This window comes from Camarhynchus parvulus, chromosome 26 (genome assembly GCF_901933205.1).
Source record: "Camarhynchus parvulus chromosome 26, STF_HiC, whole genome shotgun sequence".
NCBI lineage: Eukaryota > Metazoa > Chordata > Aves > Passeriformes > Thraupidae > Camarhynchus > Camarhynchus parvulus.
Window position 1 is genome coordinate 2,531,995 of NC_044596.1, and position 61,943 is coordinate 2,593,937.

General features: G+C 52.6%; 1 protein-coding gene across 1 annotated transcript; it reads left to right on the forward strand.

The window, feature by feature from the left end:
* The first annotated feature begins 29,561 nt into the window (after nucleotides 1–29,561).
* On the forward strand, nucleotides 29,562–33,134 carry PIM1 (Pim-1 proto-oncogene, serine/threonine kinase). The gene is made up of 6 exons (XM_030965704.1): nucleotides 29,562–29,771; nucleotides 29,862–29,968; nucleotides 30,058–30,108; nucleotides 30,423–30,789; nucleotides 31,400–31,576; nucleotides 31,776–33,134. The coding sequence occupies exons 1-6, from the start codon at nucleotides 29,690–29,692 to the stop codon at nucleotides 31,925–31,927; spliced, it is 936 nt and encodes a 311-aa protein (XP_030821564.1). The 5' UTR covers nucleotides 29,562–29,689; the 3' UTR covers nucleotides 31,928–33,134.
* The last annotated feature ends 28,809 nt before the right edge of the window (nucleotides 33,135–61,943 follow it).

Genomic DNA, 61,943 nt, shown 5'->3' on the forward strand with positions numbered 1-61,943 from the left:
AAGTCATAAATATATCCGGGATCCAGCTTGTAGCTCAGCCTCACGGCTCAGGAACACCAGTGCTGGATTCAGGATGTCCCTTTTCCAGTTTGTCACCGCTCCTGGCCTCACACTGCAGTCCCGTGGTGTGGGGGTACCCCTTAACCACACACAGCCCTCACCTGCCTCTCTGAGCCGGCCCACACTCCTGCCCATCCCAGACTTTCCCTGCACTCTCCTGCCCACAAGCACCTTCCACCCTTGTGCCTCCCTCAGTTACATTTCCAGGGGGAAAACACTCTGGGACAAGGTCACATCCACACAGGTGATGCTGGGGAAACACGGGGATCCCCTCTCCATCATCAGCATAACGAGCACCCCTGTTCATTTCAGTCAGTGCTTTGGGCTGCAGCCCTACATTTTTCTCTCTGTGTCCTCTTTAGTTCCCCAAAAATGTTGCCCCGGCAGAAGCTGCCACTTCTGAGCCTGCCAGGGGCCTCATGCCCAGAGCTGGAGGAGCTCATGATCCCTGGCAGGCAGGGATTGCTGCCTGGACCATGCAGCAGCTCCAGCAGAGCAGCCTTGGGCAGAGCCCAGGGGTGTCAGAGGCTGAACAGAGCCCTGCAAACTGGGAAGGGAGCGGGAGCAGGGTCCTGCAAATGGGAACAACACCTGGGGAAAGGATGAGGGGGTAAAGATGAATCACAGCTGTCACCAGCCTGGGGGGCTTTGGGGAGACAGGAAAAAGCTGTGAGCAATGTCCTTCCTCAGTCTCCTCAACTCAGCTCCTCCTGGGAAAGGGCAAACTGTGGTGGCTTTATCTCCTCCAGCTCCAGAGATCCTGTCAAGGAAAGGAGGAGCTGGATGTCGGGGTGAGAGCTGTGCCCCCCATGTGAGCCCAGATGCACACAGCACAAACAGGGCTGTCCAGAGACACCCCAAACCAGCCCTCAGCCCCCGGTGTCGCCCCGGGGGAAGGGGAACCCCCTCGCAGCAGCCCTGGCAGAGGCGGGGAGTGCAGGCTGAGCGAGGGGAGGAAAGAGTGAGCAAGGGGAAGCCCTCGGGGCTGGAAGGTTCTGCCTGGTGGCCCTTCCACCTCGGCTGTGTCACCGCTGTGTCAGCGAGGAACAAAACAAGCCCCGGGCAGGGAGCTGCCCTCAGCTCAGCTCGTGAATGGCCTAAGAATAAATTTCCTGTTTACCCAGGGAGGAATCGCTGCCGGGGCAGAGGGCACCTGGGGCTATTTTTAGAGCTCCTGCTCTCCTCCCTCCTGACCCCCAGCACCCTCGGGACCACTGCAGCACCCATGGGTGCCTTGGAAAGGAGCTGCCACAGAGGAGAGGTGGCCCAGGGAGGGAGGGAGTGGCAGGGCACCAGGGCAGGCCCTGTGTGGGGCTGGCCCCTATGGAGCCCAGCACCCTTACAACCAAATCCCAGGGGTTATAGAGCAGAATCTGCTGGGCCAGCAGAGCAGGCACCTAAAGAACAGTCCCTAGAGAGCACAAAACCCCATCCCATGTAGTGCAGAGGGACCTGCAATTAATGAGTGAGGGAACACGCCCAGTGGAACAGTCCCCAAAGAGGGGAACTGCCAAGCATGCAGAGAACCCCCCTACAGAGCCTGTCCCTATGGATGAAGAGCCCAGACCCCACAGAGCAGCCCCCAGAGCAGCCCTGCAGGCTGGGCCTGCATCGTGCCACCCTCAAAGACAGGGCTACAGCATCACTGCCCTGAGCATCCCCAAACAGGAGGGTGGGAGACCACACTTAAAGACATCAAACTTTATTTTGATTCCCCAAATAAAAGGATTTTGACACGCGCAGAGAATAAATACACGGATGAATTTTCCCTGCCTGCCCTGTCTCAGTCCCCAGGCAGTGCCACAGCAGTGGTCAAGCAGAGCAGTTTGGCCTCCCGCCTCCAGAACAGAAAGTGAAACCCCCGTGCAGAAGCCGCAGTTTCCTATTCTCGAGAATGGGGAAGGCTCAGAGGCCATTTACTGGCATCCCCCCCGCGGACCCCCCCACGCCTCTTCCCGTAAGCACTGACCAAAATATCCTGTGAAACCCACAGGGGCTGTGCTGGGCTGGGACAGCATCACAGAGAGCACCCAGGGGAACCTGTGTCCCTGAGCTGCTGCCCTGCAGAGGCTCCACTGTCCCCTGCTCATTCCAATCCCCAGCTGGGGATATTGCTCTGCTGAATACAGAGCCACACATACAATTGGTGCTGTGTATGATCTGCTGTAGAGACTCTAATCAGATTCCAGAGAATCTCTTAAATTCTAAGGAAGTTCTCTAAATTCTAAGAGATTCAAGAGAATCTCTTGAATTCTAAGATATTCCAGAGAATCTCTTAAATTCAGGGGCACTATGAGCTGCCACTAGCGTTGTTTGTATGCCTCTGTACTATAAAGACAGATGAACAATATGTTAAACAGCAAAATAAGCACACTGCTATTAATTGCATGCCATTAACCCTTCAGATTTGCCAGCGCAATCACTGGAAGTAGATTAATACAGCCCATGAATGTCATGCATGCTTCCATGTGGCCCCCACCTCCGGGGCACGTGGAGAGGTTTGAGGGAGCAGAGGAGGTGGCAGGGGCACAGCTGTGGTCCCCCCTTGCAGGGCTCTGTGGGTGCAATCTGCCCCTGATCCCCAGGAAGGGGCTCAGCAGGGCCTGGGCTGATGCCCCTCCGGGTGTGGGGTGGGATGGGAACCATGTGGGGCTGTAGAAGCCCAGAGGCCCAGCCTGCAGGGCTGCTCTGTGGGGTCTGGGCTCTTCATCCATAGGGACAGGCTCTGTAGGGGGGTTCTCTGCATGCTTGGCAGTCCCTTTCTTTGGGGACTGTTCCTCTGGGTATGTCTCACTCACTAACTGCAGGTCCTTCTGCACTACATGGGATGGATGGGGTTTTGTGCTCTCTAGGGACTGTTCTTTAGGCGTCTGCTCTGCTGGGCCAGCAGATTCTGCTCTATAACCCCTGGCATTTCATTGTCTGAGTGCTGGCTCCATAGGGGCCAGCCCCACACTGAGTGCTTGTAGGTGTTGAGTTCCATTGGGGTGTTCCCTGGAGGGGCTGTGACCCACAGAGTCCCTGCCTGGGGACAGCACATCCCTCACTGCAGGATAGGACAACTCTTTGCCATGGGGCTGTTGGGGCAGCGCTGTGAGATTTTGGGCAGCACACCCCTCACTATGAGATTTTCAGCAGCAAACCCCTCACTGAGATTTTGGGTTGCACACCCCACACTGTGAGATTTTGGGTAGCACACCCCACACTGTGAGATTTTGGGCAGCAAACCCTTCACTAAGAGATTTTGGCTAGCACACCCCTCACTGCAGGGCACTGGACAGGACAACCCTTGCCATGGGGCTCTTGGGGCAGCACATCCTCACGATGAGATTTTGGGCAGCACATCCCTCGCTGAGATTTAGGGTAGAACACCCCTCACTGAGGCATTTTTGGGCAGCTTTTTTGGGCAGCTCCCCCCTCACTGAGGCATTTTTGGGCAGCTTTTTTGGGCAGCTCTCCGCAGCGCCGCGGTGCCGGAGCTGCAGCAGCTCAGCCTCTGCAGCCTCTCAGCCCCACCGGCGCTTCCGCCGCTCCCGCCAAGCGCTTTAAATAATCAATAAATGGAGTTCAGAGGCAGCCACAGCAGAGCCCTGCCCCGGGGGGCTCCCGGGGCTGCGGGGACACGAGGGACACGGGTGTCCCCTGAGTTTATGGGCACCCCCTGCATGGATGTGAAATGATGCTAAATGATGGAAAATACTGGTGATACCGCCCCCCCCCAAAAAAATAAAACCCCCCGCCAGGATTGTGTAACCTTGGGGTACCCCACCCTGCTCTTCACCCCCCAATCCCTCAGGGAGCAACTCAGATCGGGAGGGGGATCCCAGGATCCACCCAGCTGCACCCCATTTTTTCGCTCTGGGGGTGTCCCCATGCTTGGGGCAGCGTTTTGGGGGGGTGGAAGGTTCCGCCTGCTTCTCGGTGCCCCCGCGGGTGCCTGCAAAGGGCATTTCGTGCACTCGGGAAGCAGCAGGTCGTGCATCCCGGCGTCTGGCGAGGCGGGAGGTGTTTCCCGGTGCCGCAGGAATTTGCTGTTTGCGCCTGTGTTGCGGGAGGCTGGGGGAAGGAAGAAGGGGCGGAGGTGGTAGGGGAGGGGGAGGGGGGGGGATGATGCTGGCAGTCGTTATTATTTAATTTTATTTTCCTTCCTCCATCCAGGAATCTCTGCAATGTGCCGGCTGCTCCCCGGGAGGCTGGGGTGGCCGTGAGTCACTGCTGCCGCTGGAACGTGACTCAGTCCTGCTGCTCTGCCGGCAGGACATGACCAGACTGCCAAAAAGCGGGAGAAGCCCCAGCTCCGATTCCCGCCCTCGCCGGGGGGCGAGGACACGCGAAATCCCCTCGGGGAGCTCAGGCTCCCACTTCCCAGGGAGCCAGCAGAGCCAGCAGCCCCTTGCCGCGGGGCAGAGCTGGGCATGGGGGGCACAATGGGCTTATTTATTTGTTTGTTTATTTATTTATTTATTTATTATTCTATATTTTTCTTTTTTCTTTCTTTTTTCCCCCCTTTTTTTTCCCAGCTAGGAAAACCCTCTCCACCCACTCTGGCTCACCCACCCATCCCTGCATCGCCGTGGGGCTCTGGGGGCAGTCCCTGGGGTTTTGCTTCCTCATTTTCCAGGCTCTATGCGTGAGCAGGGAAAGCTTCTGGCACGATTCCTGCCCCAGTTCCCGTGCCTCAGTTTCCCCATCCGGTGCGGAGTGGAGATTTCCCCATCGGGACGGGGGTTACTTCAGGTTGTGCTTTGAGGCCAGTGAATAGCAGCTGCAAGGGGTTGTTATTAATATTAATTAATAGCCAGGCTCAGTCGGGGCTCAGGTGGCAGGGAGGGATGAGGCAGCCCTGAGTCACAGGGCAGGAGCAGCCCTGACACACTCATTGCACCCCGGAGGGGCACAGCCAGGGCTGGGCGATGCCGGGCATGAGCCCTCCTCATCCTCACACTCCTGCTGCCTGTGGGGTCGGCGCTGTGGGGCAGGAGGGCAGCGGAGCATCCCCAGCTCTGCAGGGGCAGCGCTGAGCACCGGGCAGGGCGATCGCCGCTCCTCGGGCCCCGCGGCCGCAGCTGCCTCTGTCAGCCGTGATTGAGAGCCAAGCCGGGCTGGCAGGCCTTCTCTGTGATCTTGTTAATTAAGAAATACATTTAATTAGCGGCACCCCAGCTGTGACTCAGCTAATCATCATGATCGAAACAAGAGCTGGACTCCAGCGCTGGAGCACGGAGCCACCAAACCCCCTCCCCTGCCCTGGTGAGTCCCTGGTTCTGCCCTGGGACCCCATCACCCACCAGGCACGCCCCAGTGCCCTCCTGGGGGTTTTGGGGTGAGTTTCCCCCTCAGCTGGAGGCAGGTTGGGTCTGTGACCGTCCCCATGCAGCACCTCACACACACTGCTGCTGTCCCCACCCAGGGCAATTACCCATTGCTACACGGCAAATAATCATATTAATAACACATTTACCGGGCTATAAATAGCCTTGATAATAACACCCTGGGTTTTCCAGGAACGGATTGTCAAAAATGTGGGGAAAGCCATTCCCTGTCGCCTGGGCTGCAGATGGGGAAACTGAGGCAGGGTTGGTTTCGGGCACGACTCTCACCCACTGCAGCAGCGTCTGCCAGGCAGCTGTGGAATTTGCTCCCGAATAAACTGTCATGGAAATGAGCCCTTATGTATATTTATAGGAACCATCCTGCCAGCTGGAATCTAATAGGGGAGAAAATAAACTGGGAAACTGCCTGGAACAGGAGGGCGGTGCCTCACACATCAGCACCATGCCCTGCTGGCACCGCCAGGGGGGAATGTCTGTCTGTCCCTGTCCCCAAGGCGTCTGTCCTTGGTCCTGGGAATCCTGCCCTGCATCCTGGGGTGCCCAGCTCTGCTCCTGGATGCCCAGCCCCAGTTCTGGGTGCCCAGCCCTGCACCCTGGGTGCCCAGCCCTGCACCCTGGGATGCTCAGCCTGGTCCTGCATGCCCAGATCCTCATGTGCCCAAATCCTGGGGTGTCTGGGAAGCAGCCACTGAGTGCTCTGCAGCTGCTGCTGGCTGTAATGGGCTTTGGGGTGTGGAAATGGGGAGTGTTGTTGGCACTGAGGGTAAGAGGGTCACAGGAGAATAAAGCTACAGAGCATTTGGGGGGCTGGGCACAAGGGGTCCCTGCCTGCTCAGCAAGGCCTGGGTGGGTGAGCCCAGAGCTCAGGGTGGGAGCTCTTTCCCTCTTTCCCTGCCAGTGATGCACCCGTGTGTGTGTGTGTGTGTGTGTGTGTGTGCACATGGGTGTGTGGCAGTGCCACACGGGTGCTGCAGAGCACCCACCCACAGGGACAGGGGTGGCAGTGGGGCGGGCAGCAGCACCCACTGCAGGGACAGAGCACCCGGGGCTCCCTGGCCTGTCTTTCCCAGGGCTCCCCAGCCTGGCTTTCCCAGGATGCCCTAACCTGGCTATCCCATGGCTCCCTGGCCCAAATTTCCCAGGGGTCCTGGGTCTGATTTTCCCAGGGCTTCCTGGCCCAGCTTTCCTGGGGGTGCCCAGCCTGGCTTTCCCGGGGCTCCCTGGCCCGAATTTCCCGGGGGTCCCCAGCCTGACTATCCTGGGGCTCCCTGGCTCTTCATTCCCGGGGCTCCCCAGCCTGGCTTTCCCAGGCCTCCCTGGCCCGAATTTCCCGGGGCTCCCTAGCTTGGCTTTCCCGGGGCTCCCTGGCCCGGCTTTCCCGCAGCCCCCGGCGCAGCGCTGGGAGGGGGAGCGGGCGGCAGCGGCGGAGCGAGGCCGATTAGGGATGCAGACAGCGCTGCTCTCTAATGTCTTCCTGTCTCGAGCAGACAGCAGCAGCCTGCTCAGCTCCTGTGCGTGCTGCAGCCGCCCTCGGCTCCTCGCTGCGTGCCCCAGCCCAGCCTGCAGCCCCCGCTGCTCGGGTGTCCCTCGGGTCCCAGCAGGCCACGAAGGGATGCCAAGCCCGGGCGTGACCCCGCAGCCATGCTGGAGCGGGGATCCTCCCTGGAAAGGGTTTTCGGAGCAGGAATGCTGGCAGGGTTTCGTGCTGCGGCACCTCTCCCTCTCTGCCTCCCTCCTGCTGCTCCCGAGCCCTCGCCGCCGTGATTCCCTGCAGCGGGCTAAAAATATCCCCGGGAGCTGCCGCCGCACACCGGCACTCGGAGCTGTGATAAATAACCCGGGGAAAGCTCGCACCGGCCCTTCCCGGCTGCTGCGGGAGGAGGTCGGAGCCCCCGTCCTCGCCGTGCCGCTGGAGGGTGGATGGACACACACATGGAGGCACTCAGGGAAACGGGGATGGAGCAGCCTCTGCCCCTTGGCTGCACAGAGAAACTGAGGCACAGGTGGGGCTCTGCTGGGGGGGCGAGGGGAGGTGATGGACCCGTTTGCCTGCGATGCCGGGGTGGGAGAGGGGATCAGCAGGGCTGGGGGGGATACACAAAGCCTGGCACTCGTGTCACTCTGAGTCACATCCCTCTGCATCAGAGCCGTCCCTTTGCAGCAGCTCCAGCCCCTGCAGCACAACCAGCTGCCCGCACCCGAGCCATCCCTCTGTGCTGGATCTGTCCCCTCGCAGCAGCTGCATCGTTGTGCTTTGGCTCCTGTGCTTTGCACCAGATCCACCCTGCTGCCATGGATCCACCCTGCTGCCATGGATCCGTCCTGCTCCTGTGGATCCACCCTGCTGCTGGGGATCCAGCCCCAGACCCAAATTCTCACCACACCACCCTCCTCAGGGTGAAGGACGAGCTCTGGGAACCATCTCGGGGGTTCGACCCCCTCCTCCCCCACCTCTTCATCCCATGGGACCCCATCCCTGTCTCTCATCCGTGGACCGACCTGGGCAGTTCTCACGCCCGCAGTTCAACATCATGACCGGCTTTCTCCAAAGCCACGGAGGACAGGCGGCAGGAGGGGGGGGTCCCATTCAGGAGGAGGGTCCCAGTTCAGTCCCATCACCCTGCTGGGGCCAAGCCTCCCAGGGGAGCCCCTTCCTGCCGTCCCTCCCTCCCTCCTCGCTCCCATTCCTGCCACGTCCCAGCCCACCGCGGCGGAGCTGCCAAAGCACAGGGCAAACGGGGACAAGCCGGGAGAGAGAGAGAGAGAGTGATTTTTGTGAGCCTTTATTTTCCCCCATCAAAATCCACCAGCCGGAGAGAGCAGCGGGAGGGGGAGGATGGGGAAACCCATCAGGTTGCACGGGCGACGCTGCCGCCCCCGGCTCGCTCCGCTCGGTGTTTATTCCCCCTCCCTGGACCACATTTCATGTCGGCCCCGCAGCGAGGCTGAGTAATAAATATCAGCTGCTGGGAAGCGGTGAATCACCGCCCGCTGCCGGCGCTGCTGCTGCTGACACACCGCGGCACTCGGAGCTCCTGTCCCCAGCGCTGGCCCCCGCCAGCCCCCGGGCAGCGGAGCCCCCCGGTCCCAGCCCCTCGCCGCCACAGGGCACTTTCGGCACAAACAAACACGTTTGGCCACATTCTCCTGCCTCCAGTCTCGACCAGTGCCAGGAATCAGCTCCAAACCCATGGGTTTTGGGAAGGCACCGCTGGAGGGTAACGTTTGTCCAGCTGAAAGGAGGGTGGGGAGATCTGGGGATGTTCTTGTCCCCCCTGGATGCTGGGGGTGATCCTGTGCCAGGTCGTTCACCCCATCCCCAGCGTGTCTAACTGGTTCCAATGGGCTCATCCAAGCCTGGAGGAGAAGTCTCGTTTTCCAGCACCCCACCCAAACACCTCTGACAGCCACCAGCTCCAGGTGCTGCCACCTCCCTGTTGCCTGCACCCATCCTGCAGCCTTTGGCCCCAGCCAGCCAGTTCCCTGGGTCCCCAAAATGTCCTTGGGCCCTTCAGAATCCATTCTGCTGCTGCTGGAGGGAGCAGAGAGATGCTCTGGGGGGTGCATGTGGGGTGCCCAAGGCTCACCATGCACGTGAGCCTGTAAATAATAAATATAATATAATATAAATATGGGGTGCAGGGGGACCCCAAGCCAGCTCTAGTTTGCCTCCCTGCCAGGTCAGCCTGTCCCCAGCTGAAGAGCCAAAGTGCCACATCTGTAAATACAACCTCCAGAGGATGCTCTGGGCTCACAGAGCACCTCCTGCCACCCCCCAGCACTGACCCCCCTCCAAAGCCGCTCCCCAGGGACCCCAAACACACCCCAGGCCCCAGTCACAGCCTGAAACGCACTGCTGCAGTGGGGCCAGCACATCTGGGGGGCACATCTGGCGCCGTGCATCCCCCCAGCTCAATGTCACACCGGCGAGTGACACAAGTGCCACCACGGAAGCCGCGTGGTCCGGGGGAATCGGAATTCAAAGTCCCCCGCAGCGCCTGATCCCCTCCACAAGTTACAGAAGGTCCTTGGACCTCGTGAGCAGCTGGTGTGAAGCTGTAATTACCTTAATTAGCTCTGGGATTGCATTCCCTCCCCGTGCTAATTTCGTTTCTACAGTAACCAGCCCAAGAGGTGTGCGTGCGCTCGGAGCGAGACGGAGCCGGGAGCCTCGGCAGCCGCACCAGGCACCCCGAAACCAGCCCGAAACTGGGGGCCACCCCCAATCCCCACCCCCCAGGGGTTCAGCCAGCCCAGAGCTCCTCCTGCAGAGCTTCACGAGAGTCCTCCTTGTTTCCCAGCATCTCAAGGGAGTCGTTTGTTGCTGAGAGCATCCACCCGGCTCTGGGGGGAGCGGGACCGGAGGCTGGTGGTCCCCAAATGCACGGGAGGCTTTAGGAACAGCAAAGCCCGGCTCGTTCCTTGCTGCTGGTATTTGCTGTAACCCAATATGCCCCTGATGTAAGAGCCATTTGGGAGGAAGCTATAAAAGCTTCAGGAAATGGGTATTAATTCACCTCGTGGCAATAAAAGGGAAGGAGAGCTCCCGGGCAGCGCGGCCACCTCGGGGGAGTGAAGGCGAGTGGGGCTGGGATCACAGCCCTGGGCAAGAGCCAGGCAATCTTGGAGCCATCCCCCCCTTAAGTGGGAATTAACCCTCCCTGAGCGCTCTCAGATGGAAAGGGGCGGCTGCAAGGTGGGAGCGCTGAGGTCTCACCCGGCTGAATCACCGGCGGCCCCTGGAGCCGAGCGTTTGTTTGGAGCTGGAGCGTGACTCGGGGAGATTTTCTCACCCTGGAAATTTGGAGCAGGTCCAGCTCTTCCCTTGCAAACACCGAGCCTTCCTCTGGCTGCATCCCTTCCCGATGCCAACCAGCCTTGGCACGGAGAGGGCAAACCCCAGAGCACTTGGGCTGAGTCCGAGGCTGCTGCTGACCCCCAGGCTGAGCAGGGGGCAGTGAGGATGGGGCAGCCCCACACTCCCACCCTGCAAATCCTTGTGATTCCCAGTCCCTGCACCCTGCATTGCTGCAGTGAGCACCACCCTGACATCAAAATATCCCTGAGCCCTTCAGAATCCGTTCTGCTGCTGCTGGAGGGAGCAGGGAGATGCTCTGGGGGGTGCATTCGGGGTGCCCCAGGCTCACTATGCACGTGGGGCTAGAAATAATACATACAATATAATAACTAGAAATATAATATAATATAATATAATATAATATAATATAATATAATATAATATAATATAATATAATATAATATAATATAATATAATATAATATAATATATAACATAACATAATATAATATAATATAATAGTATATTATATAAATGTAATCTATAATTAATAGATAAATATATTAAATATATATATTCAATATATAACTATATTATATAAATATAATATGCTAACTATAAATATAATACAATATAAATATAGATATAAATATTATAAATATATGAGTATACTATTATATTATATACATTATTAATATATGAATATATTATTTTATTATATTAATATAATATATTAACTATAAATAATGCTGGGAAGCAGGTTGTGATGCTCCCGTGGCTCTGGGGAAGATTTGACAGCCTAAAAACCCAGCGGGGGAGGGAGCCTGGAGGGTGTGGAGCAGAGCCCACGCCCCTACCCCGTGCTGCCATCCCAGGGCAGCGATTCCCGGGACGGATCTCTCCCCGGCGGGCAGCAGCAGCAGCAGCAGCAGCAGGACGAGCAGCAGAGGCGAATTTCGCTGAGTGGTTGTTTTTTAAAAATAACTTTGCCTTTGTCAGCAGGTCAGGGTTGCTCCAGATTGAATAATCGCAGCCGCCCAGCCCTCCCCTGCTCCCGGGCCGGGATGTGCCGGGTGGATGCTGGAGCGCAGCCCCTTGGAGAGCATCGCTGTCCCCGGGCCTTGAACAGCTCAAAGGGACGCTCTGAGCTGCTTCCCCCAAAATCTGCTGCTGGGGATGCCCTGAGCTCACAGCCCTGAGCAGGGCTGGGGGATAACAGGGGGAGCTGCACGGGGATGGAGCCGTGGGGTGTTTGCCAGAACGGCTGAGTCACCAGGCAGTAATTACTCCTTACATGTGAGCACGTTCGGGATGAGCAGGGATGAAAGATGCTCACATGAGCCAGGCAGGGAGCTCAGCCGCTCTCCCCCACCCCGCGGAAGGGAAGGAACGGATCAGATCAGCCTTTTGTCGGGAGCAGGGAGGTTTGGAGGGGACAATGAAGCACCCGCAGACCCTGCTCTGGGGTTTGCCCTCTCCGTGCCAAGGCTGGTTGGCATCAGGAAGGGATGCAGCCAGAGCAGGGCTCGGTGTTTGTAAGGGAAGAGCTGGACCTGCCCCAGCTCTGGATGGACACGAGGGAGCCTGGAGGCAATGGGAGAAACCCGGGGAAGGAAAGTGAAACCCCAAAAAGCAAACCCTGATGGCAGAGTGGTGCCTCTGGGTGAGGCAGCAATGCCAGAAATACCCAGCACCCACGGGGGTGCCTGCATGGCACAGTTTGAGGGCTGGGCTGGCTCCCAGGGAGGCAAATTTTGGAAAGAGATGAAACAATTCAGCAGCACCGGCTCCAGCACCAGGAGGGAGAATAAAGCACGTGGGAAGGATGCTGGGCTGCCTTGGGCTGCACCACACCCAGAGGATGCTGAGGAAAATGGGGAGGAGGGGATTGAAACCCCCCCAGACACTGTCCCAGGCAGGATGGGGACAAGGTGACAGGCCATGTGCAGAGACCAAACAGCCTCTGGACACTCAGAGAGGCCCTGTCCCCATCCCAGCCTCTCCTCGGGGCAGCTTGGGGGCCAAGTCCTGGTGTTGCGCAGACAAATCCTGCTCTGGGGAGGGACTGGGTGCAGTGCAGGGTCTGTGGGTGCCCTGTAGGGTCTGTGGGTGCCCTGCAGGGTCTGTGGGTGCACTGCAGGGTCTGTGGGTGCTCTACAGGGTCTGTGGGTGCAGTGCAGGGTCTGTGGGTGCCCTGCAGAGTGTGTGGGTGCCGTGCAGGGTCTGTGAGTTCTGTGCAGGGTCTGTGGGTGCCGTGCAGGGTCTGTGAGTTCTGTGCAGGGTCTGTGGGTGCCGTGTGGGGTCTGTGGGTGCCTCACTGTCCTCTACAAACACCAGCAGGACCTGGCAGGAGGGGAGACACCTGCTCGGCTGGGGCTCCATCAGCAGGGCACGGGGGGGTGGGAAACAGGAGGAACACGGCTGAGCAGGGGTTCAGGCTGCCAGGAGCTGCCGTTCCTGCTCCTCTGGGCCCTTTTCCCCCGCAGCAGGAGGTGGCACGTTCAGCATCCTCTGGCAGCCGTCCTCGGGCGCCCTTTGCCGGGCCGGCGGGGACACAAGGTCTGCCCGTGGCGACGCTGCCACCGGAGGGAATGCCAGCAGCGAGGCCAGGCCTTGCAGAGACACCCTGAGCCTTGTTCAGGTCTGATTTACAGCCCGGAGCCGCTGCCGCGCTCGGAGGAGCCGGCGCTGATGGATGGCAGCGTGACGGGGCCCAGCCCGCGCCATCTGCACCTCCCCCGGCTCCGGGACACCCCCAGCCCCATCTGCCCGCCGGGACATCGCCCCACGGGGCTCTCCCCACCTCCAGGGTGCAGGGAGGATGCTGGGCAGCCCCCTGAGGCAGCCCTGGCTGCCTCCATGCCCCGGGATTGCAGTGGGATTGAGGATCCCGATCCCATCCCCGCCTGCGGGAGCAGCACCAGGCTCCATCAGCCCTCCTGGTCCCGTGGTCTGGGTACCAGCCCTGATCCAGCCACTGGGGTCCTTCCACATCTGTTGGGGAAGATGAGACAGGAAAGCCTTATAAATATGATTGTCTGGCAAAAGATTTTGAGAATATAGAAACTATAAGAGAGATTGAAATGAAAGCAAGCTCTGAGATCCCTCAGTTACTGAACAACTGGAAAACAATGGTGTGGCCAGCTGAAGGTGATCCCCTTTTGATGGAACAACACCCTCTGCTTGCAGACAGGCCCAAGGGTCAGAGCAGACCCTACAGCTTGGCAGAAGGGGCCCAAAGAGGAGTTTTTAGGGTTTAAAATGTAACACAGTGTGGTAATGTAATGATTCTTATAGGCTGTATGGAAATGCTATAGGATTTGTATCTTGGACTAGATTGGTTGGTGAGAATTAGAATATTCAGCACAGAACAAGATTTATTGTATTGTAATGGGAACTTTGCTCTCTTACCCTTTTGCTCTCTCACCCTCTCATCCTCTCTCCCCCTCTCCTCTCTCAGCCTGCTCGAGCTGTGGCTGGCAGCTCCCAGCAGGGCCCTGCACCCAGGCCCTTTGCAATAACCCACAAGTTCCCAGCCCTGGCTGCAGAGATCTCTCATCTCTGTCTGTCCCCACTGTCCTACCCACCAATGCTCCTGCACACATCCCCACGGTTCCTCTGCACTCACACCCTCCCTCGCTGCAAAATGCCTCCCTGGTCCCTTCCCGTTCAAACCAAACCTTTGGTGTGTTTGGGTTCGGGCTCAGTGTTGGGGTTGGGGCCATTTCAGAGGTGAGAAAGGAAATCGAAGCTTCGGGTTTTTCTTCCTTTTTTTTTTTTTTTTATTTTCCCTAATAAAGGGAGCAATTTGGGATTGTGCTGCTGGCCGTGCCGGCGCTCTCCGGGCTGATGGGGGAGAACGGGGAGGGGGGGATATAAAAGGTTTCATGTGGTGAGCCGGGCACTCAGGGAAGAGGCTGAAAGGGGGTGGTGAGTGCTTTGTATTTCATGCTTGAAGGCACCGAGGCTTTTACCAGCCTTCCCGCGATGATTTAAGAGCAGCTCTGCAGTTCAGGAGGGGATCAGAGCTGGGTTTGGCAGCTCTGTGGGACCCCCCAGGTGTGCCCAGGCTCAGAAATGCTCCAAATTATGGGCAGGGACAGAGCAGGGCTGTTCATGGGGCAGCTCCAGAGTCGCTGGGGGCATCTCCAGGACACATCCTGCCTGGGATGGGCTTTATGGGAACACTGGCAAATCCTGGGATGTGCTTCATGGGAGCACTGACAAATCCTGGGATATGCTTTATGGGAACACTGGCAAATCCTGGGATATGCTTTATGGGAGCACTGGCAAATCCTGGGATGTGTATGACAAACTGGGTGCCTTTATGGGAGTGCTGACAAATCCTGAGGTGTCCTTTATGGGAGCACTGACAAATCCTGGGATGTGCTTCATGGGAGCACTGGCAAATCCTTGGATGTGCTTTGTGGGAGTACTGGCAAATCCTGGGGTGTCCTTTATGGAAGCACTGACAAATCCCAGTCCCTGCTGTCCCTCTGTCCCCCACCTGCCCAGCACCTTGTCTGCAGCCACAGGGGTCTCATCCATCCCTGCCCATGGAGCTCATCCCTTCTCAGGGTGTTAATCCTGTAGAGGATGGTGGACATGGGCTGTGGTTCCTCTGTCATCCCCAGACCCTCCTGAGACCTCAAAGGGAGCCCCCCAAAAGCAGATTGAGGCTGTGCAGAGGAGCAGGGAGTGTTTGCAGCCAGCTGCTCCCTGGCATGGGGCTCTGGGGACAATCAGCCATGGCCCCAGGCCTGTTTGCTCTGCATGCAAGGGGTGCAGGCCACGTTTTGGGGAGTGCAGGAGCTCAGTCCCATGGCTCAGCCATTTGGGGTTTGCTGTTCTCATGGCCCCAGCAGCGTGGGCTCCATCAGTGGGTCCATGCCCTGGGACAGGGTCAGCCCAGGGCAGGAACATCTCCTGTGGCTCCCCTATTCCCCACACTCCATCTCAGCCACTCCCAGCTCTCACAGTCTTGTCCTGTCCCATCTCCCCAGCTGACCTGAATCCCCCTCCTTCCACCCACTCGGGTCTGTGTAACCCCTGAGCAGCCACAGCTGATTTTCTCCTCTATGGACTTGGGGTTTTTTCTCCTTTTTATCTTTTTTTTTTTCCTCTTAAATTCTGCCTTAGGCCAGGCCTGTGGATGCTCTTCTCCTGTGCCAAGGCTCTTGTGCCTCATCCTGGGCAAGATGTGGATGGGAAAAGGACAAAGGATGCTGCAGGACTGGGTCAGATGATGGCAAGTGCCTGGAGTGAGCAGTGCAAGCTCCTGCCCCAGTGCTGTGCATGGCTGGGTGATGTCAGGGTAAGAGAGATGAGGCTGCAGATCCACCTGCAGCTCTGGGGGACCTGGGAAGGAGAAGTGAAGGTGTGAGGGGTGGTCCTGCAGGGCTGGAGGTCTGGGAATGGAGGGGAAGAGTCTGAGCCCAGACCTGAGGGTGAGAGTGGCCAAGGACGGGGCTGCAGCAGGAAAACAGGGGGAGCATCGGCCTGAGGGTGCAGGGGAACATCAAGGGAGCACCTTGGGTTGGGATGCACCAGGATTGGGAGTGGGAACACCTTAGCACCGTGGGGAAAAGCTCCTTGGTATCCCCTGAGCATTGCTGGCAGCCTGGAACGTGGGGGCTTCAGTGCCCCCAGCACTGGGGCAGGGCCAGAGCCGTGCCTGGGAGTGGAAGGAGCCCTGTTTGCCAAGGGCTGTGCTGAGGAAACGCCGGGGGATGAAATGCCAGGGGATGAAATGCCAGGCTGCTCAGCGAGTGGGAGATGTCCCCTGCAGCCCAGCCCCCCGCAGGGTGGGGACACAGGGACCCTCTGTGCGTGGGCATGGAGCCTGCTCAGGGCACAGGCAGGGCTGATAACCCCTGGCTGCCCTTCCTTGAGCTCGGGGAGCTGCAGATAAAAGCTCTGCAGGCAGAGCAGGGCTCAGCTCCAAGCCTGGCTTGGGCTGATACCAGCCCCAAAGGGCGACCTCTCCCTTGGGCTCGGCTCAGCCCCAGCGACCTGCAGCTCCCCCTCTCCAGCCCAAATTGCCCCTGATTAGCAGCTGCTATCACTCTGATGGACCCGGGAGATTCCCCAGCAGTGCCTGCCTTGCTCCTGCTCGGCTTTTGCCTCACTTTGGGGAGGAAAAAAGAAATCTTGTTTATTATAAAACTGCAGCAGTGCCCAGATCTGCTGGCAAACCCCTGCTAAAGCCTCCGGCATGGCAGGTTGGGAGGAGCTGGAGTGGGGGAGCAGCTGCTTTGGGGATTATTAATGAGCAGCAAGTGATGGGAAAGGCGAGGATCAATTGAAACAAAGGAGTTCAATGGTAAAAAGAAACGTTTGCAGAGTAATGGGAGTCCATTTCTCCAGCCGACTGTCGGAAACGCATCCTGTTAAACATCCATCAATTATCCCAGCTTGCGAATGCATTAGAGTAATGAGGAATTATCCATCAAATACACTTAAAGGCAGTGCCCCCCTCTGCCAGCCGCCCTGCAAAGAGGCACTTCAGTAAGGAAAAATAGCCTGAAGGTGGGTGGAAATTCAGGGGAGCAGCGAGGAGGCTCCAGGGCTGCATCCTCTGGAGTCTGATCCAGCCCAGAAGATGCTTTCCCAGCTCCAGGGGCAGCTCCTGGCCTTGCTGCCTCCTTCAGCAGCTGTGTGCTCTTCAGCGAGCTCTGGTGACACCACGGGCAGCCCAGGGACCTGCTCTGTGCCTCAGTTTCCCCATCCTGCTTGTCTGCAGCCACCCATGGGTGCTGCTCGTGTCCCTGTCCCCTCTCTTCCCAGGAACAGAAGCTGTGGTGAGCGTGGGGTGAGGTCTGGCAGCTCAATTCCCAGAAACTCGTGGGTCCATGCACACCCCCTGCACCCCAGCTGGCCCTGGCTCAGCAGAAGGAGGGCAGAGAACCTCAGAGCCCCTTGGGATGCCAGTCCCTGGGCTGGGCTGGGTGCACCAAGCAGAAAATAGCCGGGTCTGGAGGCAGGAACCTGCTCTGCCACCAGGGGAAAGGACTCTTGTAGTCGCCACGGTCCTGCTCGTAGTGCTGGCTGTGGCCTCCCATGGGTGCTGCTCGTGAGAGTTTTCTGAAAACACAGAAAGTCCCTCGCCTTTAGGATGTATCCAGCTGTGAGGGCACAGCTGGGCAGGCTCTGGGTGCTCACCCACAGAGGGATGGATGCTCTGGGATTTGTCCCCTCCTGGGATTCCCACTCCCAGTGCCCCACACCAGGGGACAGGTGCCATGCTCAGATAATCTTCCAGGAATTTACAATTCCTCCCCGAAATGCCGTTTGCCTCTTTAATTTTGCAACGTGACCAGAAACAATGCAGCGTCCGAGGCTCGATAAGGCGCCAGTGGGAAAAGCCTTTCTCTCCTCTGCGGCCGAGCTGATAAAGGCAGCTGATAAGGCTGCCCTGGGGGAAGGAGCGGGGCCGGAGCCGCCTCCGGGGGAATCTCCCGCTCCCCTCCCGGTGCCGAGCGGGAGAGCCCCGGGCTGGGCTGGGCCGGCGTCCCGGCCCCGGGTGACCTCCCAGCATCGCGTCAGCTCTTCCCTCTCGGAGAGGCTGAGTTCATGTCTGCCCTTCCCGGAGCTGGGGAGCGCTCCTGGCCTGCCCTGGCCCTGCCCGTGTGCCGGGCTGTCCGCAGCGTCGGGGCTCACCCCGGGGTGGGCACTGCCCGTGCCCCTCGGGAGTGTCCCGGGATGTACGGGGGTGTGCCGGGGTGTCCCGGGGTATATCGGGGTGTCCCGGGATTACCAGGGTGTCCCAGGGTGTCTCGGGGTGTCCCGGGGTGTCCCGGGCTGTACTGGGGTGTACTGGGGTGTCCCAGGCTGTAACAGGGTGTCCTGGGTGTCCTGGGGTGTACCGGGGTGTACCAGGGTGTCCCAGGTTGTCCCGGGATGTCTCGGGGTGTATCCGAGGTGTCCCGGGCCCGGCACCCCAAGGCCCGAGGTGCCGGTTCCAGAGGCACGGAGCGGGGCTGCCGGCCCGGGGATGCTTTCCCGGTGACTCACAGCATTCCTGGCAGGTCAGCGGCGGCCGCGGGACACCCCGGCAGCTCCGGCCGCCCCTGGCCTCTGCCTGAACTCCGCTGGCAAAGGGAATTCCCCCCTGTGCCAGATGCCGGGGTTCCTCCGTTCCGTGGCTGCGGGCAGGGGGAGGCAGCGGGGTCCCCCCGGGTGTCCCCGCGAGGCGGTGGGGACAGGGGACAGGGGACAGAGCGCACGGGAGTGTCTGACCTCCCCGTGGCCTGGGCGCTTCCTCCTCCACCAGTTCTGCAGAAGCCCGAGGAGGAACGGGCTCCCCACAAACAGCCCCGACTCCGAGCGCCCCCCGAGCACTGCCCAGCTCTGTGACTCAGTTTCCCTTTGTTGGGGTGAGAAGCAGTGCTGACCCCTCTGGTGCACGGAGACTGAGAAGGTTCCCACTGCTCCTCCCCAGCAGCTCTTTTTGGGAACATCCCAGCCCATCCCAGCTGGGATTTCCCCCCACCCAAAGAATTTCCCTTTATCTTTTCTCCTTCAGCCCTTTGAATCCGCTCCTGGCTTCCCTCAGGGTGCTTCTCCAGCCCAATTCTGCATCTTCCTGCATCCCACCACCCTCAGCCACCCTGTTCTGCTGTTTCATGTCACGAGTGGGTCAGTGGGACTGGGATTGGGGCCGGATGAGTGTCGGGGACCTGTTGGGGAAGATGAAACAGGAAAGCCTTATAAATACGATTGTCTGGCAAAAGATTTTGAGAATATGGAAACTATAAGGGAGATTGAAATGAAAGCAAGCTTTGAGATCCCTCAGTTACTGAACAACTGGAAAACAATGGTGTGGCTGGCTGAAGGTGATCCCCTTTTGATGGAACAACACCCTCTGCTTGCAGACAGCTCCAAGGGTCAGAGCAGACCCTACAGCTTGGCAGAAGGGGCCCAAAGAGGAGTTTTTAGGGTTTAAAATGTAACACAGTATGGCAATATAATGATTCTTATAGGCTGTGTGGAAATGCTGTAGGATTTGTATCTTGTACTAGATTGGTTAGTGAGAATCAGAATATTCAACACAGAAGAAGATTTATTGTATTGTAATGGGAACTTCGCTCTCTTACCCTTTTACTCTCTCACCCTCTCATCCTCTCTCCCCCTCTCTTCTCTCAGGCCTGCTCCAGCTGTGGCTGGCAGCTCCCAGCAGGGCCCTGCACCCAGGCCCTTTGCAATAACCCACAAGCTCCAGGACCTGGCTGCAGAGATCTCTCGTGTCCGTCTGTCGCGACCGTGCTACCCCCCGACGCTCCTACAGGCACCAGAGGTGGCAGCAGCAAAGTGTCCCCGAGGGATTTGTGAGCCCCCGGCGTGGCCGTGGCCGTGTGTCCCGCCCGGTGCTCAGCACACAGGAATGCCGTGAGCTTGCAAAGTGGTTTCAGCGAGACGTTATCTAATGGAGGAGGAGGAGGAGGGTGGATTAAGCCAAACCCACAGCACTGGCTTTCAATTAAACCGGGTGAATTTACGGCTTCTCCTGACACAGTAAACACACGCTGACGGGGTCCTGACCCGGCATTTCCCCTCCGTGCCCCGGCAGGCGAAGGGAGCAGCCTCCAGCTCCTCCTGTGGAAGCCAGGAGCCCTCGGGGTTGGGCTCTGCATTATTCATCACCACGCAAAGGGCAGGGAATGCGGTGATGCTGCGGTGATGCTGCGGTGGGCACTGCGCCCCAGAGCTGTCACCTCGGCCTGCAGGGATGGGGAGTGATGGAAACCTGGGAGAAGAAACAGCCCAGCAGCATCCACGGGCTGGGAGAGATGCAGCCCCGGGGCTCCGGGTGACACAGCAGCACCTGGGATGAAGTGCTGCTCCATGGGTGGCTGATGCTCTGTGACCTTCCCTCAGCAGCTTCACTCCATGTCCCTGCAGCCATCCTGCCATCCCCGTGCCTCAGTTTCCCCCGGGAGCAGGGAAGGCTGGGTGTGGCAGCAGAAGGATGAGCTGAGCAAGCTGGATGAGCCAAGCCAGGATCTCACAACAGAGCTGGGAGCTTCCCGGTGGCACTGCAGAGCAGGGCTGGGTGTGAGGTGCTCCTGCACGTGTGCCAGGGCATGCCTGGCATCCTCTGCCAGCCACCTCTGCTGCCTGAGCCGGGCGAGTCAGCAGAACCCCTCAGCCCTGCCCTGCTCCAGAGGGGTCCAGTGAGGCCAGAACCCCCAGCCCAGCACCACCTGAACACCCACAGCCCTTTTGGCCATGTCAGAGGAGCCCTGGGCATCTGCTGGCACCGGGAGGCGAGGCTGGGGCCAGTGGCACTTTGGGCAGTGCAGCCCTGGATCAGGCACCTGGCCAGGAGCGTGACCAGGAGCCCGGCAGAGCTGCTGGGGTGACGTCCTGGCCCTGCTGCTGACGTCCAGCAGAGGGAAAAGCCCTCCCCAGAGCAAATACACACTGGGGCTGTGCAAACCCAGCCTGGAGGGTGGCTCTGGGCAGCTATCTGGGTCCCATCTGGCTGCTGTTTACCTGTCTGCTGGAATCCACCCTGCAAACTTCCTCCTTGGACGGGCCAAGGAGCCCAGCTCGGCCATACCAGGCTCACAGGGAGGTCCCTGAACTCCAGACCCTGATGCTGATCCTTTTTCCCTGCACAGGGAAGTGCAGAGTGGATCCCAATGGGGTTTGGGAGGATTTCAGCACCAGCCCCTGCCAGGTTTCCAAACCCACAGCCAAACCCTGTTAGCACCAGCCTGGCTCCACACAGCCCCCAGAGCTGCACACCAGCAGGGTCCAGAGAGCAGGCAGGGCTGCTGGGTCCCTTTCCAGAAGAGTTCAGGCAAGTCATGGCATTCCCAGCACTGCCTCAGTTTCCCCCTCAGCCTGTCCCTCCCTGACCCGCGGCGGTGGCTCCTGGGGCGTGCAGGGACCTGCCACCACGCAGGGAGGGGACCGTGCTGGGCACACCTGAGTGAGGCAGGACCCTGCCTGCCGCTCCCCTGCAATGGCAGCTGTGATTGCTCAGCCCCTGCGTGCACACAGGAGCCACCAACTGCTCTGCCCTGGGCACAGGGGGACCAAGAACCCCCCAAGCCACTCCTGTCCCATCCTGCACCTCGCACTGAGGTCCTCCATCCACCCCAAGGAACAGAGAGTGCACGGCCACAGGGGCAGCTCTGTGGGTCAGCACAGCTCATGAGCCCTTCCCTGGGTGCTGCCAGGGTGGAGAAGGACCCCCAGTTCTCCTCATTCCCCCAGTGCAAGGGTGCAAAGGGAGCCTCCAGCATAACCCTCACTGCCCGGATGGAGGGATGGATGGATGGAGGGATGGATGGATGGATGGATGGATGGATGGATGGATGGATGGATGGATGGATGGATGGGTTCATGGATTGATGGACAGATGGACGGATGGATGGATGGATGGATGGATGGATGGATTGATGGATGGATTGATGGATGGATTCATGGATGGATGGATGGATGGATGGATGGATGGATGGATGGATGGATGGATGGATGGATGGATGGATTGATGGATGGATGGATGGATGGATTCATGGATTCATGGATGGATAGATAGATAGATGGATAGATAGATAGATAGACAGACAGACAGACAGCAAGGCTGAGGCCCAATACATTTCATTACACCCCGCAGTGGGACATACCCACACCCTCTCTCTTGCAGTACTCAGGGCTGTGTTCCCACCTTGGAAAGGAGGCAAACTGGGGCAGGGAGGACAGGGGCTGTTTGCTGGGCGGGAAGGAGGATGACAGAGCAGGGATGAGGCAGCCCCAGCCCGTGTTGTGAAAGCAGCTGTTATCAGAGCGGGCGTCACGCCGCAGCAAGCGGCTTCCAGGAAAGGAAGGAAGTGTGGGGTCACCCAGCCCCACTGCCGCCCTTTTCCAGCAAACAGGCCAGACCTGCTGATAATGGGGCCCTGCCACAGCCACCCAGGAATTCAGAGCCAATGAATAGCCACACGTGCTGCCCTAAATGTGGGATTTTCCCCGTTTCCTCTCCCACAAAAGCAAGAGAAGATGCTAGGGCAGCAGTGGATGGTGCTGATGGCACTTGACTCCTGTGCAGGGCACAGAGCAGCATCACATCTGCTGTTCCACAGCCCAGTTCCACCACAGGGACTCTTACTGGTGGGAACTGGGAGTCACCGGGCTGGGTTTGCTCCTGTGGAAAGGTGCTCTGGGATGTGTTTCCTGCCCTGGCACAAGGTGGATAACCCCAGAGCAAGGCTGGACAGGGATGGGGGGTGTGATGGGGAGCTGCTCCCACACGCCTGAGCCTCTCCCAACACCTCACATTGGACGCTGAGCTGAGGCCATGAACCAGCAGGACACTGGGCAGTCCCACTGCAGTGACACCACAGTGCCCTGCACTGCAGCAGGGCAGGATCCCACCCCTGACACCATCCTGCCATGCAAAGCGGCCCAGGAGGAAGCAGGAGCCTGCTCCTCCCCGATACTGGCAATAATTACATGATTATGCGATTTGGAAGCAAAGTGCAGATTAATCTCTGATCTCGTTAGGCCGTGTTTTACCATCTGCTTTGTGCAGGCAGGAGAAGCCCTCGTCCCACGCTGGGGAAAGGCAGTGGGAACCCCTGGGGAGAGCTGAGTCCCACAGAGCAGTGGGTGCTTTAGGAAAAGGGTGGATGTGGAGCTGAGCACACCAGGAGGAGCGGATGCCACCGCAGGCAGCAGCTGTCGTGCACAGCCAGCCCCGATTCCTGGAAGCCGGGCTGGATCCGGCTCGGCACGCACGGGGGCGGGCCGGGCTGCGCTCGGACTCCTCCTTTGGCCAACAAGGGCAGGTGACAGCGATGACGACGATGGCCCGCGGTGATGAGGGGGGTGCTGCTGGGAGGGAGATGGCAGAGTTCAAACCGCAGGGAGAGGTTTGTAATTGTCCAGGTGGGATACGGAGATAGAGAGGAGGGACAGAATGCAGCGAGACTGCGGCAGAGGATGGGGTGGCCCCGGGATCTCCCGGGCTCCTCAGGGGTTTCCCCTTCTCCTCCACTCAGGAGGTTTTTGCCAAACAGGGAGGGCAAGACCTGCCTTTTATTGTGCTCCTGCCAGGAGATTTTTTCCTGCTGCAGCAGCCCAGGTGCAGAGCCAGGCCCAGCCTTTGCAGCAGTGTCAGGTCTGGTGCAGATGGGGATGCGTTTCCATGGGATCTCCAGCACCAGTCTGGTCCCTCCGTCACTCAGAGCTCTCTGGGGTGACATTGGGACAGTGACCTGTGCCCAGGAACGTCCCTGTCACGAACTGGGCTCACCCACCAGCACGGAGAGCTGGTACCTGTGTGCCAGGGGCACTGTGGGCTGTGGGGGTTCCCTCTGCCCCCTCGCCCTGGCGTGTGGCAGAGCCCGGTGACCGCTGAGTGGCACAAGGGGACAAATGTCACACCCATCGCCCATGCTGGGGGTGGCCGCTGTCACCTGGCCAGCCCATCCCATCCCCACGTGGCGATTCAGCCTCCTCCAGCTCGGAAGCAGCATGGGGAGCCTCCTCTGTTCCAGCTGCACACAAACCCCCGCGCTCCCAGGCCGCGTGTCGGCGAAGGCCCGGGAGGAGATGAAAGGGATTTCCCGGCTGACCTCCTCACCCCGCACTATTTGCACCTCCTTTCTCGCACGCAGACAGGCATTTTTCCCATGCTCAGGGGGTCAGGGCCCTCCCTGCACTCCAGGACGGAGCAATGCCAGGAATGTACCTGGGAACAGGCAGGGGTTTGCAGGGTGGAGGGGGAAGAGGAGAGCTGAGCACCCTCCTGCCCGCAGTTAGCCACCGCCACTTGTTCTACGGCCATTACAAGGCGCTTTTCTTGTGCAAATGCTCTGCAGGAAGAAATCTGTTAAGCGGGGCAGGTGAGGCTGCAGTCAGCCCAACCTCGGGCATGGATGGATTTTGTGTCCCCCAAGTGATGCCAGTCCCTGGTGCTGTCACTGGGCCAGGTCCGGGTCCTCAGGCACAGTCAGGGGTCTCACCAGTGTGGGTGCCCCAGCTCAGCCCCCTCCAAACAACACTCAGCTGATTCCAGCCACGTCTTTTCCCTGATCTTTTATCCCCTTTATGGGCTGGAATGAGCTCATTTCCCCACTCCAGCCTCACAGGGGCTTCCTGGCCCCCCTGTGCCTCAGTTTCCCTGGGCTAAATCAAGGAGAACAGCCCCTAGAAGTGGAGCCCAGTTGCCCACAGCACATTCCAGTGTCTCTGCCATTATCCCAGGGTGGATCCCACTGTTTCCCTGGGCCCAGCTTGGAGGCTGCACTTCCACCCTGTGACAATCCCTTCCCAGCTGTCCTAGGACCATATGGAACAGCATAGGAGAAATGTGGCTCCCTTCACTCCTCCTCACCTCGACCTTGCATCACCCAGGATAACAATGAAGGGGAAATGAAAATGAAGTGTTTGGGGACAAAACCTGCAGTGGTGGGATGATGCCAGGAGATGGCCCAGGCCCAGGGTTTGCTCCCATCACCCAGCAGGGTACAAGCCCCAGGCCCGGGCACTGCCCCCAGGCTGTGTCTCTGTGCCCCCTCCCCACTCCTTACATCCCTTCTCCCTGGTCCTTCTCCAGGGGTGACACAAATCCTCCTGTGGATTCTCACAGGGATGATCTGGGTGTCTGCAACTCAGGGTGACAGAAGGGTGGGAAATCTCCTGGGGGGCAGGAGGGGCAGCCAGGCTGGGCACCCCAGGACATGCCACGTGTGCTGGGACCCTGCTGATGCTGGGGACAAAATCTCTCAGGGGCTGGGGGGATCCCCCCTGTGCTCTGGGGGAAGGGATGTGGGATGTGGGTGGCACATCCATCACCCCACCATCACCCCGATGCATCCCACTTTCCCCTGCTGCTCTCGGCAGGAGGGTTTGCTTGTAAACAGCAGCCCCTGGGTAACACTTCTAATCCCTCTCTTGGCTATTATTCATCCCCAGCTAACCTTAAAGCCTCCCCCTTTTTCTCTGCGAGGCACCCCCAGAGCAGAGGAAATTCCTCAGCCCTGACGTGATGTGAAACACGAGCGGCTCGGCCCCAGCCGCCCCCTTCCCTGCCCCAACCTACCCGGGCCATTTCCCAACCCAGGTTTCCCTGTAGCATCCCATTCCCCCCCTTCCCCGCTCTTTTTTTCTTTTTTTTTTTTTTTTTTCTCTTTCTTTCCCCAACCACCCCTTTCTGCTTTAGACATTGTAACCCGAGAGGCTGGAAATGCAGCTCCTTTCATCTTCCATTTCCCACATCCTGAGAGTCTGGGGAGAAGGAGCCCACCCAGATGATGGAATCCCAAATATGCGGCTCCTTCCACCTCCCCGATCCCCTCGGCCGCCCCCCCGGTGAGGCTCTATTCACAAAGCAGATTAGCCACGCTGCCGCCTCCCCGCACACCTCGCCACAAAAAGCCCGCGAAAAAGCCAACGTACAAAAAAAAAAAAAAAAAAAGGAGAAAAAGAAGAAAAAAAATTACAATTATTAAGAAGAAATCCGCACCCAGGGAGCAGGATGGGTCTCAGCACCTCCTGTCCTGCTCTCATCCCACTCCCATCACTGTCTGGTGGGAATTGGCACCCAAACTCCTGGGACTGGGTGCTGAGGGGGGTTTTGGGGAGTTGCAGCAGGAAAGGTCCAGCCAGGACCTTTCTCCTCCCTGTGCTCGGGTGATTCCAGCCCCAGGATGTGGCTTGTGGTCCCCAAGGTGTCACTGCTGCCTTGAGGTCCCTGCCGGGTCTGGGGGGACCCTGAGGATGAGGGAAAGCAGCACCCAGGCAGAGCCTCACTGGCTCCCAGCACTCGTGATCCAAACCCACGGGACCCCAGCTCTCCCCTCTCTTGGGGGGACACCCTGCACCCCAAGCTCGGTGTCATCCTGCAGGGATGTCACTCACCCCAGCTCTCCCCTCTCTTGGGGGGACACCCTGCACCCCAAGCTCGGTGTCATCCTGCAGGGATGTCCCTTACCCACACTGCCACACCAGGAACGTGCCCACATTTCCAAAGGTGAGACCCCAGAGCACCTTACTGTGTTTGTAGGGTGACTCGGAGCAGGCGGTGACACACGGGGGATGTCCCAAAGCCGGTGCCACCAGGGATCGCTCGCTGCGGGTGGCTGGGAGCGCCTCACCCCCACTCTCCCCCCCTCTGCCAGCTCTGCCAGGCTGCGACAAACCAAGGTGGGCAAAGGGTTTGGCGCCCTCCTCATGGGGCATTGCTGAGATGCCTCAAATCCCTTTTTTTTTTCCAGGTTCTATCAGGGAAGGCTTCGGGCTCCCCCGGGGACCCGCAGGTCATTTTGGGAACATTTGGGGTCATTTTGGGAACATTTTGGGTGCCGAGCTTCACCCCACGCCCTGGGCCAGCCGGTTCCCCGAGCTGGGGGAGCCAGGGGCAGACTCAGCCAAGGTCAGGCAATGACTCAAAGGGAACCACAGCCCTCCCTCGCGTGTCACGGCGCTCACACAGCCCCGCATCCTCCCGGCCCCGCCGCAGCCGCCGGGGGATGCCCGTGGGGCATTGACCTTGCTGGTTTGTTCCAGGCCATCGGTGCAAACCTGAATTAAACCCCCTCACCCCCAGGTTGGCCTGGGGAGCCTCTCGCTCCCTGCTGGGCATCGCCCTGGCCCTCCCCGTTCTCACCTATTTGCTAATTGTGCTGGCGGGGAAGGCGAAGGGGAGGAAATACAAAAAGTAAACTGCGAAAGCAACACTGCAGCTCCAAGGGCCCAGCACGGCAATCAAGCGATAAAGCAGTAATTAAGCCTGATTATCATGCAAGGCAGCCCCGGTTAGACTGGAATGCCGCTGAAGAGCCTGAAAGCTGCCGGGATTGTTTGCAGGGCTCAGAACTGATCTTTTGATGTCTGCTGGGAGCTCCTCTCCCCCAGACCTGCCACCCCAGGGTCCCCTTTCTCCCCGGGCATGGCCCTGGTCGGGTTTTTCCTGCTTGCAAGGCCTGTGGAGTCTCCTCCGGGCTGCAAACTGCTCCCCGAGGGCTCACGGCAGGAACTGGGGATGCTGCAGGGTGGACGGGGCAGCTCTGGCCAGGGCAGGACCCGCAGGACATCCCCGTGCCCAGGCAAGGGCAGGGTGTTCTTGGGGATGTGGCTGCTGCCCTGCACCACCATCCTCATCCTCGGCGGCTTTCACCCCAGGGGAACAGGGATGGGAGAGAATTGATCCCCAGGGATGAGGGCAAAGTGGGTGAGAGCAGCAAGATGGGATTTGTTCCGTTTTAGTTTGGATGTCCGACACATCCCCGTGGCCTCACCCGGGCTGGCAGGGGAAAGGTGAGTGTCTGGAATGGGCTGAGGGGGAAAGGTGACTCCCAGCCCTGCTTTGGGGTAATTTTGGGAACAGGAATGCACCTGGCTGGGTGAATTGGAAAGAGATGGACATGGCTGAGAAGTGTGGCTGCCTCCCAGCTCCACGTGGCCAGGACAGGGAGCAGGAGGGGTTCCCAAATCCAACCCTGAGCTCCCCTCACCTGCCAGGAGGGGTTCCCTGATCCAAGATCTCCTCTCTGACAGGAGGGGTTCCCAAATCCAAGAGGACTCATTCCTGAGCTCCACTCTGCCAGGAGGGGTTCCCAAATCCAAGGGGACCCAACCCTGAGCTCCCCTCTGCCAGGAGGGGTTTCCCCATCCAAAGGGACCCAATCTTGAGCTCCCCTCGACTGCCAGGAGGGGTTTCCTTGCTCCAAAGGGACAAAACTCTGAGCTCACCTCTGTCAAGAGGGGTTTCCCCGACCCAAGGGGACCCAATCCTGAGCTCCTCTCTGCCAGGAGAGGTTTCCCCATCCAAAAGGACCCAACCCTGAGTTCCTCTCTGCCAGGAAGGGTTTCCTTGATCCAAGGGCACCCAAGCCTGAGCTCCCCTCGGCCGGGAGGGGTTTCCCCGACCCAAGGGGACCCAAGCCCTGCTGCCAGCAGGAGGAGCCGGGGCTGACTCAGTGCCGGGCCGGAGCAGCTGGGCAGGTTTACGCACGAGGATGATTTTGGCCCCAGCTCATCCCGTTTGCAAGGCACGCTGCTGCTCCCTCCGACGCTAATGAGCAGGTTTGGGCAGAGCTGCTCCTGCCGAGGAGTCAGGGACAGGCGGCCCCCGGGAAAGCCCGGCGAGCTCTGTTTGTCAACAGGTCCCCTTCGGTGCCTTTCATCATCCTGGCAAAGAATTTGATAATGAGTTCGGGGCCAAATGCTAAGTCACCTCATCCCACGGCTGAGCAGGGACTGGCAGAACCAGTTGTCCCAAATGTGCCCAGGCGTCGGGGTGGGAATAAGGCAGGAGAAAGGCGCTGTCTGCCCCTCTGCCCCACTCTCAGCTTGCATCACCTCGAATTGCAACAACAATCTATTAATTTTTTTTTAAACAATTATACATTTTAAACAAAGAGGAATGGAGGCGCTGTGTCAGATTTTCCACACTTTTCCCTAAATAAAAAATGTCACTTTCTGGGTAAAACGGAAGGTATATTTTCCAGTTTTTGGTTGGCTCAGCCCCAGAAAGAGGATGTGTCACATTCTGGGTAAATCTAAAAGCAGCAGCTGTGGTGGCGAGTCCTTCCCGGCCACTGCAAGGGCTGGGCCACAGCTCCAAACCCCAGTTTAGGGGGTGCATCTTGGTTGTATTTAATCCTTTTTCTTAACACTAAAGGGGATAGGATCTCACCAGCATTTCCAGTAAACCCCATTCGATTTCAAGCAATTCATCCCACAAGTATGTGTGGGATGCCAGGAACTCCTCGGTCTTGCTTAGGAGCAGGAGCCCAGATGGGCTTTGTCTGGAATAATTCAGCTCCCAGTGGCTGGAGCTCTTTGCTCCAAATGCTAATAGAGTGAGTAATCAGAGATCTCCATCCAGTAAATTATTTATCTTATCTCTGGAACTCAGGGAGGCATCTCAGCCAGCGACTTCTGCGGAAAAAAGAAGACGGGTGGGGGGGGGGGTGTGAAAAAACCTAAAAAACAGCGATATTAGTCAAGAGTCCCCAGCTGGAAGGGCCACATGGCCACTTTTACTGGAAAGGGGAAAAGTTCATGCGCTGGTTGGCGCGTGATGAAGCAAGAGCGGAACGGCAGAACGGCGGGGTGAGCCCGGGGGACGCCGGGCACGGGGGAAGCGGCGATTCCCGGGAAAAGGCAGCGCGCGAACCGGCGCCGCTGGGCGGGACCGGGGGCGTGGCCGTGGGCGGGGCCCCGTGACCGCGCGGGGCCGCCCAGGCAGCGCGGCCCGCGCGCGCCGCCGCCGCGCCCGCTCCTCATTGGCCGCCGGGCGTTTGGGGGCGTGGCTCCGTGGCGTAGCCCCGCCTCTCTGGGCGTGCGGCCCCGCCCCCGGCCCCTGCGGCTCGCGGGGCCGGCAGGGGCCGCGCGCCACACGCGGCCGGGCCTCGCGCGGAGCGGCCGCTCGCGCCCGCAGCGCCCGCCCTGCCCTGCCCTCACCGCCCTCACAGCCCTGCCCGGCCCGGCGCCGAGCCGCAGGTGCCGCCACCGGCCCCAACACCGGCCCCGCCGCCGGCATGCTGCTCTCCAAAATCACCTCGCTGGCGCACCTCCGCTCCGGGACCGCCGGCGAGCTGCACCCCGCCAAGATACAGCCAGGTTAGGGACGGTCGGTGTGGGGGTGCCCGTGCCGGCTCGGGGCCGGCCGGGGCAGCGGGCGGAGCGCTGACGGGCGGGTCTCGTCCACAGGGAAGGAGAAGGAGCCGCTGGAGCAGCTGTACCGGGTGGGCCCGTTGCTGGGGAGCGGCGGCTTCGGCAGCGTTTACTCGGGGATCCGCCTCTCGGACGGCGCCCCGGTAAGTGGCGGGGCCGGCGGCGGGCGGAGCGGGAGGGGGCTCGGCGTGACGGGCGCCGAGCTCATCCCGCCGTTCCCCTTGGCTCGCAGGTGGCGATTAAACGCGTGGCCCGGGACCGCATCTCGCAGTGGGGCGAGCTGGTGAGTGAGCGGGGCCAGCGGGAGAACCCAGCGTGACGGGCGGGGATGAGCAGAGACGCGGGAGGGTGCAAACCGGGACGGCGCGGGGGGAGCCGGTGTGGGGTCACCGGGGGACGCGGAGCATCCCGGGCCGGGAAATGCCTAGCGCCGATGGGGGCGGGCAGGAAAACACCGGGAATGCCCAGGATCGGTGGGAGCGAGCAGGGAGACACCAGAGCATCCCCCGGATCGGTGGGTGCGGGCAGGGGAACACCAGGGCTTGCCGCGGGCGAGGGTGGCTCAGCCCCGCTGATGGCAGCGTGGTCCCCCCGCAGCCCGGCGGCAGCCGTGTCCCCCTGGAGATCGTGCTCCTGAACAAGGTGGGCTCCGGCTTCCACGGCGTCATCCAGCTCCTGGACTGGTTCGAGCTCCCGGACAGCTTCGTGGTGGTGATGGAGCGTCCGGAGCCGTCTCAGGACCTCTTTGACTTCATCACGGAGCGGGGGTTCCTGCCGGAGGAGATGGCGCGGGGGCTGTTCCGCCAGGTGCTGGAGGCCGTGCGGCACTGCAACAACTGCGGCGTCCTGCACCGCGACATCAAGGACGAGAACATCCTGCTCGACCTGGCCACGGGCGAGCTCAAACTCATCGACTTCGGCTCCGGCACCTTCCTCAAGGACACGCTCTACACGCAGTTTGACGGTGAGCCCGCAGCTGGGTACATTCCCGGTGCCGGGCGTTGCGTGGCCGGGCCGGGCTCCGGAGGTTTCCCCGTGCCGGGGGGGGACGGCATGAATTCTGCAGCCACTGCCAAGTTCTGTTTGGCACAGGGAGGATGTTGTGAAACGGGAGCCGGCTCCCGGCCCTGCTGACAGCCTCCGTCACCCGGGCTGGCTCGGGCTGGGGCGGGGGAAGCCAGCGTGACAAAAACACCCTGGGGAGGGGGGAGCAGAGGGGGGGTTTGCAAAACCCGAGCAGCGGCCGGTTTGGTTTGCAGGTGCGGAAGGGCTGGGGCTGCTCCTCTCCCCTTGTTTGCCTTGGTTTTTACAATTTTAATTTTATTTTTTTACCATTGCGGGGGAGGGAAGGCGTGGTTTTTTTCCCCACCCGTAGGTGGGTTTTTTCCTCGCATGTAACGGCCGGGCCTTTCCCGGGCCCTGCTGCCCTCTTCTGGCACTCGCGCCTTCCTTTTACAACCCAAAGTTTGTAAACAAGAGTCACGTGCTGGCGGGAAGGCGGGCGGGTCACGCCGGGTGCCAGCGGCGCCCAGGGCTGCTCTGGCGAGGGGCTGATGAGCTGCTGTGTCCCGCAGGAACGCGCGTGTACAGCCCCCCGGAGTGGATCCGCTTCCACCGCTACCATGGCCACTCAGCCACCATCTGGTCCCTGGGTGTCCTGCTCTACAACATGGTCTGTGGGGACGTCCCCTTCGAGCAGGACGAGGACATCATCCGGGGCCAGCTCTTCTTCCGAAGGCGCATCTCTCTCGGTGGGTACCCGGCTTGGGACGTGCCTGGGGGAGGCAGCAGCTCCCAGGGAGCTCTGCAGGGGCTTCATCTGGAGGAGGTGGCACATGTGCTGCCATGCTGCTCTCCTCCCAAGCAGAGGGTGGGCACAGCTCAGATGGTGGCACAGGGTGGACATGAACCTGCTATGACTGATCATTGCTTGCTGCTTTCTCTCCCCAGAATGCCAACACCTCATCAAGTGGTGCTTGTCCATGCGCCCCTCAGACAGGCCGTCCTTGGAAGACATTTTCAACCATTCTTGGCTGCAGGACATTCACCTGGAACCAGCTGAGATCCACCTGCACAGTTTGATCCAGGAGCCTGACAAGTAACAGCTCCATGCAGCTCCTGGTCATAAGAAGCAAAGAAAACCAGACGTTTTCATCTTGACCATAACACTGAGCAGGGATCCTCAGATGTTCTCCGATGGGAATGTACATATCCTGCCCTGGAGCTGGGCTGGGGATCTGCTCTTCCAAGTTCTGGTAGCCACCATCCAAGCCAGCTGTCCTGGACTCCATCTGAACTTTGTCTCTTCTGAGATTTTACAGTAATTTCTTTTGGACTGGTTTTGGAGGCTCTCAAGTGTCATCTTGCCCTGCTGAATTGGATGACCTGACTGCAAGAAAAGCTTCAATGGGGGAAAACTGTGGGGAGGGCAGGGCCTGTGGCAAAGTGGCTGTCCCTTCTCACTGTCCCTTCTCCCTGTCCCCATGCTTGTGTGCCTTCTGTTTGATTTGAGCTGTGCTGGAAGAAAGACTTGACTTTTCCTACAGTGCTGCTTTTCTGAGACTCGCCTGGGCCTACAGTTCCTTTTTCTTTTTCAAAAAGGAAGTGGGTCAGAAGATGCTTGGGAACCAAGTGGGTTATGCCTCGCCTCCTGTGCCTCCATCCCACACGGGTTTTCTGGGGTTCTTTGCTTCTCTGTGCCCTCACGAATGCACAAACAATGCAAACCAACAGCTGTAAATGTGTACATAGTTCTACAGGAGCAAAGCTTGATGTACAGTTGTGAATAGTGATAACATTTTGCCTTTTTTTCTCATTTCCAGTTTTTGTTTTTAATTTATTTTCATAAATTTGTTGTTTGTTTGTTTTTTTTTTAAGGAAGTGTTCTAGCCGCTAGGATAACTTATTTATTTATTTATAATTCATGTGGGTTTCCAGCCCATGCCTTGCTTCTACAGCTGCTGATCCCCTGGTTTTCCATTCGGGTCTTCCCTCTGTTTCTGTCCTGTGTCCATCCCTGGGCCTGTTGTGTTTCCATTGGGTGTCTGGTGGAGGTGTGGGGTGGCAGCTTCTCCCCAGCTGTCTGTGTACATAGTTCTGGGTGCTGTTCTTTCCTTGCCACGTGCAGATCTCAGTTTGCAGATGAATTTGGGTTTTTTTCCACGGGTGTCTTGTTTTTGGGGCTGGGGAGGGGGGGGCTGGCCCAGGCTGTCTGCACTGTCCAGTCTGTACCTGTAACCAAGTGTGTAGCTGGTGGGTTTTGTTAATAGTTAATATTGTACAGGGGAATTGAGAAATCTTATTTTTTTTATGCGGTTTTAAATAAAAACAAAACACTTGCTGTGATGGAGACATTCCTTTGCTGTGGGGTAGGATGGAGGATATGCTGTGAGTTGTGAGACACCAGTGACCACACCATGGCTACTCCAGGGACCTTGTCTCCAGCCACACTTGACTCCAAAGATCCCACCCCAGCACCAACTGGGACCAGCCAGTCAAAAGCAGCACGGGGACAGCCAGATCCATCCCTCCACGGGGTGTTTCCAGAGCTGCCTGCTCCTGGCAGCTCTCCTGGGAGAGATCAAAGAGGCGCTGAGCCCTTTTCTCCCATTCATCTGCAGGCTGGTGCGGAGCATGTGCTGGAGCTGGCGAGTAAACAAACATCAAAGCGCCCTTACGAAACGCCGGATGTTGTCAGCCAAATTCAATTTTGGTAAGGCAGATCCTGTTGCTCCGGCTCTGTTGCTGTTGCATGCCGGGGGCCGGTGGGTGCAGGAAGCTGCCAGCGGGCTGTCCCCACCTCCAGCCCGGCCAACGCAGCAGAGCAGAGGAAGCTGATCTGAGGATTACGAGAAGTCGGTCGCTATCAGTCAGCAGCGGTCGAGTTTTTTACCCTCCAAACTGTCAAACCCCATTTCCAGCTCTGCGGCACTTCAGGGATGTTTGTTTGTGTGTTTTCTTATCTTGGTTTGGTTTTTTTTTTTTTTAATTAGTTTACATGTGTTGAATTTTGGAGGCCTGTTTCTGCGTGACCTGGAGCAGCTGCTGCTGCGTGCACAGGGCTGTGTCAGCTCCAGGGAATGGGGAGATTTCCCTTTCTATAGGTGACTTTGCAAGTCCCCAGGCCAGATCTGACACAACAGGACCCTCCTTTCCTTGGCTTGCTCCAGGGCTTTTTCCTTAATATCCCCATGTCCAGTGAGCAGTCCCTTCCCCAGCTCACCCTGGGCTCTCCTGTCCTGCTTTCCAAGTAATGAAGCTGCTAGGAGGGAATGGGGGGTCCTGGAGCCACATCCCAGCCTCGTGGAGAGACCTGCTATCATGTCTGTGTGTCTGCCTCGGTGAGGAAAGTGTTAAGTTGGTTTGTTTGTTTTGCTTTTTTATTTCTTGCTTTATTTTTTTTTCCTATTTCACTCAGCTGCATCTTTCATCTCCTTGGGGCTGCTCGAAGCAGGAAGCGCAGCTCCAAACGCCGTCAAACTTCAGGCCTATTTTGAGATGCGGTTTAGATCTACCCTCTTCTCTCTTTTCCACTCAAGACCATCCAGGAAGCTGCTCTTACACGAACACAAACATCCCCAGCACAGCCCCAGCTACCCCTTGGAGCCCCTCGTGTGGACACCGTGCCCCTGGCACAGCAGAGCACTATCACAGCCCTGCTGCAGCCCGGCCCACCCTTCCCGTAAGCGCTCGCGACTGTTGCGGTGTTTCTTAGAAAACTCAGCAGGTCCCATGTGGAGCTGGCTGCTGATAGTCCCTTGGCTTCCGCCTGTGGCTGGTGATTTTGTCACCCCCAAGCTTGTGCTGCAGGCATGAGACAGAGCCAGAGTGTCCCCAAGATCCCTCTGGCCCAGGGACTGTCCTGTCCAAGGAACGTTGGACTGATGTGTGTGTGTGATCCCAGTGCACCCACAGTGCTGAGCAGCAATACATACACAAGTCGAAGTGCCACTAGATTTGTGTCCAAAGCCTCTCTGGAGCACATGTGTGATTCCCTGAGCACCAGCCTTCCTGAGCAGTAACACCTTCACGAGGACAAGAGCCACCAGATTCATGTCCCAGGTCTCTGCCACAGGGAAAGGATCATGGCAGATGTGATGGGAGACCAAAGATGGGCAGTTACAGCACCAGTTGAAGGTTCTCCCCTCTAAGCTGCCCATCACCATTGCATTCAGGGCCTGGGGGAAAGAAAAGCCCTTTTCACGCCTCATTTTTCCTCACTGAGGGAATATTTCCTGCTCTTTGGGGCCATCAGATATGGCAGGAAAGGATGAAAACACAGGAGTTATCCATTGGGAGGTGACTCAGAGGCAGCACTGTTCTCCCACCTCCCTTTCACAAATTTTTCTTGTTCCCCTGTGTCAGCAGGCGAAGCACCCACAATGCAGAAATTGAAAAAAAACCCAATGAAGCAGGACTAGGAGATTTCAGGCTGTTGCAACTCCACTTCTAGGAGCACTGGGATCCCACAGATGACCGAGATCTTTCAAAGGGCCAGCACTCATCACACCTGTGCCTTTCTGCAGACATCCATCCCCAGCTCAGGTGCTTGGTGATGCAGGAAGGACCAGCCAGGGAGCCCGGAGCTGCAGCAAAAGGATAATTTATGTTTTACACATCCCTTTCTGGGAGTGGGAGATGAGCAACAGCCAGACATCTGCCACGGCTGGAGAAAGGCAGATGAGCACCAAGGAGAAAATCACCCGGGGAGCAGGGCCTGGGCTCACCACAGGGACCTGAAGAGCCAGAAACTCGGAGGTGGCACCTCACCACCTCCCTATCCTAAGGAAAACATCCAGGTGTCCCTGAGGCACTGTCTCAAACCCTTTGGCCTTCTTGGCACAGTGAGTCACAGGAGCTATTTTCGACTCCTGCCTGAGGTCTTAGGTCGAGGTGAATTATCAGCAAACCATGTCCCAGGGCTCCAGCTCCCCGGGAATGAACCCTTGTGGAAATCAGTCTCTGAGCCCTTTGCCAGCGGCCTGTGTGGCAACAGCATCATCTCCATGTGGGGAAACTGAGGCACAGCGACCCAACTCGCTGGAGATCTTTTGTGGTGAAGCCTGAGCTCACCTCCTTTCCCCTGCCCTCTTTCCTCAGGCTGAGATTTGCAGCAGGAGCTCCCAGCTTTAATCCCCCGGTGTCCCCACGTCCCCTGGGCAGGGGATTGAATCCTGCAGGAGCTCACACCAAAGCCCTGCCCCCTCTCAGAGTGAAACCAGGGTGAAACTTGTCCCTTCCCAGGCCTCCTGTGACACCCCCAGCCTGCTGGGACAGCAAGGGGGGCCAGGTGCTGGTTTCAGGCACCTGGAGCTCCACTCAAGACCAGAGTCTCCTGTTTTGGGGTTTACAGCGACTCTGCCAAGAGCAGAGCTGCACTCACCCTGCCTCCGTGACACATCGAAACTGCATCACTCAGCCTGCGAGTTGGTGGGGGTTTTAAAGAGGAAAAAACACTTATTCACCATAAAAAACCCCACACCAACCGCAAAACCTTTCCAGCGTGTAAAGTTGAGTCAAATTTAGCAGTTTCAGCTAGAGAAACATATTTTGAAAGCTGTAATGGGAGTGTTTCTTTCATCCCTTTCCAAGCTTTTGGTCCCTTACCTTCAGGGCAATATTTTTGTGCCCTTACTCACTGGGTTTATTACAGTTAGGAGGGGGTTAAGCAACCCCAAAAATGAAACATCTCCTGTTACAAACAGCAACAGCCACTTCAGTGGCCCTCAAATACCACAGAGGCACGTGTGTGAATATGAGGGGCGAGCGGGTGTCGGGATGGAGATCTCACCCTCTGAGAAAGCTGTGAGAGAAACACAAGCGGCAAAATGTCACTTCAGGTCACCCAAGATTCTCCATCTCTCTCCCTGAAGTAGGCAGGCAGGGCTGGGGCCCTCAGCATCAGAAGCAGCCCCAGGGGAATCCAGCCAGGCTACTCCGTGGAGTAGATTGCTCCCTGTAGGGTGCCCGCACTCTCAGAGTGCACACACATGCCTAGTTGTGTGTACATCTCCCCCAAAGCACACAGATTCGGCTCCTTTTGGCCCAGTTTGGTTCTTGCCTTCATTAATCAACTCCTGCTTCACTTAATCAAGGTGCAACTGCAAGTGCCAAGGAGTTGGATTTCACCCTCCGGGTGAGTTTCTCACCTCTGGCGAGCGAGCAGGATGTGGGCAGAGCAGACAATGAGCCCCCCACCCTCGCCAGGGCGGAGGGGTCACTCCTCTGTTGCTCTAGCAGGGTGTTTCCAAACAAAACCTTGATAAAGCCAATAAATACGTGGAGTAGGAGTAGAGAAGATGTGTGAATTGCTGTGGAAAAGCGGGAGGGGAAATTCCAGGAAGCATCGGGCACTCGAGCTGGGGAGGAACAGCAAAGCCAGCCCAGCCTGCCCGCAGGGAGGGGACGGCAGGACCCAAAGGAGCTCTGCAGCCATTCACAGGTGCTAAAAGTGACTCCCGGACAGATGGACGGACTGTCCGTGCTCAGCTCCCGCGGGGGATGGATCCCATTTCCCAGAGTTTGCAGCCGAGTTACGGGATGAGGGGATTTGTGATAACATTGCTGGATGTGTAATATGTGATAAATATCCCCGGGGTTTTGAACTCCGCCTGGAAGGAGCGGCCTCTCCACCCAGCTCCTTCCTGGAAACTTCGCTTTCCAACGCAGCCCCTCCGGCCAGGAGGGCAGTGCTCTCCCCGCAGCTGGGTACCCTCAAATGCACTATTTTTGCCAGCCCTGAAGTTTCCTTTCTCCGCTTCAGCTCTGGGATCGGAAAAGGAACCGATTCTTCTGTCTCGAGTTTCATTCTCGTTCAGAATCGAAAGCTGCTGGAGATGCTGGGCTCGCTGTCAGAGCCAGGGCTCGCTCTGCCCCCCGAAATATCTCCCGTACCCCGGGAGCGGGTGATGGAGAGGGAAAGGGCAGAAAGCGCTGGCTCGGGGAAAGGCGGCAGGTGCCGGTGCCGAGACATCGCAACGAGCCCGTGCCGCCCTCTGCTGTCAGTCCCAGCGGCTTTGCAGAAAATCCCCTCATTTTTGAATATTTCTTCCCTTTTTTAAAGTGCTTCTAGCCCTCCCGTGTCCTGAAAGGCTTCCCTAGGGCTTAGTCAGTCTAAGCTCACAAAGGTGAACTTTGTGTTAAGAAAGGACTGCACTCAGTGCTCTGGTCTAGTCGTCGAGGTGGGGAACAGGTTTTTCCCCACTCGTGGGTGGGTTTTTTCCTGGCCTCTCCTCATTTTGAATATTTCTTCCCTTTTTTTGAGTGCTTCCAGGCCTCCCCTGTCCTGAAAGGTTTCTTCTTCTCTATGTATGTCGCCCTAAGTTCACAAAGGTGAATTTTGTGTTCAAGAAAGGACTGCACTCAGTGCTCTGGTCTAGTTGTAGAGGTGGGGAACAGTCAAAGCTTGGACTGGATGATCTCAGAGGTCTTTTCCAGCCTAAATAATTCCGTGGTTGAATTCATTCCTCCAGACCCAAAGTGCAGGTGAGGCCACCATGCTCTGGAGGTTCCCCCTTGGCCGGGAGCGATGGGATTAATTCTCCATCCACTGCCAGGTTGCTGTTTGGCAGGAGATGGATGTTGTGAAACAGGAGCTCCTGGCTCTGCCGACAGCCTCCAGCACCTGCACTGCCTCTGCTGGGGGCTGAGATGGAGCCAGTGTGACAAAAACCCCTTTAAAGGGCAGCAGAGGCAGCTTCAGAACCTGGGCTCTGTCTGGGTTTGTTTGCAGGCACAAAGGGCTTGGGCTGCTCTTCTCCCCTTGTTTGCCCTGGCTCACAATTGGGGTTTTTGGCCAGTGAAGGATAAACACAGGTTTTCCCCCACTCGTGGGTGGGTTTTTTCCTGGCTTTCCCCAGGGCTGCATTGCCCTTTCCCAGCTCCATTTCACACCCCAGGGTTTGTAACCATGGCCCAGGGGTGGGAGAGAAGGCAGCAGGTCCTGCCCCAGGGCACCCAGGGATGCCAGGCCAGGGTCTGGAGCTCCTGTGTAACCCCACAGGAACGTGGGGGTACAGCCCCCCAGAGCAGAGCCACTCCCACTGCTGTGAGAAATGGATTTGTAAAGAATTCTCAAAGCTTAGAAACTTAGTCTTGTAAAACTGAGAAAGCTCACATAGTCTTGTACATGTGTATGCAGACACTGAGGTTAGGTGTGCTGGCTTAGGAAGGCCATGGAATAAAAAGGATATTGCAGAGAGGAAGAGATTGAACCAGAAACAAGTTTCAATGAGTTTCAAAACATGGCTTTGCAAAAAGACCAGATATTTTAAAGAACTGGAACTATAAAAGATGCATTGCAACAAGACCACGTGGGGTAAAAACAGAGGTGATTGCTGTTAGATGTAATAGCAGCATTGTGTGGCAAAAGCTAATAGGCTGAAAAACATTTATAAGGAATATAAACATTTCTAAGGAATTGTAACCAGGAAATGGGCTGGCTTCTGATGGAATGGTGTTGAGTTTAACCCTCCATCGAGATTAATCATGGAATTAAATATTTTAAAACATCTCTCAGTTACCTCATCTCTATAAAAGCTGGGAAAGCCAACACACTGCTACCACAGCCACTCAGGTCCCTGGGTGTCCTGCAGCAGCTCTCTGGCCACAGAGAGAGACACACAACTGTCACAGCCACTGTCCTAGGGAAAGGCTGTGAGAAAATCAGAGAAAAGAACGAGAAACAATTCTTACCTTCACTTGCTGCACCTTTATTGTGAACATGTGGAATGTGTTGTGGAGATTTGTTCACCAAAGGGTGGTTTCTGAATTAATCAGTGCTGATGGTGTTTGGACTGGAGGACTAATTAAAGCCCATCTGTATTGTAACTGTCTATAAAAGCAAAGGGTTTCTTTAATAGTAACAAAATTTTAATAGTAATAAAAAGGTTATAAAAATAGTAATATAATTAGAGTAATAAAAATTTGGACAATTAGGATTTAGGACAATATGACACAATAAAAACAAAGAGTTATGGACAGTCCAGGTACCTCTTTCTAGGCAAAATAAGCCCGAAAAAGGACCCACGTTAACAGAGGATTAACCCTTAAAAACAACAGCCTGTTGCATATTCATACACCTCATCCATGATGCATAAATTCCATTCAAACACAGGATTCTGTCTGGGCAGTGTCAGCTTCTTCCTCTGAATCTTCAGGGCTGAGTGAGGCGAGAAAAAGTTCATTAAGGGAGCAATAAATTCTTTTTCTCTGAAAGATTTAGGTGTCCTGTGGCTGCTATCTCAGTGTGAGTACCTTACATAGCAGAGTTTCTATTTTAACATTATGTTATAACCTAAACCTATATTTAACACACTACTTAAGTAAATTAATACAGCATAACTTTCTGACATAACACGTATTAAGATTCATTTTAAATCATAAAATAGGCATTTTTCACGCCTCCCAAGCAGAGGCATAGGGTGGACAGGAGCCTGCTCTGACTGACCACTGCTGCCTGGCGTCTGTCCCCAGAGTGCCAACACCTCATCAAGCGCTGCTTGTCCATATATAACAAATTAAATAAATAAAATTTGTGTGTAATCAAAGCAGGGCTTTTATCCTTTTTGTGAATCCTAGAATGGTTTGGGTGGAAAGAGACCTTAAGTTCGTTTTGTTCCACCCCCTGCCAGGGCAGGGTCACCTCCAGGGCCAGGGCAACTCCACCTTGCTCCAAGCCCCATCCAGCCTGGCCTCGGGCACTCCCAGGGATCCAGGGGCAGCCCCAGCTGCTCTGGGCACCCTGTGCCAGGCCCTGCACACCCTCCCAGAGAACAATTCCTAATTCCCAATATCCCATCCAGCCCTGCCCTCTGGCAGTGGGAGCCATTCCCCTTGTCCTGTCACCCCAGACCCTTGTCCAAGCTCCCTCTCCTGGAGCCCCTTTATGCTCCCAGGTGCCCCCGGAGCCCGCCCTTCCCCAGGATGAACGCTCCCAGCCCGGCTCCATTGCAGAAGGGATGCATTTTAATCTCTTTTCCCGGGCGGTTTCCCCGGCACCGCCCCCGAGCCAAGATGGCGCCGCCGGCGGCTCTGAGGGGGCCGAGGGGCTCCGCCTGCAGCGCCCACTGCGCCCGCTGGGCGGCGCTGGGCCCTAGTGCGCATGCGGTCACTGCCGGAGCAGCAAAACTACATCTCCCGGCATGCACCGCGAGCACCGCCTGCCCTCCCGGCGGCCTGGAGACTAAAGACTCCAGTTCCCGGCATTCTCCAGGGAAGAAAACATGAACACGTGACTCCAAGCTACGATGCTTTTTGACTCTACGGGGACACCGTCGTATCTGACAACCCGGAAGTGCCGCGAGCCCCGCGTGGGTCGCACATGGCGGCGCTCGGCCCCGCCGCCCTCCCCGGACAGCCCCGGCCGATCGGGCCCTGACCCCGCGCCCGCCCTCCCGGTGAGCCCGTCCCACCCTGCCCCCATCCCTTCTCCCTCGCTGCAATGGCAGCCCGGCGCTGTTGGGCCGTTCCGCTGCTCCCTTGGCTCACGGCGGCCCCGGTAGCGCCAGCACCGGCCCGTTCTTCCCGCACAGGGCGGGAGTAGCTCCCCACAACGCACACCGGGGCTCCCCCTGGCTCTGGTGACCGCTGGAACCCGCAGGAACGCGCGTCTGTCCCCTCAGTGTCCCCTCCGTGTCCCCTCAGTGTCCCCTCAGTGTCCCCCTCCCTCCCGGCCTGGCCCGGGGCAGAGGGAGCGCAGAGGGCCGGGCGGGTTCAGGATGGATTCAGGGAAAGTTTCTCCCCGGAAAGGTTTGTCCAGCCTGGCACAGCTGCCCAGGGCAGGATGAGGATGATCCCCATCCTCGGAGGGGTTTAAAAGCCCTGTGGCTGTGGCACTTGGGGACACTTGGGGACACTTGGGGACACGGGGCAGTGGTGGCCCTGGCGCTGCCGGGGTGGTTGGACTCGGATCTCAGAGGGCTTTTCTGGCCCTGACCGTTCTCTGTGTTCTGTGGACCCAGCGATCTCTGTACAAGGGAATTTTCCTGGGTCCAGTACAAGGACAAACTCCCCCCTCCTGCCTGCTGCCTCTCTGGGTTATCACCCTGCGTTTTAGAGCACTTTTATTTTAATTATTGCATTTGTTTGTCTTTGCAGTTGATTTGCTTTAATAAAACACACAAAGCTTTGTTTGTGTTTCCTCACAAACCCCATTTTCTGAACAGCTGTGTTATTTCCACATGACTGCAGTGTGTGCTTAAATGATTCCTTAAGGATTTATCTGCAATTATAGAAATGAGAACTTCACACATTGCTGCATTTGTTTGGTATTTGGTTCTTTTTCTTCTGCACAAAATTGTTTGTTGACGGTTTTTAGTGTGTAACTGAGCACCAGAGCAGCTTCCAGGGAGCCCTGCAGAGTTCCCAGGTCTGGGATTTTCTACAAAACAACTGGAAAGGGAGGAGGGTAAGATTTCCAAAGGGCACTGAAGGATTGGGGTGGTTTCCAGCCAGGTTCTCAGAGCATCCCTGTGAGAGGACCAGCAGATTTGTCTTTCCAAACAAGCTGTGGGGCTGCTGATAGATAAAACCAGCGCTGGGAGATAAAAGAAACAATGGGAAGGATTCCACTGATTGATGAATGGAAAAAGATATTTGTCTTTACAAATAAAATTTAGGTTTGCTGATAAATGAAATTAAACACTGAAAGATGAAAGAAACAATGGGGGAAAGCCCTAAATTCCATAAGAATTCAAAATGAAAAGGGAGGGTTGTACATTAAAGGGGAATCTCTGTTATCAGGTGTTTTGGGAAGTCAGGGCCTGTCAAGTACCTCAGAAATGGGGAAAGAAAGAGGGAAATTGGGATAAAAAGGAGGCTGCATCCTCCAAAAACCTGAGAGATCCCAGGGGAATGCCCCATGGCCTCTCCCTTTATTGGAATAAAATCCAAGGACTCTTCTGTCTCTTTTTTGCACATAAACCTCTGGTGTTCGTGGATTAATTTTCCTAACACACCCAAGTAAAGAGCGCGAGCAGGAGGTGGAAATAGCGCAGATCGGGGCAAGCGAGGGCAAAGAAACGCAAAAAACGGAGAAAAAGAGAAAAAGGCTCAGAAGGGCTCTGCGGGCTCGGGGCTGCGCCACCGCCGCCAACCACCAGGGGGAGACAGAGAGCAGCGGCCGCCGGGGCGAGGGGACAACGAGGGATAACGAGGGATAACGAGGGATACCGGGGACAAAGAGGGATAACGAGGGATACCGGGGACAAAGAGGGATACCGGGGGCAAAGAGGAACACCGGGGAACAACCGTGGCGGCCTCGCGTCCCTCCCGTGCCGCCGGGACACGGCGGGGCCCGGCCGAGCGCTCCGAGGCGCGGCCGCGGCTCCGCGGGGCAGCTGCGGCGCTGCAGTACCGGCTGCGGCCGCGGGAGGGCGCGCGGGGGCCGGGCCGGGGGTCCCGGCGCTCAACTTCGAAACGACCAAAAACTCTGATTTTCAATGTTCTGAACCAAAAACTCTGATTTTAAATGTTCTGACAGCAAATAAACTCTGATTTTCAATGTTCTGAACCAAAAACTCTGATTTTAAATGTCCTGACAGCAAAAACTCTGATTTTAAATGTCCTGAACTAAAACATCTGATTTTAAATATTCTGACAGCAAAACCTCTCATTTAAAACGAAAAATTTTAAATAACTAAACTCTGATTTTAAGCCTTGGACACCAAAACTGATTTTAAATATTCCGGCACTAAAAACTCTGATTTTAAATATTCGGGACCAAAAACTCCAATTTTAAATGTTCTGAACCAAAAACTCTGATTTTAAATATTCTGACACCAGAAACTCTGATTTTAAATGTTCTGACACAAAAACTCTGATTTTAAATGTCCTGAACCAAAAACTCTGATTCAATGTCTGACACAATAAACTATTCAATGTCTGAACCAAAAACTCCGATTTTAAATGTTCTGACAGCAAAACCTCTGATTTTAAATATTCTGACAGCAAAAACTCTGATTTTAAATATTCTGACAGCAAATAAACTCTGATTTTCAATGTTCTGAACCAAAAACTCTGATTTTAAATGTTCTGACAGCAAATAAACTCTGATTTTAAATGTTCTGACAGCAAAACCTCTGATTTTAAATATTCTGACAGCAAAACTCTGATTTTAAATATTCTGACAGCAAATAAACTCTGATTTTCAATGTTCTGAACCAAAAACTCTGATTTTCAATGTTCTGAACCAAAAACTCTATTTTAAATTCTACAGCAAATAAACTCTGGTTTTAAATGTTCCGATAGCAAAAACTCTGATTTTAAATATTCCGATAGCAAAACCTCTGATTTTAAACCTGAACCAAAAACTCTGATTTTAAATGTCCTGAACCAAAACTTCTGATGTTAAATATTCTGACAGCAAAACCTCTCATTTTAAATATAACAATAGCAAAACCTCTGATTTTAAACCTGAACTAAAAACTCTGATTTTAAACCTTCGGACACCAAAAACTCTGATTTTAAGCCTTCGGACACCAGAAACTGATTTTAAATATTCCGGCACTAAAAACTCTGATTTTAAATATTCGGGACCAAAAACTCCAATTTTAAATGTTCTGAACCAAAAACTCTGATTTTAAATATTCTGAACCAAAGCCTCTGATTTTAAATATTCTGAACCAAAAAACCTCTGATTTTAAATATTCTGACAGCAAAAACTCTGATTTTAAATGTTCTAAACCAAAAACTCTGATTTTAAATGTTCTGACAGCAAAAACTCTGATTTTAAATGTTCTGACACCTAAAACTCTAATTTTAAAATATTCTGGACCAAAACCTCTGATTTTAAAATATTCTGACACCAAAACCTCTGATTTTAAATCTTCTGTCAGAAAAAACCTCTGATTTTAAACTTCGCAACACCAAAAATCCTCATTTCACACCTTCCGGCGCCAAAACCTCCGATTTTAAATATTCTGAACCAAAAAAACTCTGTTTTTAAATATTCTGACAGCAAAACCTCTTGATTTTAAATCTGAACAAAAAACTCCGATTTTAAATCTTCAGACACCAAAAATTCCAATTTTAAATCTTCTGACGCCAAAACCCCTCATTTGACACCTTCCCACACCAACGCTGATGGCACTCGGTGTTTCTCCTCTCAAACACTTCTTGCTCTTTCCTTTCCTGTTTATTCCCCCTTCTAGGTTTACACCTTTCCTTGGAAAATGTCACTGAAATGAACAATTCTGGTCAAGATGATTCTCTTCCAAGTTGGTCCTTCAGAGCTTTACGCTGCAAAAACCGAGGAATTTGCCTTCCCAAGCCGCCCTGGAGCTGTTTGGGGAGCACTGAGGTGGGGTTTGAGCATGTTCTGGGGGTTTTGGGGCAGGATTTAGCTGGTGCTCATCTGAGGTGGTGCTTAAAGAAAGGGGTGACAGAAAGGGAGGAAAGGAGAGGGAGAAAAAAAGGGAGGAAAGGGGAGAGAGGAAAAAAAAAAAAGGGAGGAAAGGAGAGGGATCAAAAAACAAAGGAGGAAAGGGGAGGGAGAAAAAGCAAGGAGATGATGGGACAAGGGTAGGTGAATTTTTAAGATGGGGAGAAGGAGAAATGTGGGGCAAGTGTGAGGGGAAAGGAGAGAGAAAAGAAAGGATGGGCAGGAAAACTGAGGGTGAGACAGGAAGAGAATAAGGTGAGAAGTCAGAAACCAAGTGGGGAGAGGAAGGGAAAAGGGGGAAAAAAGAAGGTGGGAGGTAAAGAAAAGAGGGAAAAGGAGGAAGGGAGGGTGAGGGGAGATGAACTGGGAGAAGAAATCAGTGAGGCCAAGGAGCTGCCCTGTGGATCCCCCGGGCAGCGTCTCCCCCTCCCAGGGCTGTGCAGAGACAAAGATGGAGCTGAGTGAGAATTCACAAGAGGAGGGGAGAGCCTAGGCTGGTTTTTAAGCAATTCCAAGAGAAGATGCCCAGAGTCTGGAGATGCCTTTGAGAAATCAAAGGTGGGAAGCTGGGAGGCATCTCTGGCTCAGTCTGGGACCCAGTGGGAGATGCTGGGAAGGGGAAGGAAGTGAGGAAAGAGAATTCCAAGTTTCCAAGAGCAGTGGTGGGGCTACAACCAGAGTGCCCAAGGCCAGGTGGGGCAGAGCTTGGAGCAGCCTGGGGCAGTGAAGGTGTCCCTGCCATGGCAGGGGTGGCACTGGATGGGCTTTAAGGTCCCTTCCCACACCAACCACCCCAGGATTCTGTGATCCCTGCAGCTTTTAACAGTCTAAATGCTGATGGCACTTGGTGTTTCTCCTCCTTGGCGTCTCAGGGAGAGCTCTGGGGGCAGGAAGGGACCCCAGGTGCTCTGAGGTCCCACCAGGTGTCTGGTGTTCCTCATCTCCCCTCTCAAAAGTTGTTTTCTTCTCCACAGGCTGCCCCTCACCTCCTCAGGTACCCCAAAGACCCCCAGGCCTGGCTCCATCCCAAAGCAGGTCCCAGCTCAGAGCTCTGTGCTTGCCCAGTGTGGGATCTCCTCTGCAGAGAGATTCTCTCCTTTCCATTTTTCATGGCTATTGGCACTAACTGTGTGCAGGATGAGAGCCAGATGGACATTTCTTTAATTAAATCAAACATACAGTCTGAGAAATGTAATTAAATTAAAAATACACACTTCCAGGTGGAAGGCAGCCTTTCTCTGGAGGAGACGAGGCACAGAAAGTTCTGACATCTTCTCAGTGGTAGGGGATTCTTGGTGTTTTCATTACAAAGCAGCTTTTCCTTTTGTTGCTGGCACGAAGTTGTGAAGGAAGAAACGAAGAGCTTGGAGGGTTTGTGCCACACCACACTGACTTTGGAGTTGTCCAGTCACTCTCTGTAAATATTTCTTCCACCACACTGCCCATCTCACAGGGTTACTGTGACATCACTCATGGTAATTGTGCCTGGTAATAGTCATTTTTGGTGAAAAATCTGTGCAATAAAAATCACAAGTTAGTGCAGAGAGGAAATACATTAAGCAAGCTCTGAATACACAGATTATACAGAAAATAAATGAGATTTCCTAACAGAGTTGAGTGTTCTGGTGGACATCCAGGGCTGTATCAAACAATGCATTTTGAATTTGCTGTCAGTTGTAGAGGAGGCTCTGCATCTTTTCCTTTGTGTTTGATTGGAGGTTGGTGGGGTTTTGATGTTTTACATGGTGTGACATTTTTTAATATGTTTCTTTCTTGCACCATCTTCCGTGCTTAGGAAATTCACCATAAACATTTGGGTTTTCTTGTAACACAAACCCTTTTCTTCTTCTTAAGGAATAATGAGCATAAGGAAATCATCACCAGTGACTTGGTCTGAGTGAACTCAAACCCACTGCATCCACACCCTTCCCAAAAAGCCATTCCTGCACAGAAATCCACCTCATGTTCCATCTGAGGTTCTTCTTTCCCTCTCCTTCCACGCTGGTCCCAGATGGGGCAGTTGGAGCAGCCCAGCCCCACCTGCCCTGCCCAGGGCTCTCCCTTCCCTGCAGCACCACTAACACCCACTGGTCCATACTGGGAAGGATCAGAAAGGGCAGAAGGAAAAGCTGGGGAGGAAGGAATGGCCCACCCAGGCTGACCTGAGGCACTGCTGGGTGGTCTCAGCCTCCCTTTCCCCAGCACCTCTGCAGGGTCATTCTCAGTGCGTGGGAAAGAGAAATCCTGGTCGTGAAGGGGAACGTGTTTGCCACAGCCCTGATCCAAGGAAAAGCTCACCCCAGGCTCAACCAAGGCTCAGTTTTGTGTTTTGTGCTTCCTGACCTAAAGGGGACCAAATAAACTCTGGTGTGGGTTGGATTGTTGGAATGCGGCTGCTGAAGAGGAAGGGCAATATTGGGAGATATAGAAAAGGAGCTTCTGGCCTGAGAGGCCAATTCCTCAAGTTTTCCTTCAAAATCATTGAGGTTTTTGCAATTTCAAAGCTTTCTGTGGGTCCCTGTGGGTGAGTAACCACCACAAACCCTGCAGGTGCTGCCCTGCCCCATTCCAGGCTCGTGTGCCTGGACTCCCACTCTGGCTCTGCAGAACCTCAGAAATGGGGAGCCCTGGAATGCTTTGGGATGGAAGGGACATTAAAGCTCATCCAGTGCTGGCAGGGACGCCTTCCACTGTCCCAGGCTGCTCCAAGCCCTGTCCAGCCTGGCCTTGGACATTCCAGGGATGGAGCAGCCACAGCTGCTCTGGGCACCCTGTGCCAGGGCCTCACCACCCTCCCAGGGAACAATTCCTTCCCAAAATCCCATCTAAACCTCCAATCCTTTAGTTTCAAACCATTCCCCATCATCTCCTCACTCTCTGCCCATGAGGATTGATTTCCTCGTGGTTTTCTCCAACAACTTAGAAATTTCCTGGGAGGTTTGAGTGTGTGGAATGTCCCTGCCCACACCTGAACCAGGGCACAGAGAGCGCCCTGGGCAGTGAGGGAGGGATTGCAAACCTTCCTTAGGGGTCAGAGTTCCAGAGCTGTGTTTTTCAGGAGTTCATCATTCACTCTGGCAGCCCCCAAAATGCTGAACGTGGAGTGTGAATCCTACAGTGGGCACTAAACCACAGGGCACAACCAGAGCAAGAGCTTGGTCAGAAACTTTTGGCAAAGGCAACAGCCACTAAAACTGGGTGAAAACCTGGAAATGTTGTTAACAGTTGCTTTACAGCTACTTTAGGGGTGATTTTTTGGAGGGGGACAAGGCAGAATAGTAGATCCTGGCTGTAAAATGGGATTTCTGAGAAGTTTTTTGCACTAAAACCACATTTAACGTGTTCACAATTCCAAAAATTCCCTCTCCTCAATTAAGGCATTGAGTGCTGCTTCCTATGATGAGCCTCAGGAAAAAAAGGGGCCAAAAGAGCCTCGAATGCCATGTGAGGTAATATTAAAGCAAATCAAAGGTTAATTTAGCATTCAGAATGAGCAGGTTCAGAAAGGCAGGACAAGGAGGGACTGAGAGTTCTTCCGGGGCAGAACTGGGATGCTGCAACATCTCAGGCAGAAAAGATTTCACAGAGAATATTCCTCAATGTGCTGTGGAGAGAAAGATGATGAGAACAACAAGGGGAGCAAAAACCCAACCAACACAGCAGCTTTTTGTGATCCTGTGTAGCTGACACTTTCAAAATGAAGCTGAAATGAAAAATAAATATAAAATAAAGAATTGAAAAAATAAAATATAAAAATGTAAGAAAATAAAATATAAAAATGGAAACAAAATAGAAATAAAATATTAAAATAAAATAATATAAGAATTAAAAAAGAAAAGAAATGAAATAAAAAATAAGAATGAAAATAAAAATCTAAACAAAATATAAAAATGAAATAAAATAAAAATAAAAATAAAAATGAAATAAAATGACATATAAAATGAAAATAAAAATATAATTAAAATATAAAAATTAAATAATATAAAAAATATAAAATAAAATATAAAAATGAAATTAAATAGAAAAATGAAATTAAAAATATAAATCAAATATCAAAATAAAATAATATAAAACATAAAATAGAATAATGAAATAAAATATAAAAGTGAAAATAAAAATATAAATCAAATATCAAAATAAAATAATATAAAAAATAAAATAGAAAAATGAAAAAGCCTTTACCTTTGCAATAGGTGGTATCCCAAAGTGAACCCAATAAAGAGAGTGAGGATTTTTGATTTTTGCTGGGTCACTGGTTTGTGCTCTGTGCAGCTCAGGCTTGGGGCAGAGCTCAGACACAAACCCCACATTGTGACCAACGTGAGGCTCAGGCTGAGCTGTGACCCCAGCACACATCTGATGGAACACAAAGAATTCAGGCAGAGCCAGGGGTTTGCTGATGCTCCTTTCCCTCCAAACAATTCCTTCATTTTTCACCCAGCAGCACCATCCAGCCTCAACAGCTAAACTCGACAGGCATTTCTGCCTGCTGGGGTTTTGCAGGGGTTACTTTGCCTGCTGATAAAGCCTGTAGTGTTATGAAATTAAGTCACATTAAATGGATTGAACAGAGAGCATTAATCTGGGCAAATTACTCCCAACCATTAGAAAACCACGGCTGTGGCAAAGTCAGACAATGGTTTCCATTAGAGAATAGAAAATTAATGCCATATATAACCTCCTTTCTCCTAGACCCTACAGCTCAAGGAAGCTTTTTGTTCTACTGTGATACAATTTAGAAAATATTTCCTAGATCTCTGGCAGTGCAGATGATTTGTTTTCCCTGCTCAGTTTCTGTGAGGGGCTGGCATGATGGGTGAGGACTTTTCTTCTGGAGAGCCTTGAACTCCAGCTCAGGGGAGAAGGTGTGGGGAGCAAACAGAAATGTAGAATTCTTTTATTTGTTTTGTTGAAGTGTCACTGGAAGTTAAACCAGGCTGGCCAGTCCTGCTGTGCATTTCCAACCTCTCCTTGCCATCTGCAGCAACATCTGGGCAGGAGAGAGGCGTGGAAGAAATGATGAATTCTGCGATTAAGCTGGAGATAATCAGGAAATAGGAGAAGTTTCCTCAGGTCTAAAGCTCCTCTTGTCCCCTGAACTCCCTCTTTTGAGAGTTTTCTCCCATATTTCAGCCATCCAATAATCTGCTCCAGCCAACCACTGCCCAAACTCTGTTTTTCCACCTATTCTTGTGTTCTTGTCATTCATGGATCCCGACACCTGCTGCCTCCAGTGCTTTCCTCTTCTTTTCCATTGAAAAGTCTTTGTATTCTGCTAGGAACAGCTCCCTTATCTCATAAAAATCTCATAAAAATATGTGTATCAGAGATACACAACCATTGCTTAGCCAGGCCTTATTTCTTCTTACAGTGACTCTTCCTTTAGTGAATTTGCAAATGAGTTTTCATGTCAGTAATTTATCATCAAAATGTTCTTTTTTCCCCCCCCTCAGATTGAATCCATAGTACAGGAGAAAGTTATATTAAAAAAAAAAAAAGAAAGCCTCTTATCACTGTGTTTATTTTCTCTAGGGCCCATATTCACAGGAAATTAAACATCTGAGCACATCAGTGTAGACTGAAAACAATCACCCATATTATCTTATCATCAAGAAATGCTTTTCAAAAAATTTTAGAGGAAAATTTACTGAAGCCCCTTGAGTAAGTGTTTCTCTCCCTGAGTTTCTCTGAATTTCCAAGGACAGACTTGAACAGTTAAATGCACTTTGTATGCAGTACAACAATCTCAAGCATCCAGAAGGACACTGAAAAATCTTCAGATCTTACACAGAATATCAGAATAATCTCTAAGTCTCAAGCATCCAATAGGAGACTGAAAAATCTTCAAATCTTACACAGAATATCACAATAATTACAAATATTATAAATAATGATTGTAAATAACATTTGTAAAGCATTCTTGGTGGTTCATATGTAGAGGAAAAATCCAGTGGTTTTATCCAAGTGCTTTCCATCTCTCAGCTCCATCCTCAGTCAGAATATTCCTGTGCTGGCAGCCTGAGGAGAAAACTCCATGTTTTTCATTGTGATCATCAAAAACCTTGTGCTGAGTGTTGAAGACCAAGACAAAGCCTTCATTGAGGCAAACAGGGAGAGTGCCTCATTCATGAGGGCAGGAAGAAGGAGTCAGGAGGATAAAATGACATTTTGCAGGCCTGTGGACAGCCCTGAATGGTGGCACGGGAGCAGACCCTCAGTTTCTCTATAAAAAGAGACCCTCAATTCCTCCATCAGAACAAACCCCCAATTCCTCTATCAAAACACACTCTCAAATCCTCTATAAAAACAGATCCTCAATTCCTCTATCAGAACAGATCCTCAATTCCTCTATCAGAACAGACCCTCAGTTCCTCCATCAACTTCTTCATTTTCTGTAATGAACACAAGAAGAGAATTTGCATTGTGATCATTCCTTCCAATCTCTTGATTAAATTCAACTCAGTCAAACATGGGTGAGCTTCCTCCAGCTGAGCTGTAGAAGTTGAATATCTCCTCTGGAGCCAGCCTGGGAGAGCTGGGGGTGCCCAGCTGGGTCGTGGTTCAAGGAAAAGGAATTTCAGTTCTTGTTCCCAAATACACACACGCACAGGAGCAGGGATCCTAGGGATCCTCACTGATAAGCCTTGCAATAAAACTTGCTGAATTTTATAAGAGATACAAGAAATTTCCTTTACAAGCTCACTGTAATAAATAAACTTCCCTTTGGTTTCAATTTTCCAATCAAATATGTTTGTGGGAGGGGTTTAAATTCCCCCATTATTTCTGTGGCAGTTTTTTGAGCTGTTACATAAAAAAAAACCAACCAAAAAACCCCTCAACAACCCAAAATCTCTTGTTTCTTGCTGTAAATGATGACATTATGCTGAACTGGCACTGATGAAAACCAGCATCACAGGTACTGAATGCATTTGGTGCATGAGATTTGGCTCTGACATATTTATGAAAAACTGCAGCTCAACTGCTTTATGTGGGGTTTATTTCAGTCAGCAGACTTACAGAAAGCGATGGGATTTTGGGAATTTGTTGTTACTGGGAGGGTGCACTGGTAAACTGGTCTGTGTCCTTTGTTAACTGCACCTGTAAACTCATATTTATTCAGGATTTCCTATAGGGAATGATGACAAAGGGGAAATGTCACTGGCAGAATAAAGCCTGAGCACTGCAAAGCAAACATTGCTGTTTTCATTGGTGAAAAATGCACATTTAAATTGTACCTAGCTCGGAATACAAACATCAGCACACCGCTGAATCCCAAATTATTGATCAAATGTAAGCAAAGTGGGGGTTTTGAGGAGGTCAGCCTGGCTGCAGCACGCCAGAGCAGCAGACAGCAAATCCAAAGCTAAATCGCTTTTTCCACTCAACCGATCCCAGCACAGCCCACGGACGCAGCAAGTGCAGAGTTTGTTTAAAGTGGGTGTTTGTAAAGCAGCGGGGGAAAAGCCACGAGCTGCCTCAGGTGGGGAAGTATTTAAGAGCACAGTGAAAAGACAGCTTAATTAGCCCCAAATGGTGATGAACTTACAGTCTATTAATTCATACAATGGACACAGGATACCACAGGAGCATCAGCACAGCCTCTGGAAAAACTCATCTCTCACGGTGACCTGCTTTGATAGTTATTTTTGGCAAGTCACACCTAATCCATAGACTGACAATAGTGAATTGACTCATGGATTATAACCAAAAATGGGGTTTGGCTACAGCTCTGCATCAGCAGGTGTTCGTGTTTAAAGCTTGGTAAAGGCTTATTTAATATCAAATTTTAAAATTTGATGAAATTGATAAAATTGAAACATATTTCTATAATCAATATAAAAATATGTTGATATTTTAAATTTGATAAAATGGTTAAATTTAAAATATTTTTATACTTAATATAAAAATATTTTGCTATTTTAAATTTTATAAAATTGATAAAATTTAAATATTTTTGATATTTAATATCAGAACACTTTGACATTTTAAATTTGATAAAATTGATAAAATTTGAATATTTTTGATGTTTAATATAAGAACACTTTGATATTTTAAATTTGATAAAATTGATAAAATTTGAATATTTTGGATATTTAGTATCAAAATATTTTATAGTTAAAATTTGATAACATTGATAAAATTTAAATATTTTAAATTTTAAATATTTTAGAAAATTCATAAAATTTAAATATTTTAATCAAAAGATTTAACTCAGTTTCCTGTAGGATCCACAGTGGATGAGGAACTTCCCAGGTTTTATTTCCAGCCCCTGCCCTGGCAGTAGCCCCCTGTCGGCGTGTGGGGATCAATACAAACCCTGCCCCTGGCTGTCAGTTCCATGATCTGCTCCATGCTCTGAGCAAGGCACAAAGCCATGGAGAGGCTGGAAAAGCACCCCTGGGATGGATGGATGGAAGGGGGGAAATGAACAGAGCAAGAGGAGGAACCTTCCTGCTGGATATAAATCTGTGTGTGACCCTTCAGCCAGCCAGAGCTCAGCAGAGGGGTGGACACAGATGAGAAAATGCTGGGGGTGCTCAACTGGAGAAGAAAAGGCTCCAGAAAGAACTCAGAGTGTTGTATTGCACTGGTTTCTTTAGTTATTGTTTTGTACTGGGTGTTTGGTGAGAATTTAGAGTCCCTTCCAGGGCCTAAAGGGGCTCCAGAAGAGCTGGAGAGGGACTGGGGACAAGGGAAGGAGGAACAGGACACAGGGAATGGCTCCCACTGCCAGAAGGATGGGATTTTGGGAAGGAATTGTTCCCTGGCAGGGTGGGGAGGGGCTGGGATGGAATTCCCAGAGCAGCTGTGGCTGCCCCTGGATCCCTGGCAGTGCCCAAGGCCAGGCTGGACAGGGCTTGGAGCAACCTGGGACAGTGGGAAGTGTCCCTGCCATGGCAGGGGTGGAATAAGATGAGCTTTAAGGTCCCTTCCACCCCAAAGCATTCCAGGGTTCCAGGATATCACGGATGTTAAACACCCCTTTCTGACCACAGTGCCACAAACCCCAGCCCTTCCATGCTCCCTGTTCCCTGCACCCAGCCAGGTCCTCCTAAGCCCAGAATTCTCCTCGCCACACTTTGCTCATAATTCACCCAGCACCTTCTCCAGCTGCTGAGGGAGCTCCTGCAGCTGCTCTCCACAGCCCACCCTCCCAGCCACACATTCCAGTGGGAAAGCCAAGTGTCTCCCACAAATCTCCAGTTTTCCAGGCCAAAACCAGCATGGCTCTGGGAGAACAACAGTATTCTAAGAGTACTTTTCAAATAAACCCATTTTTCAGAGTCCTTCCTCAGGAGAGGAGCAGGAAATCTGCTGGCCACAGTCTGTGCCCAAGTCCTCACTATGTTAATAAGGTCAAAAATAAAGCTCAGGAAGTTTTAATACTGGATAATTTAATATTAAAAACCCATTCTTGCTATCAATAACCATTCAAGGTCCCTACCTGGAATCAGTGCCCCTTCCAGGGCTGTCCAGGCACAAAGCCACCACCCAGAGCAGCCTGCTATCCTAACTAAATGAGGTTTAAATGAATTTTCCAGCCTCTTTTCCAAGAGCAGAGTGTCCAGCAGTGCCTGCTCCTTCCAGGTGCAGCTGTGAGGGCCAACCAGAGCCATTCTGCACCCATTGCCAAAGGGTTTTGAGCACTTGGCTTAAATATTATTCTGCACCTATTGCCAAAGGGTTCTGAGCACTTGGCTTAAATATGATCTCATTTATTTAGGCAATTTAAGTGGAGATGACAGCATAGTGTATATATATAAAGATATAAATGCAAAATATATAAATATATAAAAATATATAAAATATAAATATATAAACAGATATATAAACATATATGTAATGGATAATAATATGTATTAAATACATAGGTGTATATATATATACACCCCAGCCTCAGGGGCTTCAAACAAACTGTTAAAAGCCATAACAGGCCTTAGAACACACAGTAAAAAAAAAAAGGAAAAATATATTTAATGTATAATAATATGTATTATATACATATACATATACATATACATATCTATCTATCTATCTATCTATCTATCTATCTACACCTCAGCCTCAGGGGCTTCAAAAAACCTGTTAAAATCCATAAGAGGCCTTAGAACACACAGTAAAAATACAAATATAAAAATATAAAAAATAAATATATTCAATGTATAACAATATGTACTAAATACATAGGTGTGTATATATATATATATACATATGTATATATATATATATATATATATATATATATATATATATATATATATATATATATATATATATATATATATATACCCCAGCATCAGGGACTTCAAAAAACCTGCTAAAACCCATAAGAGGCCTTAGAACACACAGTAAAAATCTTCACAAAAGGAGCAGTGAGAGATCAGTGCCAAAGCTGGGTCAGGGAAGCCCAAAGGGAAGAAATGCTGCTGTTCCAAGGGCCCTTTTCCTTTAAGTGCTGGTCCCCAGCCTGGCCCAAGTCAGCAGTGCAGAATTCTCTGTGCCTTATATGGTTTGTTCTGAAATATTTTTTTTTTTTTAATGACTCCACGGATTTTTTTTTTTCATCCTATAATCACACAAAAAACTTGTTCACATAATTGTCTTCATTAAGTGAAATCATCAGGGCGCGTGAGAAACATCCTGGGCCTGACTCTGCCGTGGAAAACCTTCCCATGGAATCCTCACCAAGTGAATTTGTATTTTTTGAATCCTCACCAAGTGAATTTGTGTTTTATTTGAATTTCAGTTCCTATCCCAGTGGCTCTCAGAGGGCCTTGCCCAGCACCCCACAATGTCCTGGAGCCAGTTCTTCAATAAAGGGGGTCACAATTATGAGGCTGCTGGTTTGGGGCTGGTTTGGGGCAAGTTTGGGGCTGTTTTGCGGCAGATTTGCAGCTAGTTTGGGGCTAGTTTGGGACTGGTTTGGGGCTGGTTTGGGTCTGGTTTGGGGCTGGTTTGGGGCTGTTTTGGGGCTGTTTTGGGGCTCGTTTGGGGCTGGTTTGGGGCTGTTTTGGGGCTCGGTTTGGGGCTGTTTTGGGGCTGGTTTTGGGCTGTTTTGGGTCTGGTTTGGGGCTGTTTTGGGGCTGTTTTGGGGCTGGTTTGGGACAGGAGATGGGACTGGTTTGGGGCTGGCTTGGAGCAGGTCTTGGGTCTGTTTTGGGGCAGGTTTGGGGCTGTTTTGGGGCTGTTTTGGGCTAGTTTTGAGGCTGTTTTGGAAGATTTTCGGACCTTTTTAGGGGCTGACTTGGGCCTGGTTTTTGGGCTGGTTTTGGGGTTGTTTTTAGGGCTGGTTTTGAGGCTGTTTTGGGGCTGTTTTGGAGCTGTTTTGGGGCTGGTTTTGAGGCTGGTTTGGGGCTGGTTTGGGACAGGAAATGGGGCTGGTTTTGGGCCTGGTTTGGGGCTGGTTTTGAGGCTGTTTTGGAGCACTTTTGGACCTTTTTAGGGGCTGACTTGGGCCTGGTTTTGGGGCTGGTTTGGACCTGTTAAGGGGCTGGCTTGGGGCTGTTCTGGGCTTAGTTTTGGGCCTGTTTTGTGACTCTTTGGGAGCTGGTTTTGGGGCTGTTTTGGAGCTGTTTTGGGACAGGAGATGGGACTGGTTTGAAGCTGGCTTGGAGCAGGTCTTGGGTCTGGTTTTGGGCTGGTTTGGGTCTGTTTTGGGTCTGTTTTGGGGCTGTTTTGAAGCTGGTTTTACACCCTCCTGCAGAAACCCAAAGGGGTTAAACCCAGCCCTGTGAGGGACCCAGGCCCTGCCAGGCTGTGCAGAATCCCCTCCCACCACCTTGTTCAGAGCTCCAAGTGCTGAAAAGAAACTCCCAAAGTCTTCCGCTTGTTTGGCAAGCGACAGAGAAATATTTCTGTTTGCACTTAGCAACACCCTGAATCAGAATTTTTAGTACAAAATCAGTTTAGGGAGCCTTTCCTGGTACTCCAAGCTCTTCCCAACAGTTTCTCCCTGGCTTCTTGCCTTTTAGAAATCTGCAGGGTTGAGAAATTTTTCAGGGGACTCCACTCAGGGAAAGATGTCCAGAGCTTCCCTTTTGCTCTTTCAGAGTGTCTTGCTTGGTTTTTTAAAAATAAATTTATAGGAAAGCCAGGATAGCACTAAAAATACCTCCAAATTAACATGGGAGCATGGAAATAGAAGTATATAAAATGACTGCAGTATGTTGGGGTTCTTTTTCTTTATGACAGAAAACAGAGCTGTGCTGTCTGCACACAAAGACGGGAACTTTACTATTTTCTGTCGCAAATATGAGTTCTCTAGTAAGTATTTCATACTTTATATTACATATTAGAACAAATATAAGTTATTGACTCTAAATACTGAATATAAAATATGAAGTACTCAAATCATTATGTTGAACTTTTTCATATAATAGAGTATAATATTTATACATAGAAATTATAGATAACATTATATATTCCAATATAATAATATATAACATATATAGAATATGTTATATAATGTATAATATTATTATATATTTTAATATATTATATTTTATTTTATATATTGGATATTATTATATTATATATTATAATGTAATATATAATATAGGAAATATTTTAACATGATGAACTCAAATGCATTTATTAAAATGAATAATGTAAAAATGGGTAAAATTTGTACCTTCTCAAAGCAAAGTTGCCCTCTGAGCTGCCATCTGAATTCACACAGTTTCTCATCTACTTTGGCTTAGAATTAGAGCAAGGAATTTAAGAGCTGACCTTGCTGCAGTTCAATAGAAAAACGTTAAATATGGATCCCAGTCCTGAATATTGTCTGTAACTATCTGCAAAGTTCTTGCTTTATTAAAAAAACAAAGCAGGGCAAAAGGGAAAACTGGTAAAACAGTTTCAAGGCAACTGCCTGGAATTTTTCATGGTAATTAGCTTAGTTTATAGACATCAGAACTATAAACAAGACTCGTTAAATAGAGCAGAATGGCATTGTCTAAATTTACAAAACTACAGATCAGCGTTTGTGAGCCCTCAGGAAGGCATTTAGCCCTCATCCTAATCAGATATAGTGGTTTAAAATCCCCCAGAAAGGGTGAGGTGGATCTCTATTGTTGTTTTATCAATGATAGGATCTTTAATCAGAGTAAAATGATGCACACAGGCTTTGAAACACAGGATCCAGCGCTGGTCTCTGTAGTTGTGCCAACAACAAACTCCGTTCCACGTTCTGGTGTTGCACTTGACTGCCTGTCTCCTCAGTTTAAGGGACGTGGCCTGAGGCCACAGCCATGATAGAGAACTATAAATAACCCTGGCAAACAACTGACCCTGGAATTCTTGCAGGAACTGGGAGAAAACAATTCTAGATCTGCAAATGCATTAAACTGCAAGGGTGAGCCTTGTGCTGCACCTTTGGTGGGACCTTTAGGAGAGAATTGAAACCTTGAGCCAAGGTTCGTGTGTGGGTGAGCAAGGTTCACATGTGGGTCACCAAAACATGGAATTATGGAATCCCAGAATTACAGAGTCCCAGAATCCCAGACTGGGTTGGGTTGGAAGGATCTCAAAGGCCATCCCATCCCATCCCATCCCATCCCATCCCATCCCATCCCATCCCATCCCATCCCATCCCTCCCCCCCCTGCCATGGCAGGGACACCTTCCACCATCCCAGGTTGCTCCAAGCCCCATCAAACCTGTCCTTGGACACTTCCAGGGATGGAGCAGCCACAGCTTCTCCGGGCACCCTGTGCCAGGGCCTCCCCAGACTCCCAAAAATACATTTTCTGGAATGTGGCTCTGTTTTCTGTGGGAAAATATCAAATATCAAAGAACTGAGGAGCAGGAGCCATCATCAAGCTTCCCTTTTCCCCATGACAGGGACTCAGCAGCTCTCAGAGAGGAGCTGGGCATCCCTTGGGCATCCCTTGGCTCTGGGTGTAGCAGCATCACCTCCCCAAACTGCAGAGTTCAGGGAGAAAAATTTCTACTGCAGGGCAGGGGACACAAACTGCAAGATATTTACACATTATTTGTCAATTAAAAATAAAAAATTACTGCAGTGGGAGCTCTGAGAGCTCCAACACTGTCAATATACTAGAAGCTAAATACATTTTGAGTAGAAATATTGGAATTTGATGAGCCTTGTGAGTCCCTTCCAGTTTGGGACTTTCTATGATTCGATGTTCTACCTGTTTCATTTACCAAAATATTGCAGAAATGGCCAACCTGGCAGAGAGCAGGAATGTTCCTACCAGAGCAGAGGTTTGGGACAGCTGAGCTGAGTGAAATGCTGTGCTCTGATGCAGATATTGATCTGTTGATCAATTCAGATATTGAGGAATTGTGTGGGCACCCCTGGTCACAGCTGGGGCAGCTCAGACCCAAGGCTGTGCTTGCACTGGTGGTTCTTAGTTTGGCTGAACTGGAGCAAAAGGAGAGGAAAGCCACAATAATTGTTTAGAAATAACAATTTATAAGAGGGGAAACTGTAAATAGTTAAAGAGCTCAAGGTATTGAAGGGAAAAAAATGCTAAAATCACAGAAAAGCTAAAAAATCTCAGAATATCCTGAGCTGGAAGGCACCCACAAGGATGATCCAGCCCAGCTCTGAGGCACAGGACAACCCCAAAACCCCACCCTGTGCCTGAGGGTGTTTTCCAACATGATGATCTTTCCAAGGCTCAGGACAGGAACAGGTAGTTGGACATGATGATCTTTATGGGTCCCTCCTAATTTGAGATATTTTATTATTATTTAAGGAAAATATTATGACTTGTGTGGGGTCACAGCCCAGAGAAGATTCTTGGTGTGGCCTTGCTGAGTTTTCATGAGGTACTTTGGGCCCCTTTGATGGACACAGGTTGTTCATCAAAACCTCAGCACCAGGAAAAATTAATTCAATATTGGTATTGGGAGTTGAAAGGATGACCTTAATTCAATAAATAATTCAAAATTGAAAATTAATTCAACATAGGTATTGGAGTTGAAAGGATGACCTGATTTCTGCTCTGATTTTTCTTTACCAATGCCCATCTAATTTCTCTCTCTCCTCAAATTCAGCTGTATTATGATGACATTTCAAATCTCAGTGCTCTGCATGAGTTCCAGAAGCAGCTTGTGCCAGTGGGAAGGAGAAGTTAGCATCTGAATGAATTTCAGCCTCCTGTTTTGTCCTGAATGCTTGCTGTTCCCTTTTCAGATCTGGAAAGTTGCAGAATGACATATCTCTGGATTTTTTATGTTGTGATTCTTTTCTCCTAGGATCTATGCCCTGCTGGTTCTGGGAAACTTGTGACCTCTGCATTTTTAATTAGAACTCGTAACTTTTTCCATAGCAACATATTTTGATGCTGCAAATACAGAATCTGTCAAATCAAACAGCTCCTGGTCAGAAGAAATCCAAATATATAGAAATGCTGAGCAGTAATAAGATGTATAAGTTGTTTAAGAAAAAAAATTAAAAGAAACAATAAAAGAAGAATGGAAAGCTTTGGTTAATTTCTAAGTTTGATTTTAGTAATTAATTAATCAATACAAATTATTACATTGTTGTGTCAGTACCCACCTGGTATGAAGGAATGAACTGGTCTCAGGAAATATCTTAGATGTGGAAAAGTCTCACTCACAGGGATGAGCAGTAGAAGCAAATGGTGAAAGCAAAAGAAATCCTATGAAACAAAACCCAAGCTCAGAATTTTAATTTCTGTTATATTAACAGAATAATGGAATTCAATAGGATGGGTTAAGGCAAATAATTTAATAAAACGCAGCAGTTCTAGATGGACTTTTTCAAAACTATTGATTTATAGTGCATACCTTGCATGTGCCAAAAAAGTATTTCCTTCAACAACAAAGTTTTGGAATTTTTGTCATTTGGTTTTACTATTTAAGGGTTACTGCAATTCATTCACTGATTCTCAGTTACTGACATTTTTGGGTATTCTTTTTTTTTACTATATTTATATACTTTATACTATAAGCATATAGTATTTATATACTTATTTACTCTTTTACTATATTACTATATTTATTTGCTCTTTATTTATTTACTATATTTGCTAAATTTATTTAATACAATTTGGTATTATTTATTAATTATTTACCATAATTTGGTATTACTGTTTTTGACATCTCTGTCAGCTTTTTTAAGACATTTCTGTGCCAACAGAGACCTGTGCAGAATATTGTCACCCATTCCTTGAACTTACCAAGTAAAACACTACTCAATTTCCTCTCTAGCATGAAAAGTCTTGGACAAAATTATTATTATTTTCTGATTAACCAGACTTGTGCTCACTCTTATAATCAGTTACTTTGGGTTCCTTTTCTTGCTTTAAGCAAAGATTTTGTTTCAGACTAAGAAATCATCCTGCCCTTCCTAATCCCCCCAACTCCCCATCCTTCTGCAGGGCCATCCCTCTGGAATTCCCTGTCAGGCCAGCAGCCAGGAGATATCCATGGGCTTGTTCAGGTTTTCAAACAAATGTTGAAGCGCAGGAACATCTTCTAGAATCAAAACCACCAATGTGGGAATGGCTGCTTTGGTTTCTTCCCTCTGGTTAGTGTTAAACACATGATTACTGTGCCTTTGTCTAGTCCATCTGTTTCCACTTTCCATAAAAAAATGCTGGGATGTGAAGTTCAGCTTGGTGTGTTTTAACCTTGCTTTGCAAACAGGGGGTTCCTGGGTGCTCCCTTCTCACAGAGGCCCCGGGGGTGTGAATGGGCAGAGGGTCACAAAACCCTAACATTTCCTCGCAGATATCTGATATTTTC

Coding starts and splice junctions, on each gene's coding strand:
- PIM1 (XM_030965704.1), top strand. CDS start 29,690: ATGCTGCTCTCCAAAATCACCTCGCTGGCGCACCTCCGCTCCGGGACC. Junction 29,969..30,057: donor GCCTCTCGGACGGCGCCCCG/GTAAGTGGCGGG, acceptor CTTGGCTCGCAG/GTGGCGATTAAACGCGTGGC. Junction 30,790..31,399: donor GCTCTACACGCAGTTTGACG/GTGAGCCCGCAG, acceptor TGTGTCCCGCAG/GAACGCGCGTGTACAGCCCC.